Raw genomic sequence first — 72,089 nt, 5'->3', positions numbered from 1 at the left:
CATTAACGATGAAATTTACGTGCATGTTCAAAGAAAATGAGCGAGCATATGGGAAAAATCCATAATTCCTTGATACATGAAAACACATGAATCCACTAGAAATCATAGTGATGCCAAAAAGAAAAAGTATGAGTAACCGAGTATTTCAAGTAGAAAATTTTTTCATAAATGACGCATTTACTGTAAGTAGAAGTGGCATCTAACATGTCTTGTCATGCAAGCATGTCGGTTTCAGGTCATCACCCCAAAAAGTATCACTAGCACAATTCATAACTAAGAAAGTGTACTACTTGCTTAATCTGATGAAGCTTCAAATTAATAATGCAGCACTTCTGAATTCCATGTCTACTTGTAAAATTTTTCCTTTTAAGATACTAAGTGTTATATTACTGTTTGATATAATGAAGATTGTTAATAAATAGATATCATGTATTGTTCTCTCTTTTTTGTTGATTGGAGGCCTAATGGGCCTTGAGTACTGGGCCCATAATAGAGCTACCCTTCTCTTACAAAACTCTCACCACAAAAATGATTAAATTCCACCAATAATGGTAGATAGGAAGACTCAAACTCAAATCATGTCCTTTAAGGTTGCAAGTAAACCAACTGGGCATAAATGGCTATTTTGGGACATTGATGTAAATATCACTTGTTCAATGTCTATGCTGATGTAATTGGTAAATCAAGTAATACAACCAAACCTACCCCATAACGAGGAATAGTCGCAAATGAAAATGATCATACCAAGAGATATTCCTATATGGTGTTTACCACTCATTTTAGTTTCACACAAATAATATCCTATGTGGATTAAAATAAACATAAAAACAGTTATCATGGTTGAGCTTAAAGAATGAGATCCCCAAGTTTTACTTACTCCAGTCCCTTTACTGAGATAAAGTCCCCCTCCTCGGACAAGAAGCCACAAACCACCATCAGCTCTCCATCCCATGTTCTGAATTCGTCTCGCAACAGCTCTGTTATGTGGCTGCCAGAATGGCTGCAAATAATGGACAATAATGGACCATAAACAATACAATTGCACATCCATTTAAAATCAAAATTGATGGAATGAAGAATCATAAATAGAAATAGCTCATGCAACTATACATTATCCACAGATAGAAACTCTGAAAAGAATGAAAAAGAAAGAATTTAAAATAAAAGCCACAAAACTAAAACCATACAGTGGAAAGTATTAATAAAATTATAGAGTTCATTTAGCCGCCTTGATTAAATTACTGAAATTAGTTAAGCAGAATGACAACCAGTCATCAAAATCCATTAGTAAAGTACATAATGGTTTGTAATAGCAGAGTTTAAGATATTTGACTGATTTCATTACAAATACAAGCACATCCAAAGTCCCAGATTATCATTCGGTACTCAATTCAACTCAACTAAGACTTGGTCCAATCTATTTGAGGTTAGTTATATGGAACCTGTTTCTCTTTTCCAAATGATTCTAGGCCACATCTTTGGAGAGATGTAAAGTCACTAGATCGTCATGCACCATTTACCTCCAGGTTACTTTAGGTATATTCTCTCAATAGAAAGCCATAAATAATGACGGGTAACACTTTTAAGTAATAGCTGCAATTGATCCATTAATCTAGCCTGTATATAGTCTCATAAATAACGGAGGAGATTTAGCTTACCATATATAGCTTCCCAGGATCCTCTATGTAATTAGCATAGACAACTTTAGTTTCCTTGTATAGTTGGCCTTCTTGTCTATATAATGAAAGACCTTCTCAGAAGAGGAAGAAAGTTTGAATTTGCCATAAGATAAGAAGTCTGATAAGTCAAGCTTTCTTATTTAGAAATAAATTGAAATAAGAAAACCAAAAAATGGTACCTAAAAGCATATGGAAAGCTTGGAAGATGCGAGCAAAATAAGGAAAGAAAATATGAAAGGAAAAACCAGATTCCATATTGCTAACAGTCATAATGCTTTAGATTGTCCAAATGTTACCAATATGTATATAGATAAGAGAGAGAGAGGTGTTGGGCAATCTCATTAACAATGAGGAATAATGCTGATTAACTTGAAGCTTTCCAGACCTAATGACTCTCACTGGAACAGAATAATCTCATTTTCTATGAAAAAATCCTATCTTATTTAATTGTCTATTCTCAGTCATGATAATAAAGAGATGGTTGTAAAGAATCTAATTATAGCAGCCAGCTAAAGAGATCATGAAGGAAGTATGCACAAGAAGCTTTGCGTCCATACAAGCTGTCCTTCTCACATCAAGACAGCTGAAGTTTCCTCCATCCAACTCCATTACTATGCTTCCAGAATTGCTCTCTAATTTGCCAACTTCTACATCATTGAATGATTACAATGCAAATATTAAAGGAGAAGGAATCCTGATAGGGTTTGGTTCAACCTAGCTAGGAAATCTCCAAATACATTGAGGAGTAGGAATAATAAATATATATATAAGAGACCCCACAGGTAAGACATTCAATTCATTCAAGACAAATACAAAGCTCAACTTTATATTCATTCTCTTTTTGCAAATACAAACTTGATTGTCGGAGTGGATATTGGACGCCAAGTCTGATATTCTCTTTAATTCTTTTATACGTTTACAGGAGGAATAAGTGAGCCTTGTTCAACATCATCAATTCCTTAGGTAAGTCATCAATTGGTGCTGTTTGTGGGAAACAGCTATATCTTTTCCCAAAGAAAAACTTTCCTGAAAATAAATCTTTTGTTGATAACTTCCTAAAAAATAATGTCTCGTCCGGACAACACTCGCACCTCAGAACCACCACCACCTAGAAGTGTTCCTCCTTAGATTACCTACAATAATCGACCACCTATTCAACAAATATCACCTTTTCAACAATCAACTTTTCAGCTATATGTATATGGTCCTTATCAATACCCTTATTCTTATTCATACATGATCTCCCATGAGCTATGTGCAAAATCCACCACAAAGAACCATCGCACCAACACCATTCTCTGATCTCACAGTACTTTAGTAATTGTGCTGAGCTAAATAGGTGCTCCTCTAACAACTAATGTTAATCCTACAATAGTTGTACCTCCGCAATATCAAGAGATGATCAATAAAGAAATTAGTACGCGTTTGACGCAATTTAAAGATCGACTAACACAAATGCTCTTAGGAGGGCAGATGAACGAAAACACAAAATCAAGGGAATGAGCTGAATTAAACAAACTGCCAATTTCTATATCATTGAAGAAAGCATGAACCAACCACAAAGTGTTTTCCAATTCTCACAATCTTCCTTGCAACTGTATGTTGCAGCAACAGATTATTCAGTGAATATGGATTATAGTTGCCATTCATTGCCATATAAGACAATCGTGTTCTAAGAACATTTCTTATATCAAAATATCTGCTGGCCTCCCAGTCACAAAACCTTATACTCATCCAATCTTTTTTTCGAGGAAACTACACAACCTTATACTCATCTTCCTTTCTCACCCTTGTGGATTCCAATAACCCAAAGAGAAAAGAAATGTATCAAATTCTCAATCATGCAACAGGCCATCAAAACTTAGAATTCCAAGAAAAACACTAAACAATCCTTCCCATCATAATCAGCAACTCTTGCATACTAATCAGCTACTATCCTCAAAAATTAGGTCTAGAAACAAGTCTAACTGGGCTCCCTTTAGCAATTAAAAGGTGCCCAAATGCAAAAACTTTTCAGGAACTCCAAGCTCCAAGAAGGGTGAGATCCATGCAGTCTTCTCTGCATTATATAAGATGTTTCAGTAGATTTAACCTATTTTCTCAAGTCATAGTTGAGAAATCTTTCATTCATACAAAGATCATCTTCCATTGCGTCCATGCCAAAAACAAGTTTTCCTATAATACAAATAAGTGTGGAATCTATGCACAGTATCCCAACCAGCCTAATTCCTAGCGATACTATTTTTTACAACTACTGAACATACATAGTATTATATTTCATCTATCTTTCATAAATTACCAATAGAAGATGGTGGTTTTATCCATTAAGTATGCCTAAAATAGAAGTTCATAATCGCCTGAGAGAAACATTGAACACAAAAGAGGAAAGGCTACTCATGAAAATGAACATATAAAAGCCACTGCAGGAGAAATGAAGGAAAAAAGGAAAAATAACAGTGTGCAAGCTTCATGCTAGACAACTCAGACCTAAACTTGATCTCTGACAGTACAGAAAACTGGTTGCACTGGAACAGTCTCAGCTTGGAATAATAATCTAGCAGAAGCATTGGCTTGCTCGATATACTTTTAAGTACAAAATATTTTTGGTGTTGTTAGCCATGCGATGATGGAATAAAATGATGAGCAGGAAAAAGGGAATTCTTAATTATCATCAACTGTTCCTTCAGTGTTGAAGATCTACACAGTCCTGTATCCATCATTTTGCACATTTCTTCTTCTTTAATGACCTGTGACCTGTTAATTGCAAATGATATTGCAGAATCTCACCAACGTACTAAAATGTGGACAAAAGTTTCAGAAGGTGAGGTTTGGCTCGATTGTTAAGGCATTTACAAAAGTTTAAGCAACAAAGTTTTCCTTTATTAAAATCGAAAGGAAGAGAAAGCAAGAATAAGCCCAAAAAAAGTGATAACAGAACACTCCTCGTTGCAGAGTATGAGAATGGAACCAGATATATTATAATATAAAGGAGGATGCTTAAAAGAAAATGGGAAGTTGAAGAAAAAGACAGCTTATTAGAAAAGATAATATCCAGAAGTGCTGTCCTCTTTTACCAGCTTGAGTCTATAGAACCTATTAATTACTTGTAGTGTTTGATACTGGCACGCTAAATCTATAATCTCTTTCAAAGATGAAGATAGGAGATACACAGCATCCCATCATTTTATGCATGGGGTTATCTTTATAAATTTTGCTACTTCAGTTGCAGCTTCATTGTCGTCAGTTATATTTGCCGCTTGTTATTATCAGAATTCTGCAATTGAACTCATTAAAAAAGAATGACCCTTTTCTTTCCCAAAGAAAGAGTAAAATATGTCAAAGCTCGATTTTGAATAAAACTGAATGCACCTTTAAGCCCTCACTCCATTGGGAACAAGCCCAATCAACTTGTTTTAGTGAGCAACCCATTGTCCAAATACACAGTAAGATAAATAGCTAACAGTTGTCGGATTTAGATGTCTTGGCTTCAAATTTTCAATAGCTAGTCAAAAAGGATCATTTGTTGTGCATCCAGCATGAGAAATTTTTAAGCAGACATGTTCCATTCAAACCTAAAAGTGAAGCAAAATGAATACAGGGACATCCAGATATTAACAAAGAAAAGACCCTTACCTGGCCAGGTTCCCATGTCAAATAGAAGTTACCACGGCTTGAGACAGCAACATAGTTTCCATCTGGAGAGCGGTTGACAGTATTAAAGGTTCCTGTATAGTAACTTGCGCCACTAATACCACTAGATACTGTTCTGCAACAACAACAACAACACTCTGTAAACATCTAGGCTATTTGTAACTTCAAATCTATGGTTAAAATAATTTTACAGTATATCGGCATAGTAATTGAATAAGATTTTTAAGCTTTAATAAATAAGAGGGCATACAAGAAACGGAAAATTTTCTCACATACAGAAATTGCTAGTCTAAAAGATATAGTTCTTGGTAAAAGCAAGCCCTGAAATGAATTATTTAGACAAAACCAAACACATGCAATTCATCTTATAGACTCTGGATTTAGCTTTGAAAAAAGTATTTATTTATTCATTCGAGTAAGCATCCATTGAGGCATAAGACAAATAAGACAAGCTTAACATTAAATTAACTTCAAATTTTACTTCTTCTATACAATTCAACTAGTCCTACCAGAAGTTCACCTACCTATTTAGAGTAGCTGAAACAGTCTCTTGAACTGCAGCCCTCCAATTGTATCCCCCGTTGGATGTGATATAAATTGCACCTTGGTCAGTCACCATCTCAGCACTTTTTTCTCCAGTAGCTTTTATATATACCTGCACAAATATATCATAGAACCAACTAATCTAGCATTAGTTTGTCTTAACAAATAATAAATCCGTAAACTGCATAGAAAGGATAATCAATTACCATATCTCCAGGAAGTTGAGCACTGAGAGGTATCCTTTGCCAACTATCTCCAGCATCAGAGGTGTACAACAAAATGGCTGGTTTGCCAACAATCCAACCTTCTTTCCCTTTAAAACTAATGGAATTGAATCTGTAATTGAAATCCTCATCTTCAGCTGATGGTATGGAGCGCGAAACCCAAGTGTTTCCGCCGTCCTTCGTCTCCAAGATGGTTTGCCTAGTACCCAGAAGGAAACCGTGGTTCATGTCATCAGGGACAAATGCGATGTCAAGAAGGACAACTCCAGGGTCGCTAGGGAGGTAAACTCTCTCCCATTCTGAAAGGGTCTCTTCGGCATTTGCGGGTTGCTGGATTATCAGAGGGGACGAAAGTAAAGGGAGTGACACAGTGGCTGTTTGGGATAAGAATTGTCTGCGATTAAGGCTGTGGTGGTGGGGTAGGTGGACGTTGTTGAGAGAAGCTTTGGGTACAAAGCGAGACTGAGAGTGAGAGTGTGATTTGTTAAGGAAAGGAATGTTGGCTGTGAATGCAGAGGTTGAAGAGGCCATTATTCTTTCTCTTTCTTCTTCTCCAAATGAGCTGCAAAAGCAGACTCTCTGTCTCCTGTCTCTTTCTATATTTTCTCTCTCTTATCCAATGGTTGTTATCATCAACGGCTACGCGGGTGTTTTTAAGCGTCTCAATTCCTCTATCTGGATATATATGCCTCATGCGGCTAAATTACCTTGATGGTCCCTGGATTTTGAGGCAGGTATCACTAAAGTCTCTAAATTTTAATTTGTAACACTAAAACGTCTCAACTTCAATTTTCATATCACAAAGTCTCTTTTATTGTTTTCTATCTAAGAAACTACCGGAATGATGATATGATGTGTCACATATTTAAGAATTTAATTTATAATTTTATTAAATATATATCATATCATCAAATAAGTTAAAAAAAAGATTAAACTGTAATTTTTTATTTATTTCTAAAAGTTAAGAAAAATTAATCAAACTGAATTCTCTTTCTTTTTTTCTCTTTCCTCGTGGTTCTTCCCTCTCCACCAATTCTCATTTTCCGTCCAAACCAAGCGATGATGCCACCATAAAAATGAAGGTATGAGTGGCTGAACTTTTCTATGGGTTTCCACTGCTAGTCCAAGGTCCATTCTCCGTACTAGGCCCGTTTTAAAATGAGTTGTTCGGTTGAGAACCCTAAGAGATTATGATATAATGATTATTTTAGAGAAGGAATCGCCACCCAATGAAATCGGGATAGTTCGAAAGTGAGGATGATGACTTTGTACCCCTCGCGCAGAGCCTAAGTTTCTCCATCCCTAAAATCAAAAATTCTAAGTTCGGAAAGTTAGGTACGAATAAGAAAGATTTTCGAAAGCGCCCCTATCCACCTAGGAGGTGAAGCCTAGCCTCTACTAATGTAGACGAGCCTTTGTCTATCCTAATAAAATCGTCTTAGCGTAAGTTTACTCTATATTCATTTTATTTACCAATCTTTTTATCTTATTTAGCATATGGGTTGAGAAAGATAAGAACTAATCTAAGGATGGGGTACATTGGTATCTTAACTAATCCTAGATAGGAGGCACTTAGTTTATTTACTAGTCCTAATAGAGAGGCACTTTGGTGCTTTGGGTTTTATCTTTGACATGCCTTGGTATCCACATCATTTGCATTTTTTATTAATCCTGATCTAAGTGTCAGATTCATTTTAGCCTTAGCATTTAAGGTGAAAACATGCGAAATGGGGGGGGGGGGAGCCTTACTTTGGTAATCTTCCATTTTATCATCTTTGTATATGGGGTGATCATTTCATTTACTAATTTTAATTTATCCTTTATTTGCATGTAAAGTAATCCTAAGCATGAATTTAAACATACATAGAAATGAGGAGGAGAATAGGACCAGAAAGGGATTAAGGAAAACGGGGGGTAATAAAGAAGATTATACACATGCAAATGGCTCTAGTGGCCTTAGTACAAATCACAAATTAAACATAAAAATAAACAATAAACTCTCAGTCCTCCTCGAGGGTGAACCTCCATAGGCTAATTACTCTGCATTTAGGGGTTAGAATTAAGGCATGATAAAAGCACAATGAAGCAAATTGAATAGATAGATAATTTAATTAAAGCAGAGATGAGTAAAATTAGATAAAAATAAGAGAAATAGAATGAAATAATTTAAAAATATTTTCTATCTCATCACAGAGGCTAACCTTATGCGAGGTTAGTACCTTAAGACACAAAAAGAGCTCACGTCGTCGTTTTAAAGCTAACCCATTTGCTAAAAAAGATAGAGAGCGAACTCGCGTGAGCACAGGTTAAGCTTACGCGAGGTCAGACCGTAAACTTTAACCATGATCCATGTGATGTCATTTAGCCTTAGGAGTCTCTATTTGGATTCAAATAGTCATTGGACTCACACAAGCAGAGGGTGACCTCGCGCTAACTTAGGGCCTAGTCCTTAGAACATACTAAACACAACTCTAAATGCTAAATGATATCGATTTAAGGCCTTAGGCTTCTTGATCTTGCGCGCGCAGAGGGTGACCTTGCGCGAGCTCAATGATTCAGGTCCTTATGGCCATTAAACAACATCGTTTTAGTCAAAACGCAGAAGCATATAAATGAAACAACAAGTAATCTATGGGTGAAGGCGGTTGACCTCACGAGAGCTCAACCTACTCAAGAGATGGCAGAAGCCCTGAAGTAAAAAAAATTAAATTTAAATAAGATTATAATATATAAAATAAGGGTGCACGAACAAAAATATTTTCATAATGATAATGTGTAGAGGTGAAATAGATGGACAATGAAAAAAAAAAGCATTAAATGGAACAAAAAATGAATAAGAATCTGAATGCAATGAATGTGAAATATGTAAAATGGAGTTAAGAATTATTTTTTACCCTCAAATGGCTACCTTTATTTTTCTGAGAACAAATTGATCTCCCAAAAATTCGAAAAGAAAATACAACAATCTTGTATGGAGAAAATTACCCGAGAAAAGGAATTAGTTTTTATGTTTCTTTAAGGAAATATTCCTTTATAGCAATAATTTTTTCAAAACTATCAAAAACCTCTTCTTCCTAAAGCTTTTGATTTTTTTGACACGAAATTAAAATCCTAAAAGTCTCAACCCTTAGCACAAAGTTTTAATTTGTCTTTTATAGGTTTTACCAAGTGTTTTCCTTTTATTATAGAGAAAAATCTTGCCTAAACCTGCTAGCCAACGGATGAGCAACATGTCAGCTAGAGCTGACCATTGTCTAGGCTGAGCTCGTGCGAGCTCGGGGATGAATAGGCATGAGGCTAGATGCAAAGCCAATGCCCCTAAGTCAACTACTCGACTCACGCATGTACACGTTGGAGTCGTACGAGTTCAGGCTGAGTGTCACGAGCTTACTTGGTCACATATGAGGTCATAGGTCATATGCTACCTAGATAGACTCCCGTGAGCTTAGGTTGAGCTCGTGCTAGCTTAGACTGAGCCTGTGCGAGCTTAGACTGAGCCCGTGCGAGTACAATCTTCTAGATCCATGACCATTATTTTTCGCTGGTATTTTTATTCATCTTAGTATTTGTTTTTCTTTGGAAAATTTTCCTAAGATATTAGGGTTACAGTTCCTTTTCATCTTTCGATTCTATAGCCCACTAAACCTTCTCATCATCGGACTTTATATAACTCTAGTCTCTGATTTCTAATGATAACAGAAGCCCATGACTTTTGGAGTCTAGCCATACTAGTCTTAAAGAGTATCGAGGTCCTATGAAAGAGAAATTGATATCTAAAGGTTACGTTGGTCGTTGCTTTCTTCTTCAAGTCTGTCGCTTTCTAGTACTAATCGACCCTGCCACCTCTAAAAATGAATTCGCTTACCTCAACTCTTTCTTTTTAATGTCTCTCTAGCTATCTTCCATCTTCTGCCATTGATAATGGAGAGAGAGTCATTGTTCATGATGAAGCTTTTAGGGAGTGGTGGTGTAGCTTCGGTCGGTGTTGATGGAGATCTCTACCATCAAGGGTCACAAGATTTGGTGCCATTCCACCTTGCTATTACTTTATTTTTTTCTTAATTCTTTGATATGAAATTGTTGATGTTGATCTTGGTATTTGTTGATGTTGGTTTGAGTTTTCTAATTTTTTTAACCTTGATGTTGATATGAGCATTTGTTATAGTTGTGGTTGTTGATGTTCGATAAAGTTAGGGTGTTGATGTTGTTATTCTTGTAGTTTTTTCTCTTCATTTGTGTTTTTTATCTTTGATGTATTAGTATGCACCAACTTGAGGGGGAGACTTAGCATATATAGCTGTATACCTATTTAGGAATTATAGTTGTAATATTTCTCTATTTATTTCCTGTAATTATTCCTATATAGTTGACTTACCTTTCCTGTAATTATTCATATATAGTTGACTTACCTTTTCTGTAATTATTCCTATATAGTTGACTACCTTAAATAGGTCTAGGTATCTTATATAAATACCTTGAGATATATGGAATAAACATAAGAGTGTTTTTCAATCAATTGTTATTTTTTTAAATATGGTAAAAGCCTATTAAGTCTATATTGATTTTAATTTAGGTCAAATTACTAATATTTAACCTAATGAATTATAGTTTACATGTAAATCTTGATTTTAGCCTATATCTAGGTGTTCAATTTTAATTTACAATCAAACATCAGTTCTTTGACATTCATTCATCAAAATAAAGTAAATATAAAGTTGTAAACCTAAATTATTAGAACTCTTTCTACAACTAATAAACTTAAAAAATGACTAATCTAGGTCAAAAATGGCAAAAAATGAAATAGGGCTAAAAATTGTAAAATAAGATAAATTTGGAAAAATTGCCGACGGGTGACATCACAAAGTCGATCAACTCAACGCACAACCAATCGACTATGCATTGAGTTGATCGGCTCTACACTTCTGTTCAAGGCCAATTTTGGTTGTTTCAGCACTCCACTGTCGAAACTTTAATGTTACATGCATGGAACATATAAAACAAGATTAATACATGTCCAATGTACGAAAATAACATATAAAATAACAAATTTGAGACAAAAATGCATCAAAATAAATGAAAGAAAATTACAGTAAGCAAATACCTAAATATGGCAACTTCTAAAAAGCATAAACATTAGGCTAAGCATATAATAATGTAAGAAAAAATGTGAATTATCATCAAAGAAAATCGAACATGTTGATTTATTAATTTATAGCATGGGATTATTATATTCTAAACCCAAGGACACAGAAATTATCAGATTCAAAACCTAAGAATACAAAAGTTATCAGATTTAAAATCCAAGAATATATAAGTTAATAGATTCAAAATCCAAGAACATAAAAGTTATCAAATTCAAAACCCAAGAATATAAAATTTATCAGATTTCAAAATCTAAGAACATAGAAGTTATCAAATTCAAAACTCAAGAACATAAAAGTTATCAGATTCAAAATTCAAGGACATAGAACTTATCAGATTCAGAACCCAAGAATATAAAAGTTATCATATTCAAAATCTAAGGACATAGAAGTTATTAGATTCAAAATCCAAGAAATATGCATATTATAGAAAAATCCAAATCATGCTAAAACCTAATTCTAACACAAATAACATTAAAAATAACAATCATTGAAAAAAACTACAAAATTCTAGCATGTTTTTAATAACAAAAAGATAAAAAAAATAGAATAATAAAGAAATTAAAAAAGAAGAGAAAAATGATGATATGGATGCTTTAGAACTCTCAAGTTGTCACCATATTGTGCAGATCCTTGAATCTCAGGAGATGAGGAGGGGGTTGAATAAAAAATAGGGTAGGAATCTATAATGTTTAAAGGTTTTTGTGTTTGATTTTTTGAGAGTGTATGTATTGTTGAAAACTTATTGTCGTTTTGTCGAAAATTGCCAACCCCTTAAGCCTAGAATTTCCTATTCTATTTATAGGGAAAGATTTAAGGAAACTCTAAAAGCTTTTTTTAGATACGTTCTTAACTTTTGATAAATATCCATAATTATAAAAAAAACTAATTTTGAACTTATTAGTAGTGTTTATTGGTAAATATTGATAAATCATAAAAAATCATAAAAAATTCGAATATTTATCAATAAAATATTCTATAAGATGTATTTCTATTAATTTTGACGTTTTAAAGTGAAAAATTATACAAAACAATGTCATATTTCAAATTTTGGAGTTAATCGGAATTGTAGAGCCAATCGGCTCTATGCATAGCCGATTGGCTCCAGATTGAAAATTATTGAGGAATTTTGTACTTCGGTCTCTGAACTTTCAGAATTTACAAATTTATCCCTCTAACTTAATTTTTTTATCAATTTAGTCCAAATTGATTTTAAAAAATAACTTTTTTGTTCAATTATTCACAACCTTAATTAGTATTTGATTATTCTCAACCTTTCGAGACTCGAGAAAAACAGTAACTTTTATCATCGGATTTTCCGTAATTCCCTTAATATCTAGATCCGAATGCTGACACTAACTTGTTCTAAAATCATTATAGATTGTTTCGCTTTGGAATGAACTTTATTACAAATGATTCTAACAGTTATGATAGGTTATATAATGTTATTAGAGGATGCCCAAAGCTAGCCTCACTCTCATATCTCTTTACCAAAGCTTAAGCTTCCTTGTTTTGCTAGTCTTGGTTTTTTATTCCTTAATTAAGAGAATGAGCTGCTTTTTAATAACTCATCTTGATATCATTCGAAACATAATAAAAATGTAATAACACATATTTGCCCCCTATACTTCTATTATTTTTAGATTTAAGTCCTTGCATTTTTATTTCATGATATGGGATCTCGTACTTTTAGTTTTATGCAATTTAAGTCATCTTCTAACAGTAGTTAGGAACGTGTATCACATATGCTGTAAGTGCGTGTAAAAATAACTTTTATGTTTTTTGTTCTAAATTCTTATACTTTTATTTTTTGAGATTGAGTCCGTATAGTTTTATTTTCACAACTTTAAACCCCTATACTTTTATTTTGGTGACATTAAACCTTTGCAAATTATTTTTTAAATTTTTACTTGTAAGAATGATAAAAAATTATTAAAACTTAGATTCAAAAAATAATTAAGGATTTAATTGGTTAAAATTAAGATTTAAGGACTTGGTAAGTAAGATTGAAAAATACGGGGACCAAATAGCTTATTTTCATACAAAGTTAATATTGTTTAGACCTTCTATCAAGAAATGACTTAGATCCCATAAAAATAAAAGTACAACGAGTCAATATTATAAAATAAAAGTACAAGCATTCAATAATAAAACTAAGGGGGTCAAATATGAGTTACCTTTATTGATGTTGAAAGAATAAGAAGTGACTACAAATAGTTTACCTTTATTTAGAGTATCTCATAAAAAATAATTAATTATCGCTCTTAGAAATGGAGAATGTTGGCTTGCCAGTTGTTGCATGCAGTTGTAATTATGATTCTCTCTCTTTTTGCTTTTTAATCTGCAATTTATTTGACCTTCTATTAAAAGTTCCTCTTCTGCCATCGGGAGCCAAAGCCACTACCCCATTTTACACCATAGACATCATTCTTCTCCATCATTTTTTTTTATCAATATATCATCTTTAATTGCTCTTACCTCACTTAAAGTACTTATCATGATATATGACAGTGTTGAAACATTGAAAAAAAATAATTAACGCAATTGTAAAAGCAAGGTAATTCAAGATTTTCTCTTTTCAGAAAAGAAAGTGAAATATAAAAAACTGAGAATGATAGCAAGGTTAATATCATAGTTTTAGTAATTGATTGCTTGGAATTTCGTATCCGCATTCTCATACTCTTTCTTCTTTGCACTGAGTACCTTTGTAAATAATCTTAGTTGGGTTGGTGATGGGTCTTAGGACATTGACGAGAGAGTTTGAATATAACATCCCTACTCAAGCGTTTAATAAACTTTTGATAAGTAACAGTTCAAAATCCTTGATGCATTAAAATTTTTTTGCACTCACATCTTGAAATATGTCTAACTAGTTATTCACGAATTGATAAAATTTTTCTTTGGTTAACAAAAACTATAGAAAGAAAATCCCTGGGATTTTTTTTGGATAAATATAAATTCATGAACTGAATAAGAAAGAAAAAGAAAAAGAAAAAATATATATAAAGAGAGTATAAAGTCATGGAATGCACTCTTTTGCCATATCAAATAAATAAACAGAAGTTTATACCGTTTATATTTTAAACATATGGAAGGACCTAGTTGATAGAAAAAACTAATTTTGTATTTAACTGCTTTAAAAAATAGTTGAAGAGCAAATTTTCTCCTCACTATAAATATGAAGGGCAAAAATGCACCTTCTTCCCTCATGTACACTCGCGTATCTTACAACTTCTAGCTCAAAACCCATTCAAATTCCACCATATGTCCACCAGCTCTTCTAATCTACCAGTTGTAATCCCAACACTTCCAAACCATATCAACCTAAACATTTTAGCCATAATCCCTCATTCTCACCACCCACTTCTTTCTTTAGTCTCAAAATCTTTACACTCTCTCTTATCTTCTCTCTAAAGCAAGGTTGTAACTTGCTTTCTCTCTCTTTACAGAAATTATTATAAGATTTTTAATCTATTTTTTTAAATTATGGTGAGAATTATATAAACTTAAATTTATTATTTTTTAATCTATTATTTTCTCTTTCATCGCTAATTTTATATAAGAATTATATAAATTTTTCTCCATCTAGCCGTTGTTGAACCATCGGTAAATTGTTACAAATTAGCAACAAATCATATTTGTAGTTAAATTTCGTCACTTGATGCAGAGGTTTTTACAGTGATATTTATTTTAAAAGTTGTTGAGCTAGTTACTAAGCTATTGCATCTCACGGTTTTCTTGAATTGCACAATTTTTTTTTGTTTATAATTAGTTATGACGATGACTTATACAAAAGTGTTAAGTTATGATAAACCTTACTATTTTATCTCTAATTCGTATCGTTACGTTAATATATCTTGTTAGATATATTCATTAAGTGTTCATTATTATGTAATTATTGAAATATTGCAGCTTGTACTATGAAAGTTATTGTAGTCCATAATATTATTTGATACAAAATACTGATTCTTTACTGTGCTAATATGTAATATTATATATATTACATTTGTTTATGTATAACTTTTATAAATGTTATATTTAAATAATAATTTTTAAGACTATAATTAATTTTAGTTGATATTTTATTAATTAAATAATAATCTTAATATTTAAAATAATAATATTAATTATATTTTTATTATTAATTTATTAAATTAACTAATATGTTAATTAATAATACTTAAAAGATATATTTAATACTGACTTAAATTATTTTATCATTAAAAACATAATCATAAGTGTAAATTTTGACTTGATAATTTACTCAACTTGATAATTTTATGAAAGTTTTAAAATAAAATAATACTTAAAAATAAATTACTATATTGAAAGAATAAAACTTACACATTAGATTTAGGAATAAATATAAAATATATAATTTATTTAATAATCTACGTCAATTTATTTATATAAAAAATTTATAATTTTAATATTTCAAGTTAAAAAAATATTAAAATAAGAATAATAGTAATATTTAGTGACTGCGCAGGCACACGCGAGTAAAATCAGAAACACAAAACTGGGATTAAAAGAGAAAAAGAACTCTTCAAGAAAAAGAAAAAAAAGACTAACCAAATAAATAAAAAAAATAATTAAGTCAAATACAATAAATCATAAAACAGCATCGGAGAGAGCAAAATGCAGATCCGCTAAAACCAGAATTTCTGATTTGTGGTAATATCGTACAAAAGTTTTACCTATGCCAATCTCCATCAAAGCGACCACCAGCAGCAGCAGCGAACTTAAATCGTTAAACCCTTTAATCCCCAAATTCCCTCGAAACTCACCACCCTCTTCTCCCTCCTTCCTAAATCTCCGTTTGTCTAAACCCAGTTCCTCTACCACTACCGTCGCCGCCATGAGAGGCCTCATCTCTAGCGCTAAACTCTTTACCACCACTAGGACCAGAATTCCCATGTTGTCAAACCCTTCAATTAGGAACACGCGGGCGTACGGCCTGGTCCCGATGGTGATAGAGCACTCGTCTCGAGGAGAGAGAGCGTATGATATCTTCTCTAGGCTTCTAAAAGAGCGAATTGTGTGCATCAATGGTCCAATCAACGACGACACTGCCCATGTAGTTGTGGCTCAGCTCCTTTTCCTCGAGTCTGAGAACCCTTCTAAGCCCATCCATATGTATCTCAACTCCCCTGGTGGCCAAGTCACTGCTGGTTCACTTTCCATTAACCCTTTATCTTTTTATTATTATTTACTTATTATTGTTATAATTACTATGATTTTCTTTTTCTTTTCTTTTTTTTCCATCTGGACCCATTTTATGAATCTTATTATGTAATTGGATTGAATTGGAGTGAGAGCTCTTTTCTTTTTATGCTATTGTTATGTGCTACTTGTGTTTGTGAAAATTTCATTAAAAAGAAGTTGAGAAAATATGAGATTGTCTTTTGATTTTGGCGCATGTTAATGACTTCATTACATTGCTCAAGTTTTGTTATTATTGTTTAAGCTTGCAATGTTAACAGTTCATCTTATTCGTTTAATTTCAGCTATTGTAATTTTGTGGTGGTCATGATGAACTTTTCAAATGTTGCCATAATTTTGAAATTACCCTTAGCTGTTTCGTTATTAATATTTTTTTGCATGTCAAATATTCCATTGCGCCGATTAGAATCTAGTCCTAATCTAATTTCAGCTGACTATTTATATTCAGCATTTGAAGGGTTTTGGATGATCTTCTATCTCTGAGATATTATGATGATAATGTTGATTGTTCTATTCTTTTCTACAGGTCTTGCTATTTATGATACAATGCAGTATATAAGGTCTCCAATCAATACCATTTGTTTAGGCCAAGCTGCATCCATGGCTTCTCTCCTTTTGGCTGCAGGTGCCAAGGGTGAGCGCAAGTCGCTTCCTAATGCAACAATCATGATTCATCAGCCATCAGGTGGTTACAGTGGGCAGGCAAAAGATATGACCATTCACACGAAGCAGATAGTTCGAGTTTGGGATTCATTGAATCAGTTGTACTCGAAGCATACTGGGCAGTCAGTAGATGTGATTCAGAAGAATATGGATAGAGATTACTTCATGACCCCGGAAGAGGCCAAGGAGTTCGGTATAATTGATGAGGTGATTGATCAGAGACCAATGACTCTGGTGGCTGATGCAGTTGGCAGTGAAGGTAAAGATAAGGGTACAGATTAGGAAGATAAGGGTAAGATTTAGGGGAAGCTTTTCATGTTTTTGAATTTTGCATCTGCTTTTCTTTTGATTTATCAATGATTAAATTTCCGGATTTAGTTGATTCTCAAAATATGTTATTCTGTTTGGTTGTTTAATTCGAGATAATCTTGTTCATTGAGTCGTCATTTCTCTTTCAGTCTATAAATGTGATATATGGATTATAACTGAATCAAAAATGGCTTAGGTAATATTTAGAGGCCTTGCATCCATATGAACTCTTTCCATTCATCTTGCATGGAAATATTTTAAGACAACCTCACAACTTCAAAACATGAAGTCGACTCACTGTCGCCTTCCTCTGCTTTCTAAGTTTGCTTCTCTTCTCTTTTTTATTTTTAGTATTCTGACTGTCATTAATATATATTCAGTTGATCCATGTTTTCTTCAATCTTTACTTCATTCAAGTATTCATAAAACTGATTTGGATCAGAGGGGCTACTGCTGGCCTTTCTAAAGTAAACACGTTAGCTACAGAACCTGTTGGGTCCAGGCTGGTGGTTATGAGAGAGAAAAAACTGAGAAAACCGGTAGAAACTAAACTGAGAAAATTGGTTAATCGAACCAATTGATTTGGTTTAAAAGAACATTTCTATTGAAATGGTATATAGTTTTGTTTAGGGGATTAATAATTTATATTCAAATATGAATCAATAATTTAACAATAATTAAGGGTATTCCTTTTTGTTTGTCATGAAAAATTAATCGAGATTTGGTCTGCCAAAAGATGTGGAAAAATCATATTGACTCGAGCAGCCTTTCTATACAGGAAGAAGATTTGCTGGATCAGAGTAAAAAGAAGATTAAGAGACAGAATTCTGTAAGCGCCTCTCTTCCAAGGGATGTTAGTCAAGTGTTAGAAATAGATTTGGAGATGGTAGATTAGGATTTTGTTGTTTACGATAATGGAGATGCTTGCCCTAGGGTTTCCTTGAGAGAAAAACTCCTGGAACTTTCACCTAGAATGGATTCGGCCACTCAGGATGAAAGTTTTAAGAATTTTTCTGGAAAGGAAATTCTAGGGCAAGTCTTTAAATCCATCTTTGGCACTTGACTAACATATCCTATAAGAGAGGCGCTCACAAAATAATGTTTCTTAATCTTAATTATGTCTTTTAATCTTCTTCCTACTCTTACTCTGATTTAGCATATCTTCTTTTATAGAACCACTTCTCAAGTTATTAGGGTTTTTCATATCTTTCTGGAGAACAAATCTCGTGATTAATTTTTTCATAATAAAGAAAAAGAAGAATACACCTTAATTTGTTATTAAATTATAGATCCGTATTTAAATATAAATTATTAATCTTCTAAACAAAATTATATTTAATAGATGTTCACTACTTCAACAGAAATATTCTTTATATAAAACTTTTAAAGTTCTTATTTATATTACTATTGGTTTTTTTTGGTTAATTTTCATAATCTAATGTAAACTTCATTTATTTTCATGTTATTACTAATTTTATAGTCTTAATCTAATTATAATATTTCTTTTTATAAATAATATCTAGTTAAAAGTTTTTTCTTTCTATATTCTATTCTTACCGGTATCTTTATCAACCAACATCTCTATGTAATTTTTATTAAGATAGTTCCTATGTTTTTTTATTTATTATTTTCTTTTTATTTTTTTGCTTGTTAGTTTAAAACATTGCTAATGATGATGTATGAAAAGAATGTTTAAATCTATAATAGATATTTTAACCTACTTTTCATATAAATTAATGAATACCAATTACCATCGAAAATAAAATTTTGTAACAAATGAAACAGACTAATTTAAAATCAAAGTTATTAAAAAGATACTGTTAAGTAAACGTTTTTGCATGTGCCCCGTCAATACTTTTAACTAATCTAAAAATAAACGTGTTCCTTAAAAATCTTATCAATTTGCCTCTCTTATTTCTTTTATCTTTGTATTTCTTACTCTAATCAGATCAATTCTTTCCTTATCACAATTAATTTTATTTTAAACAAATAAATTTATTATAATATACACCTTTTCTAATTTTAATTTAATCAAATCCATCCTTTTATTTTAATTGAAGTTGAAGTAGTTGAATTAGAAAATTAATAATTAAATTTATTATTACTCATATAATAAAGAATAAAACAACTACTAAATCTAAAAAAAAAATAAGAACTTTTATTATTACAAATTGATATAATATTGAAAATAAAATATTTTGTGTTATTTATGCATTTATAGTTTGAATCAGATTGCAACCAACCCTAACTCTAATCTATCTAATTATGCATTTAATATTTTAATTGACCTAATTTAGATAAAATGAAAAATAAATATCCATATCATATTAAAATGATAATAAATGCTTGCTAATATATTTAATATTTAATAGTAATAATCTTATGAGAGTAATGTAAATACATACATCTGAAGTGATAATTAATATTTTAGGTAATAATGAAATTAATAAAATTTACTCATTTATCTCTATTCTTTCGCTATATTCGAAACTGAGGACTATCCTCGTATGGTCTATCCCCAAAAGAACTTAATATTCTAGATGAAATTATGCCTCATATGCTTTGTTTATTAAAAAAATTCATTTCTACCCTGTTTTTTCAATTGTTTTTTTTTTTTTTTTTTTTTTTTTTTTTTTTTTTACGTTTTCCGTTTACTTCTTTACACTTTTTTCCTTTCAGTTTTAGCTGGGAAATTTCTTTTTCTTTCTTTTTTTGTTTTTTTCAAATTGAGCATTTTTCCAGTTTTCTTTGTTCTATCTATTTAACTTGCAATTAATTAGTCTTCAATTCAATTGAGGAAGCTTACCCATTATTCTCACACAAAATTTTAAGTTTGGTATTGTGTCATATTTCCACATTAAGTTTATGATGTGTCTAAGTAAGTGCACGAATCGTTCCTATAGTAAAGGTAAGTTCACTATGAGGTTGATCTCTCAAGGAACTATGAAGCCATTTATTATAAAGACTAATTATCAATATAGAATAATAAAAATAAATCTAACACTCTAAATCAGTATTTTTAAGAGAATAATATTCATAAAGTAAAGTAACCAAACAATAAATAAATATGCAATACAAATACAAATGATTATGATTTAAAAATATATGCTAATGACAGTATTTAGTCTAGCCATTTACTTAGTAATCTCCTTGTGACTTTAAGCCTAGATCTAATGAATGAGATAGTGATGTGCTTTTTCCTTTAGTCACTCAGACTAATAATACAACTAAAGTTTCTTCTACCAACATAGATTAAGCAAAATTTGTGTCTCTAATACATTCAACCTAAATATATTCATAATAATTACTATTGCTAAATTAATATGATGGTTAACTAACAATAATAACTGACCTAATAAAGATATGAAGGTAGAGAAATCATTCATTAAATAAATGAATAACAAGATTCATACAAAAGTTGTAATATCCTAAAAATAAATAAATAAAATATTATTAAATAAACATATTTAAATTATTTAAAATTCTAGACTCTCTGTAGTAGTATACCTGATATATTATATTTGATTTGGTCTGTAACAAATTGTGGAATGTTTGTTAGCGTCTAGTTAGAGACTTCTGAATGACATGTTAAGTTGGTTTAATAGTATGTTTATATATGCATATTTGAATTGTCGATTAGTCAGGCTTACTACGGGTTTTGATAGCCTTAAACCTACCTATTTCCTAGTGCTGGTTACGGGTCCACAGATCGGGTCGTGACAAAGTAAAAGACTAAACTAAATACTTATGAAAACTAGCTGAACATATTTAACCCAATAATCAATGGTATTAAATAGAAAGACATAAAACAATAAAGTAAAAGCTCCCTCTAGATCCATAATTTCTTCAAGTAGATAGATGATTGATCCTCACTCTCAACTTCTTGAAAAGCTCCTTACATCTTAAAAAGAGTAATGAAAACTAAACTAAAGTGTTTATGGAAAAAGCATAGAGAAAATAATGGTGGATAGATGTAGAGAGCAAATAGGAAAAAGCTCTCATCCTCCTCCTAGAACTAGGTTTGTAGAGATATATATAGAGAAAAGTCATCCTCTATATAAGTCTCCCTAAAGATAAGTATACCAATATAAGTCTATTAAGTCTATCTGATAGATAAGAACATAGGTATCCTTATCTCCACCAAGTACTATCTCATAAATAACTCTTAATTTAAATCCTACTAATTATACAAAATGACTAAAATGTCCCTTGAGCCTTGTAATTTTTGGCCAGGCTTTGCAAATAGCACTCTATGGATTTTAATTTTGGTCCTTGATACGAACATGTCCAATTAAGCTTCTTTTTGAGTATTTAGCTCCATATTTTCCTCTCTTGGTTTATATTACCTAAAAATAGACAATTAAGCTTAAATGAGGTAAAAACACATATTTTCATCATATTATATATAGAAATCATATTATTAAAGCTCTAAAGTACCCTAAATATCTATATAAATTAAGACCTATCAGTTTGCATTTCAATATTAATTATTATTTAATTTTATTTCGATCTATTAGAAAAATTTGAAATTTACATCATTATCATTCATTTAATTAAAAAATATAATGTGAATCCATATGCAACCAAGGGAAGGGAGAGGGAGTGTAAATTGGTTGAAATAAAAAACTAAAAACCAAATTAAGCAAGAAGAAAATCAAGTACAATCACACAACACAAGAGTTTTATAGTGGTTCGGTCAACACTTGTCTACATCCACTCCTCAAGAGTCCTTTGGAGATTTTTACTATCAAATAGGATTACAACCTAACTCTATTTGGTTTATTTCTCACAAGGCTAAGAATTACTCCAAGTTTTTTTTTTCCAAAGCTCACATTCTAACCCAATCTAAGATTCTCAATTTTTGTTACAAGAGTAATTAACCCCTTACCCAAACACTCAAACTAACCCATTTTGAGCTTTAAATACAAGAGTTAATCACTCAACCACCTAAAGACTCAAGCCCAATCTTGAATCTCTAATGCAAGATGAAATTAATGAAGATCTTAAGGTTGTTGAAAGTTAATATAAATGGTGACTTAAAGTAAATGCTCTTGCTTACTCTAAAACTATTAGAAATGAAGTTTATATAGTTCTAAGTGAAATAGAGACATTGAAGCCTCAAAAAATGGAAAAATAGCTATTTCAATAACCTTCTTGAATGCAACTTCATGGGTGGGAATCTTCCTACACGGCCATGAAGCTTCAGCACAAAATTCAGATTCAAAAACCTATAGCCTGTCATGGGCGTGAACAAAAGTTCACGATTGGGAAAACCTGACTTTCTGGGCTAGGAACTTTGACTGTAAAGTTTTATGTGGCTTCTTCATATTTGGAGAGGAAAATCCTTCACGGGCATGGATCTTGGCTCATGGTCATGAATGTTGTCCGTCATGGGCGTGAAAATTTATTCATGACCATGAATCTTCAACTTCATGACTGGGAAGGTTGGCTAGGAATCCTTTTATGGTGTTTTTAAAATTTAGGGACAAAAGTTTCTTCACGAGTATGAATATTTATTCATGGCTGTGAATCTTCACATTCACTGCTGGAAAGGCTAGCCGTGAATCCTTCTATTAATTTTTACCTTTGAGCCGCAAGACTTTTATAATGGGAACTTTATTTCATGGCTGTGAAATACACAATGCACAGGGTGGCAAATAGTTCACGGGCAAGAATCTACCCTGTTATAAGAGGATAAAAGATTTTGATCCTTTTTGCCTTGCATATAAACACTTAATTGAAATTATTGGATATACTTAATTGTTTGTGACCATTAAAATAGGTTTACTCAAGGTTCAACAATCTACCCCTTTTTATAGTGACAAACAACCAATTTAAAAAGGTAAACTAATAGAGAATCTCCCCTTAAATAAGATAATTCATGCCAAATAAAAAAAAAAACCACAAGGCATACTCAAAGCATAACACTTGAAACTAAAACACCACATTTATAACCATTCATACACAATATTACATACAGAAAATACTTCACCCTCTTTTGGCACCAACAAAAAGAGACATAATCCAAAAATAGGAATAAAGAAAGCATAAAAAATAACATAAAAATTGTTCCTAAAAGCACTAAGAGCTACAAATATGAGTTGTCTGAAATTTAGCAAAATAAGAACAAATACTAGTTTAGACCAAGGAATTAGCTCTTGATGAAATTTACATTGGCTTGAAGAGTGTTGTACTTCCCTTCCAAGCGATCAAATCGAGCATTAAATTCTCCAAACTTGGCATCAAGTTTGGTATCAAAATAGGTGATGATTTGTTGTACCCAAGATTCGAAAGATGATTAAGAAGATTCACCAACTACATGACCTCTTGGATGCTTCCAGGTAGGATCAGCACACCCTTGCCTAAACTCATATGAATCTTGCTCTTCCTAAATAAGTTCTCTATTATCATTACAAAAGCGACCCTTATTGAGGGAAACTTCCTTGATCACTTCCATCTTAAACCAGCTAGAAAGATCTATAACCACATTCTCACCAACTTTGAATACTTAAATCCATATTCCTTAGGACCAAAACACTCAAGGAAGAATGCAATCTTAGTGACTTTTTATAACAATGTTACCCACCTTCTTTTACGCAATTGTTTACAATTAAGCCGCATGCAATTAGCTATAGGCAACACGCTTATTGCGATCCATACACCAAACAAAATAATTCAGTTTTCCTAAGTGAACCATTACTTTCACCTCTACCAAAAATTGAAAAGGACATAAATCTGTGGATGCATTTTTAGGTAGGGTTAATAAGAGATGAGACATTAGCTATTTTAACATCCCGATTATCACTATCGATGAGGGATCTCCAAGCACTACCCAGGATGAGCTCTATAATTTCTCGCTCGTGAAGAGCTCCTTTATCAGATAAATAAAAAAATTGAAAGGAAATTGAGAGGCATTAATGTTTTCTCCTCACTATCCCATCAAAAAGGCAAGTCACCATTGGGTTTCAATTTAATTATAGAGAGAAATTCTAGAGTGAGCTCCCTATACGTGTCCTCCCTATTATTAACAAAATTTGACCAACCATTTCTAGTTAACGAATCAACCATTTTCTCTTTCAAGCGTGATTTTTGCTAAGGACTTCCAATGAAGTTTTCTTGAGGGAGTGATAATCCTAGTTTAAGGTAGGCATACCTTTTTTTTATTAGCATTGAGCAAAGAAACCATGTAGTCCATATCTTCATTTGATTCCCCTTTTTGGACACAGTCTTGTATCTTTTGGGAATTAGAAAAAGGAAAGAAGAGAAGCTATGGATTTTAATTTGAAATGGAAAAGAGAAATAGAGATTTTGAAAATCGAAAGTGAAAGATTCTTAAAATAAGAGAATTTTTTAAAGAAAGAAGTTGTTTGATGCAAAATAAGGTTGAAACAACTAGGTTTTGGAGAAAGAAAGTTAACTTGAGCAATTTTCAAGAAGAGACGTTAAGATTTTAAATTGCAAAAATGATGTGCATAATTTTACACATATTTGCTTGCATATTATTGTGTATTTTCTTAGCCATTATTGTGCTTTTATTCCAAGATCACCCGTGTTTTATGTTCTTTTGCATTTCAGGAGAATTTATAGGTCCATCATCAGTGTTTGAGAAATTTTAGATCAATACATCCGAAAACAGACGAGAATTCATCAAAAATTGGACAAGGGCTCGCATTTTAAACATTGAGCACGGCCTAGGTCAAGGCCGTGCTGATCAGCACGGCCTGGACCCTAGCCGTGCTCAACCATTAGCCTTTGATCCTCAAATGTGGCATTTTGGCATGGTTTCCGAGGCTATCACGGCCTCTAGCACAGCCCGTGATGGCTCAGCACCGGCGAGGGCACGGCTAGGAAAAAGACCTAATTTGAGAGATCTGAAGGTTTAGCACGGCCTGGACCCTGGCCGTGCTGGGATAATTATATATGGAAAACGATTTCTTGTGCTGGGGGAGAGAGAGAGTTTTGGCAGCTGGTTCAATTTTTGCAGAGTACTGAGTTCGGGAGAGAGTTGTAGAGAGGGAGAATCCCGGAATCGTAAGGTTCCGAGTGCAAAACAGTAGTGGAGCAAACTGAGAGGCAATTGGGGAGATCAATTGTAGTGCAAATTCAGATTTGCAGTTGTTCATCCAATTCGAGAGAAAATGGTGCATATGTTTCATTTTTGTTATTCTTTCATTGTAATTGATTTCCTAGTTGTTTTAAACATGAACATGTGTAGCTAGATCGATCAAATCCATTAGGATTTCTTTACTATGTTGGCTTAGTATTAAATTGTTGGATTATTTGAGTTTAGTTTTGTATCCTTCTTGCTTTCAGTATTAATAAGATAATGCATCATTCATGAGACGTTATGAATTGTGGTGTTTAGATTGCTTTATATGATTGAGAAGTTCATTTGGCAGTTGGAAATTTGAATAGCAAGAACTGGTTAATAATCACTTAAAGATAAGGATAACTAACTAGCCGGATTAAGAATTAACAAAGCTTAATAGAGGCGGGTTAAAGCGTAATGCTAATTTAAGGATCAATCGTTAGGAAGAGATTCCAACATTAGGTTCTTGAGTTTAAGAATTCGGTCATCTCGAGAGAGAAACTGAATTCAGTTAAGAATTCATCCACGGGTAGCATAATTGGACTCATCAATCTGTTATCTTTTGTTTGATTGCCAACTAGTTTAGGTTCCCTTTGGGTTTGCTTTCTTGTCTTGGTTGTTTCATTTATCCATTCATTCATGCATCTCACTCAGAATTCAACTTGTAGTTATTAGTAAATTTAAAAATTATTCATCATTTATTTTAGGCTAATATAACAGAGAACAAAATAGTAACTCTGGGCTTTCACTTTCCCGAGGGATACGACCTTGATACTCGCCATTAATGCTAGACTGCATCGATAGGTTCACTACCTTAGATTGTAGCTGCACAAATAGCCTATCAAGAAAGTGTAGCATTCACACTTGTAAAACATAGTTCGCAACTGTGAAAGCTAAAGTTCATGGGTGGGACAATACCTCGTGAAGCCTTTTGCTAAAAACATAAGTTTTACTTTAAAACTATCTCTACGAGTATGAAGGCTGGGATTCATGGGCGCGAATGAAAATTCATGGCTATGAAGATTCCAACTTCACGGGTGGGAAGAGATATTTCCAATCGTGAACCATAGTAAAATCAAAAAAATTTCAGAGGTTTTAAAACACATTTCATACAAGTTTGAGCTTAGATTAGGCTTTATGGGAAATTAATATATTCTTAAAAACATATAATACTAGAGTGCCCAAAATACATAAAGAAATACATAAACACTCAAGTTTCATAATATTTGAAGCAATTAATCAAAGAAGGCAAGAGCAAATTGTTGGAAAAAAGACATGCAGTGGCGCAGCAGAGCTCTAAACATTTCACATCTCATGGAGATTAAGGTTACAAGTTGTAATTGAGGATTTAATTTGAAAAAGGAAAAAAATTTTCTTTTGTGAACATGAAGAACACAAAGAAAGAAGACTACAACCTTCAAAGAGCAGAATCCAGTTCTTGATTATTGATGATGTTTTTGTTAAAGAACTAACTAGAGATTCACAATTGCAAATCCTCTAGATTATCTCTCACAACCAATTTGAAGTGAAGCTATTCAATCCTTAAGATGAAGAACTCCTTCTCCTCTTTCAAATTCCCTACTATGATAACCTTGTTATAATAGTAAGTATGTCGAATTATCACTCTTATGATAACAGAAGTAAGAAACTTTCTTATATAATGTTAAGGATTAATAATTCTTAACACAGTTCTACAAACACATGTCATTAAAAACTCTTTTGTGATGATATGTGTCAAGTAGTATTGATACATGTCATCATAAAACTCTTTTGAGATAACATATGTCAAGCTCTATTAACACATGTCATCATAAAACTCTTTTATGATGACACATGTCAAGCTATATTGACACCACGTGTCAAGCTGCTTTCTTAACACATGTCATCATAAAACCCTTTTAGTGATAACATGTGTCTTGCTGCTTTCCTAACACATGTCATCATAAAACCCTCTTGTAATGACATGTGTCTAGATGCTTTCTCCGCATATTTCATCATAAACCCTTTATGATGACACATGTCAAGCTACTTTCTTAACACATGTCATCATAAAACCCTTTTGTGATGACACGTGTCAAGATGTAGTACAAACACATGTATTACAAACTCTTTTATGATGACATGTGTTAAGCTCTTTCAATATATAACACTTATATATTATACATTATCATTAGTTAGACATTTATGGACTTTAACTTCGAAAGATGCTAGTGTTCCTACTAGAGATACAAGTCAAGTCCATCACCGTGCTTGAGTTGATCTTAACGTAGCACAACATCGATGCTGAAGGTGACTTGACCAAAGATGAAAGATTCAAGGCTTAGGTTTTGCTTCACACCACCACTACATTTAGATTTGCTAAGGATAAGAAGACACGAGAGCTAGCTGCTGAGTCCAAGAATGCAAGTGCAAAGAGAAGAAAGTAAGAATGCTTCTATTATTGGATCTCATAAAGTTTGCTTATATTTTTTGTTTTATTTTTCTTTTAGTAGTGCATAAAGTAATAGACATTCATATGCAAATTTGATAGAAACTGTAAAAAAATTTATTCATTCGATAGAGGCCCAAACAAGTACATTTTTATTTCAGATGATATAACCCCTGTTATCAGCCAGCCATTTCAGATTATCAAGCTGAATATTTTCTCTCTTTATTGCCTTATCTTTTCATAACCAACCTTTTTTTAGGTTTTTTTATTAGCATGCACTTTATTTACTATTATTTTTTCCTCTTTCTTTTCTTCTTCCTTTTCAAACATAGTATTTCTTGAGATGATACAGGTTGATGGGCTCAGAGAATTTGTTCCATTCCAGGTCTGAAATCTTAGCAGCACCCTTGGGCAAAATCTTCTTTACAAGATATGGGCCTTCCCAATTAGGCTTGAACTTCCCTCTAGGGTCGAATAATTTAGGCCTTGTGTGCTTCAACACCAAATCACAAGCTTTTGATTTTTTTTACCCATTCTGGCCTCAACCTTCTCATCTTTTGCTTGATAGCCTTGATGTACAGATAGGTCGGGATGTGGTGCTTTGCTATTTTCATGTCTAATCCAAGCATATCATAGTAGGACCAAGAAAATATTGATTTTATTTTTTCTAATATTTTCTCAAATTTCCTCCTCTTCTCAAGAGTTATATCATGAACAGTAGAAATGTTTCAAGGATTTTCATTTGTGCTGAAATTAAATGAATCAGTTTTAATAGAGTTCATGTCAAATATACACATGTCATGATTATCAAAATGCATACTACCATCAGAAAGAACATCGAATAAGTAAGCAAAATCAGAGTTTATATCATTAATCTTAGAAGTAAAAATGGCATCACTCTCATAAAGTTTAGATGTTATTATACTAGTTTCTCTATAAGAAATATCAATAATATTCTCCTCAACTAGTGCATCTAAACTTTGCAGGCTCTAGTCTTTAGGCAAGTTTCAGCTCTTCAAGCTTAGCAGTGACCTTCTCTTGGACGTTCTTGATACTCAACTCAACCATCCTATCGATAATCAAGTTATTGAAGATTTCAAAATTAGGCACTTGAGTTCCAGCTCTAATAATTAGCTAGGGTATAGGGCTTGTATTCCTTGACAAAGACCTCATTCAAAGTCTTATCCTTTGGCTTGCCCTTATTTTCATCTTTGTTATAACCCAGGCTGTAATGAGTCTTATGTCCTTTACAATCCGGTAGCTTTACATCACCTTACTAATTCTTTCCAGCTTCATTCCAGGCATAAAGTCCATCTTCTTGAACATACTAGTCACTTTAGGATCCATCTAATCCTGATTAAGCACAGCTACTTGAAACATAGTTGAGGCATGAAGCTTTTTTTAGCATCCTTTTAGATGGCTGAAACAATCTACTATCCTCAACATTGATCATGACTTTCTCTTCTTCATAGGAAAACTCAACTTTCTAGTGCATAATGGATGGCATTCCTTTTAGGCTATGAAACCATGGCCTACTCAATAATATTGTAAAAGTTATCGGCATGTCTAAGACTGTGAATTCAACTAACTCATCTTCACCAAAGCTGAGAACGTCCCTTCCACATCTCTCTTTGTCTCATCACAGGCCTTTATGACCGTGTCTAAAATCTTCAAATCCTTCGCAGTCATTCCCAATCTAGAAAGGATGCGAGAGGGACATACATTGATGGTCAATCTATCATCTACCATCACACAAGGAGCCCTCTTCTATTTTACCTCAGCTGCAATATACAGAGCCTTATTGTGATCCATTCCTTCTAGTGGTAGGTCTTCATCTGAGAAAATGATCATTCTAATGGTCTTGTCAGTTACTATCTTGATTATTTCCTCAAGGGTAGCTGTTGTACTTATGGTGATGCTGGACAAGGCCCAAATCAAAGCCTTTATGTGGTCTAGTTAGTGCATCAGCAGTTTCCAAATATTGATCTTCTTATTCTTTTTCAACTCTTCTAACAACCCTTATCATTACTCTTGGTTTTGATCCAATCTCTTTGTCAGAGTCATTGTCTCTCTAGATGTCTTTAGCACTGTTGTCTTGAACCTCACACTCATCCCAAAACTGTATTAAATGTCGATAGCCATAACTTACTTCTTCTCCTCTTACTTCCGCACTTTCATGGTGCAGGAGTCACCATTTAACTAATTATCACCATTCGAACCCAACCGCTTAGTACAATGTCCTTAATTCGGATTTACACTCGAATAGTGAACCTTATAATCAAACTTGCTCGACGGCTACCCAGCAAGTCTTTACACTCATTAACTATAATATTCTGAAGGAGCTACCCCACTTGCCATTCCCCACAATCTATCAAGTCCTGGATTTCGTGCTTTTGACGCCTGCATTAATCAGTCATGTGCCTAAAGGTCTAGTGAAACTCACAATACTAGCCATTGTTAGTGATTAGATTACACCTCCGTGTTAAAGGCATCAACTTCTAGCTTCTTACTAAGTGATAGAACCCTAGAGACAATAGTGTTCCTAGCTCAATGAAGGTTCTTTACATGCTCTCAAGTTTAGATTTGGGTTCTAATTCTACTTTAGGCTCAAGTACATCTTAGAAGAAATTCATGATCTCCTTCTCACTGAAATCAGGGTTAATCTTAAGAACTTGGTTCAAGGGTGGTATGTTGTTGTTAGCTTTCCAACGTCAATTACGCCTTAGATTTCATGTTTAAGGCGGATATAATTATTGTTTTAGCGTTGGAGTGATTGGTGAAATTTGTAGTAGACGTTCGGCTTATATCTGGCTGCATTAAGGTTTAGCGGGTTCTTGAAGGTAGTGGGCTGTAACAGGCCATTTTACATCAGCCTTTAGAAGATCTTTGAGAGAGGCTATTTGAAATTGGAGAACCTCCTCGGTTGTTGGATAGCATACACATCAAGAGTTATGCTCCCTCCAGCTTGATAGTTTGCTCTTCTACCAGTTCCGGCATTCTTCCTCTTATCATTCCCAATCTCCTCAACTTGCAGCTCATCATCATACAAGTCCATGAACGTCTTCAGGTTCATCATTTGAAACCTCTCAACCTAAGATAGATTAACATTTGGGACCATCATTCAAACTCAGTCCTTTTTAAAAGGCTTGTTTTTCATTAGTCCAATCTTATTCCTCCACCTGGTCAAGAAATTAAAAAATGACTCATTTGGTTTTTGACTCAAGACCTATAATTTGAGATATGTATTATGATCACACTACTTTATAAAAGAATTACATAAATCTTGCCATTAAGTTTTGGCAGATCTCTTTAAGCCATAGTACCAGTTTATAACAGGTCTTTCTAATGATAGTACAAATGACTTAATAACTTGGGATAACTCAGCTAAGCAGTTCCCATAATGGCACCATATTATTTCAGATGAACCTTCAGATCCCTAATTCCATTTGTTGACCTAAGGTGCAATTGATTTCTATTTTAATCTTAACATCCAAATTGAACATTGCTAACCTCATGTCTGATTGTCTATATGACAGAGCACCAAAAGAACCAAGCATAAACTAGACATCCTTAAGCTTTGAAGCAAGTCTCATAAAAAGACCCAGAAAGGGCGAGGGAGTGAAGGCGCTTTCATATGATCAAAACTTTACAAAAGGTTGAAAAGTCCACTTGACATCTTGCCAGTCAGATTGTGACATCTGGCAGTCAAAGTGTCAAAGCTTCAAGAAGCTCGAGGGCGCTTCATATTTGAACTTGAGACAGAAAATGGCAGAAGATATCGTGATGAGAAGCGCGAGGGGGCTTTTAGGCGAGATCAAGGCAAGCGCGAGGACGCTACTATGGTATAGGGGCGGTTTTCGCAATTAATGCAATGTCAATAACCGTTGTGATATCAGCCATCCCATTAATGCCACATGGCTGGAGCCGTTGGAGCCCCAACGTCTTTTTTCAGAAAGCGCGAGGGTGATTTTCAGGACTTTAGACAATTTTTTGCTAAGTCATCAATCTTGCAATTAATGAGTTTTTGACCCATTATAACATCTCCAAGGGATTGGTATGTATATAATACCCCTCTTAAAGACTCTACAAATAAGCGTGTGATATAGATATACCAAAAATCTTGCAAATTTATTCCTCAACTTTCTACACTCAATTTTTTCTTTGTAAAATGTATTAAGTTAAAACTCTTTGTTCAATTAAAACTCAAGGGCTGTTGTGTGAGCCTAGGTATTAAAAACATAAGGATTTAGTTGTTGAGTAACCATCAATACTCAAGGGTTAAGAGATTTTAGTAAGGGATTGGTTCACTAAGGGAAGAGGTTTAGTGTGAGCCTTGAAAACACCAAGTTGTTAGGTGAAGTTGTAAAATCCAAAGGTTGTAATCTTAGTGATTATAGTGGAATACTTAAGTGTGGTCTTGAGGAGTGGATGTTGGGGGTATTGTTCCCGAACCACTATAAACTTTTGTGTCATTTTCTCTAACCCTTACTCTCCTTAAGTTATCCTTAAACTTTTTTAATCTCTTGCGTTTTTACCTAAAACCATTAACTTCTGCAATTTGAGGTCACCAATTTAATCCCCTTTCTTGGTTCTAAGGGACAACAGGTGGTACCAAAGCAAGTTCACTCTTATCAAGCTTAATTGTGAGTTGCCTCTCTAGAGAAGAATGTGGGAGAGTGCAACATTATACTACGGCTCATCAAATTTGGACTACCTTGGAGAATTATCATGAAGGCAAAAAGCATGTAAAATCAAGAAAGATCCAATGTACGTCACCGAGTATGAGATGTTTAATATGAAACCAAATGAGTCCATCACCGATATGAGAAATAGACTTTTCATCATCATCAACAACATGAGAAAGCTTGGAAAGTATTATGAGTTAATGGACAATAACAACAAAATCTTTAGAAGCTATTCTTTGGATAAATATGGAGCTAGAGTAGCTAGCATTGAAGAAGCAAATGAAGACCTAGGGAAGATTCCTACGGATGTTCTCATAGGTAAGCTTCTAACTCATGAGATGTCTCTTGATAGAGATAGTGGAAAAAAGAAAGCCCTAGCTCTCAAGGCTAGCACAAGAGCTGAAGATGCAATTGATGTTCCAAGTGATGATGAAGATTAAGAGGAAGCTCTAAGTGAGAGTGATGATGTGGCTTTCATCACCAAGCACGCAAAGAGAATACTTGAAGCTAAAAGGAGAAGAAGCAACAAGCCTTTTGCAAGCAAGAAATCCTTCTCCAAATTAAGAACAAGTAAGGACAAGAAGGAGGAACTCACTTGCTACGAATGTGGAAGAAAGGACATATCAAGCCGGATTGTCCCAAATACTTGAAAAGAAAGAAGGGAGACAAAGAGAAAAAGAAAGGCTTAAAAGCTACTTAGAGTGATGCATCTTCATCCTCCAACAATGAAAGTAAAAGAGAAGAGGAGGCAAATCTTTATTTCATGACAAACATGGAAGACTCCCATGAGGTATGTTTCACTTCTTATTCATGCAATTCTTCTTCTTGTTGTTCATCTACTCATTCTTTTGGTGATGAGTTGTTGGATGATGAGGATGAGCTCTTACAAAATATGCTTTAAAACTAATTTTTTACAAAAATAAATGTTCTAGTTTAGAGGAAGACCTTAAAATTTCAAAAAAGAAAATTGCCTCCTTAAAAACTTCCAATGATGACTTAAGAAAATCATTAGATGATGTTTCAAAAGAAAAACTTTCTAAAGAGAACAATTCCTTGAAAAATGAAGTTGAAGAGCTTAGGAACTCAATTTCAAAATTTCATAAAGGGAAAAAGTCTCTTGATTACACTAGTTCTGTCTCAAAGACCTCCCCTTGTGAGACATAGACTTGGGTTTAATAGAGCTTTGTCATCCTCATCTCACAACATAATCTTTGTCAAAGCTATTCAACCACAAGCATTTGAGAAAAACTCAAATGGATTTTTAAAGACCAATACACATATTAGACCTTCCATTCAAAAGAAAGGAAAAAGGTACACATGTTCCAAAGACTAAGCTAAGAGGAACAAAGCATGCATTCATGTATAAGAACATAAATCTTAACAAATCTTGTTCATGCATATGTAAAGGTAATCATATGAGGTCCAAGCCTTAAGCAAAAGTGGCTAAGAAGACCAATTTAAATATTATGGTCACTTGCCACTATTGCATGAGAATTGGACATATCAATATGAAATGCAAAATAAAAAAATGCACATTTTTATGAATAAATTCTCCAATGCTAACCCCAAAGGACCCAACCTTGTTTGGATACCTAAAATCAAGTAAATTAACTTCATTTTATAGGTGTGTCTTAAATCCACAAGTACAAACCTTTGACATGTTGATACTGGATGTTCAAGACAGATGGCAGGTGATAAGAGCCTCTTTGTGAATATCAAGAAATATAAAGGAGGTAAAGTAACATTTGGTAATAATGTCAAGGGTAAGATAATTGGCATCGGCTCTACTGGTAAGGATGGTAAATCTTTCATTGGCAATATCTTCCTAGTTGATGGTTTGGAATATAATTTATTAAGTATAAGTCAATTGTGTAACAAAGAGAACAAAGTCACTTTTGACTCTAATGGATGTCTTGTCAACTCCCTAATAGATGACAAAGTGATATTCAAAGGAGAAAGAAGTGGCAACACCTACACAATTGACCTACACAAAGTCGCTAACCAATTTTTCAAGTGTCTTGTGTCTATTAGTGATGAATCTCGGCAATGGCATAAAAGACTTGGAGATACAAGCATGGAGCTTCTACACAAGATAGCCAAAGAAGAGCTATTAATGGACTTTCTCAAGTGAAGTTCATCAAAGACAGGTCTTATAAACCATGTCAAATCGGAAAACAACATCTATCATGCTTTAAATCCAAAACTATTGTAAGTACTTCTAGACCACTTCAACTATTACATATGGATTTGTTTGGACCTAATAGAGTAGCTAGTTTGGGTGGAAAGTGATATGCATTTATGATGATTACTCTATATTTACTTGGGTTAATTTCCTTACTCATAAAAATGAAGCATTCAATACTTTCAGATCTTTTGCAAAACGTGTTTAAAATAAAAAAAGATATTTGATTTCCTCTGTAAGGAGTGATCATGGAAAAGAATTTGAAAATGATCTTTTTAAAAACCTTTGTAAAGAATTTGGAATTTCTCACAATTTTTCATCTCCTATAACACCACAACAAAATGGAGTTGTAAAAAGAAAAAATAGAACACTAGTAGAAATAGCTAGGACAATGCTCAATAAGTATAAACTTCCTTCTTACTTTTAGGCCGAAGCCATTAATACTAGTTGTTATGTTGCAAATAGAGTTTTCAAAAGACCTTTACTAAACAAGACTTCTTACGAGCTTTGGAGAGGAAGAAGACCTAAGGTCTCATATTTTAGTGTTTTTAGATACAAATGCTACATTTTAAACACTAAGAAAAATCTTAGAAAATTTGATGCCAAAACTGACATAGGAATCTTCTTAGGCTATTCCACTTCAAGCAAAGCTTATAGAGTCTTTAACAAACGTACTTTTAGTAGTTGAAGAGTCTACAAATGTAGTTTTGATGAATCAAATAAGCTTGATTTTGGAAAAAGTATTTGTATGAATGATCTTGTAGGTGCACTTGAGGAACTCAAAGTGAATTTTGATGATCTCTCAGAGAAGTGGATGAATCTATAGAGGAAATTCAAGAAGACCAACAAAATCAAGATGTAACTTAAGATCACTAAGAGATGGAGACCTCTCAAACTCTTTCCAAGGCATGGAATTTCAAAATGGATCATCCTCCTACTCAAGTCATTGGAATGATTGACTATATTAGGCAATATGAGGGATCGAGATCAATCCCGTCGCCAGCAACCACAACGCATCGCTACTAGCAAGCGCTCACGTGGTGAAGGAACTTCTTCTACTTCACCTTCACCTGGGCAACCACCAGCACCAGCACCAACACCAGCACCAGTGCTAGCACCCCCACCACAACAGCAACTAGTCCGAGCACGAAGAATAGTAGATGCAAATCCACCTACACCTGGTCGACATCACTTATGGACATTTTAAAATGCTGATAACAAGAGCTGGTTCCAAGTCATGAGATGGAAGCAAGTAATGGTTGGACGATGCATTGACTTTGTATCCTTAGAGAGAGTGGGATTGGCTCAGGATGTTCGTGCACTGTTTGACACACTGCCTTACGCACGCTTCTTCGACATCATTGAGCCTACCTACCGTGAGCTCACCATTGAATTCCTAAGCACCTTCTTCCTACAGCAACAGATCACAAACTATCATTAGCCTGATGCAGTTTGCTTCAGAGTTGGAGAAAGGGAGTTCTCAATATCAGTTCCACAATTCGGGATGCACTTAGGTTTATGGACTGAGCATGAGACCTCGGGCAAGGAGTATCAGGGATACATCTACATCCACCCCATCTCGTACGACACCATGTGAGATTCATTAGTACTCAGGCCAGAATTGTACTATCTCAACAGGTCTAAGGCATCTAGCCTTCCGAATCATCTATGCTATCTTCATACACTTTTAGCTTACACTATTACAGGTCAAGGAGATAGTTTTGGAGCAGTCACACAGACTGATGTATTCATTCTCTAGGCTATGCAACACTGTAAGAATCTTGACATGGGATGTTTGTTGGCTCTCAAGTCCGTTCCTTCATAGTCGACGCCTAGAAGAAGATGCACTGCTGCATTGGCCTATATGTGACTAGATTGGCCAAGAGATTGGATGTACTGGACGACTATATGGCCGAGCTTTCTCAGATTGGTGACATGACACCATTAGGGGTTAGACAGATGATCACGACCACTTGACACCCACATGGCATTAAGTACAGGCTCGTCAGTGCAATAGTCAATAAGGCTAGAGAGGCAGCAGCTCAGGAGCCCAAGATCCCACTGCTAAGATTCCAGATGTTAGGATTCCTAATCCGGCCAGAGTATTTATGCTTACATCTGGAGTTTTCTCTTCTTACTCTACAAGGACATCGAGTGCTCAAATTAGTGCTTTGGCTGACCGACTAGATCGAGTTTGTGATTTACAGCAGCAACACTATACTGAGTTTGTGCAGCACAGAAAGGAGTTTGGGCAATTTCAAGATGAGACTGGGGCACAGTTCCAGGGGTTAAATGATATGCTCCAGCAGCTTATGCATGGATTGGATAGGCAGGCCACCCAGACGGTCCTAATGGCGGAGCAGATACAAAAGATGGCGAATTTTGGAGCACAATCTTAGCGATTCATCAATGATATGGAGTTTGATCTAGCAGGTTGTTTCACAGATCCTGTGCCACCAGCACCGCCCCCTCCTTTAGTGCCTTCCCCTACTCCTCACCCTCCAGCAGATCCAGCCAGTGAGGATGTGCCTTCGGCAAACTACCAGCAATGACAAAAATTTGTGTTCTATTTCTTTTCCTTTTCCTTTTTATTTTCTTTTTTTATTTTTATTTTTATTTTATTTTATTTTCGTTTCCTTTTGCATTTTCATTTTATTTTATTTTCTTTCATTTTTCTTTTATCTTATGTTATTTTAGTGGAACATTTTGCCTTGCCTTTATGCTATGTACATTTAATATGATCTTCACTCTTCTTATGTGCTAGCTATGTTATATATCCTTTTTCTTTCTAACACTGAGGGCAGTGTTATACTCAAGTGTGGGGTGGGCATCTGTGGTTTTATTATCCCTTGATTGTTTAGGCAATGATAATGGACTATTTTTAGGATGTTAGGACCTAGGTTATTCATGATGTTTAAGCTTAGTTTATTCTTTTATAATTAATGACTTAATTCACACACTAATAATTGATTATCCCTCTCGAATTTTGTTCTTGGAAAACAATTTCACTGTATTCAATATGTCAATTTGGCCGGGTTAAACCCGGTGTTGCTTGAGTTCCTTAAATTTACAGCTTTTATCTTTGAACTTTGATTATGCCAATCTCTTATACAATTTATATGATGATTCAATTGATAAGCCTGGGAACCAATTGCAAATTTTAGCCACTTTAAACGTGAGTTTTTGAACCAAAATTTTAGCATCTATTGCAAATTGTGCTCATGATTTTTCTTATTTGAGTGTGCACTGTACTTAATATTGTTTCTAGAATTTACTCTGTAATACTTGTTGAGGTTACATAAACTTTTGAATACCATTAGATGATTTGGGAAACTTAGAATTCACCATATCTAGCCAAAAGCTTACCCTTTATTTCCGTTAGTCAGCCAGTTTTGAGCCTTAACCTTTTCTTCATGATTTGCATCTATACACTACATCTACACCATTCTCTACATTTATCTTTTCTTTCACCCTGTATACTAAATTATTAGGTGTTATACTTCTTCTTTTATGGAATCATAGTGCCTAGTTTTGTTATAAATTCACTTAGTCTTTTTAATCATTCTTTGATGCTCCCTTTAATCCAAATTGTATAACTATTCTCGTTGTTTATGTCACTAATCATGCAGCCCTGTGTAAGCTGCTGTGGCATATATATAAAAAAATTTAGACTTATTTCTTAGCTCTTTTCTCTTTTGGATTTAATTCTTGTAAGCGTCATTTACTTCAAATAAGGCTTAGTGAGTATTGTTTTTTGATTTGGCATTCAGCTCCTGAAGTATTCATTCTAAATAATTAAATAATTTTTCAGTATACTTTACACTTCTATCCAAATATTCTTACCTTTACCTTAGCCACATTTCAACCCTTGTAAAGACCTTTTGATTTTGGTATTCATTTATTCGCAGTAGCGAAGATGAGATTTATGAGCAAGCTTATGGTAAACAAGTTTTGTGCAGCTGCATTGAGGAAATTTTCTTATTTACCTGTAAATACTGTGAGTGATTTGAGAGCTTCCTGTGAGGCAATGGTTCCTGGTCTTTAATGCTGAGTTGTTATATAAGTTGTACTTCGAGATGGTATTACTATAATTCTTCTGTGAAGGTATATGATTTGTTTAGCTACTCGAGTTTCATTCTTTATATATTGAATACGGTTAAGTTGTGAACTTTAGCATGGATTTTGAGGGGTGATTGTTGCTTATATATGTATTGAGTTATTGATTGCCTAAGGACAAGCAAAAGCTTAAGCGTAGAGTGATTTGATATGCATTGTTTTATACATGTTTATATGCCCAATTACTTCCATTTTTGTGCATAGTTATCTTGTTTTATGGTAGAATCACCTGTGTTTTGGCTCCTTTCATGTTTTTCAGGTGATCATCGATGGACATTATTAGTAGTCAAGGGAGATATGTGCAAATACATACCAGAATCCATCAAAATTGAGCAATGGCTACCATTTCAAGGTTGAGCACGGCCTGGACTCTGGCCGTGCTGAACCATTTGACCCCAAAAGTGTCATTTTGGCACGGTTTTTTGAGGCCACTACGGCCTCCATCATGACCCGTGGTGGCTCAACACCGGCGAGAGCACAATCAGGGAGAAGACCGAATTTTTGGGACTCGGAGGTCCAGCAAGGCCTAGACTTGACCACGGCCGTGCTGGGACAATTATATAGGCAAAATCGAATTATTTTGCTAGGTTTTGATTTTCTGACTTGATTTTTCACGTACACGTATGAGCCACCCTTTTCCAGACTTCGATATTCGAATTTGGGAGACTATTTCGCATATTGAAGGACAGATTCCAGTGGATTTGGAGGCATTCAAGAGGCAATTTGAGGTTCATCATTCAGATTTGGGGATTTAGGGCTGTTCATCTGACTTGAAGAAGAAGGGTGTACATATTTTCAATTTGCTTTTCTGTATTTGTTTCTTACTTTATGTTACTTATTAGCATAAGTAGCTAGAATTGTTGAACCTATTGGGGTTCCTTTGTTGTTGGATTACATTTAATGTTTATGAAATTTTGATTATCAATGCTTGTTTTCTTCTTGCTTTCATTATTAATAAGAAATCGCATTATTCATGAGACATTGTGAATTGTGATATTTAGATTACTTTATGTAATTGAGAAATTCATTTAGTAATTGAAAATTTGAATAGCAAGAACTGGTTAATGATCACTTAGAGATAAGGATAATTGACTAGCCGGATTAAGAATTAACAACTCTTAATAGTAGTGGATTTAATCTTAAGACTAACCTAAAATTAATCATTAGGAAGAGATTCCATCATTTAGGTTCTTAGGTTTAGGGATTTAATGTTCTCGAGAGGAAAATCGAATTCAATTTAGAATCCGCTCACGAGTAATCACAATTGATAATCAATATATCTCTACCTTCACTAAAATTCAACTAGCTTAGGTCTCATTGGGTTTGCTTTCTCCCTTTAATTGTTTCACTAAATCTTTGCAGACTGTTTGACATTTAGTTAATCACTTAGCTTGCATCTAGTCATAGAATAGTAACTTCATCGATTTTGTTAAGGTTAGATATTATAAGACGCTGCAGTAGTTCTAGGATCACCCTTTCCCGAGAATACGACCTTGATACTTGCTATTAGTGCTACTCTGGATCGATAGGTTCACTGCCTTAGATTGTAACTACATAAATAGCCTATCACCACTCCTCAAGCATTTGATCTAAATCCACTCTCCAGACCTCAATTTCACAGCTCATGCTTCCTTCTATGCTTTCAACTAGCTTTAAAAATTTCAAGAGGGCTTTTGAACTTGCAACAATGGTTAAAGGCAAATCCAAAGCAAAAGAAATCTTAAGAAAAAAGGTTGAAAAATTTAGAATAGAGGCATGAAAGATAATGCTTGTAATAAAACTGTTCGTTTCTTTTGTTATGAAGTTGAATATTTGTTTTTGTTCTAGTTCAAACTAGAAATATTGGAAGAATTATAAAAACTCAAGATGTTTGTCAATTAGGGAAAAAAAAAAAACCAATTATGCAACGCTTATTTCTCTTATAATGAGAAAGATCATTTCCAATTTGCTTTCAACTTTACTTGCTTCTAATTTTTCTACATTTATGTGTAATTTATTTATTCAAGTTTGATTTTCATTTCTATGGACCTTTACAAAATTCATGGCAAAATTCATTCCATTTGAATTTAAGATATAATAATATAAATAATAAAGGCAAACGAATTTCATTGCCAAGCTAAATTCATTACATTTGCATTACTGCATTCATTGAGGCATTTTAACAAACAGTGTGGAGCTAAGTTAAGTATATCACATCTTATGGCAAATATAACAGGTGACTTTCAATCCCACTATAACTATAATTCTTACCACTCATTATAAACTAGAAAATCATAACTACCACAATCAAGAAAATAAAAAGCTTCCACAATTTGGCAGCAGGTTGATGCTTCACAACCTCTTCATGTAACTTCATATTTTCTTCAATTAAGAAAGCAACCTTCAATTCATACATTCTCGGTTTCTTTTCATAATTCTTAAGGTCATGTGTCATTTCCACTTCCTCCGCTTTACACACAGTAATCTTGTCCTCACATTTGTTTATTGTTGTTGCAATCAAGGTATAAACTAGTAGCACCTCTAGCAAGAACTTCTATCAATCCACCTAAGAAATTCACATGTCTCACTTGTAGATTATCAAATAGTGCATACCCTCGAAATTTTCTTCCCTTTTTTTAGGAGTTTGTGCCATCCGAACAGGTGTGTACACACTACAGTTGCAGTTAGAAAACCTGCCATATGGATCAATCTTCTTTTTGATTGTGAAAAAGATGAATCTTGTGATGCTAACATAATTCTTTTTATATTATAAAATTAAAAGGATGTTTTAGTTAGAAATAGATTTTTTCAAAGTGAACTAGGTTTTTTAATATATTTATATTCCTTTTATTTTAGAGATTTTAATTTTTTAACACAATTAGTGGTGTCCATTGTTATTATTTATAATCTAATCACCGGTGCCACATCATTCGATAATTAACATGTCAATAAAATATAATAGCATTTTATTAACATACTGAGCATACAATAAAGTGTCACAAGAATAACACGTACTTAAAAGTTAAAATGCCTTGAACCACGTGCTCTTTTTTTTTTTCTTTTTTACCTTCTCCCAAAATTAAAATCGGCTCATGTTCTATTCATAGGCATATAAAGTTTGTGTAAATATTTTGAATTGGTCACTTTTGATAAATTATCGAGTAAAACTAAAAGATTAAAATATCTGAAATAATTGTCCGCTGAGTTTACCAAATCTGCATTTTAAACGGCTTTAATTATCAACCTGCAGCGCGTGAGTTTCAAACAAAGTCTTTTAACGACCCTCACAAATTGAACATCACAAAAATCAAGAATCCTCCTAAAATCTGATTCATTTTGCAAAAACCCTAATGTAATCTTAGTTGGTTTTGCATCCGAATATGGATTCCCAACAACAGCAGGAAGAAGAAAACAGTTATAACGATAATAATAATATGAAGAAGAATTACAAGAAGACGAGAGATTTGCCAAACTTATCAGAATGCCATTCTTGCGGTTTTCGAGTAGATTGTTGCAGCAATGGCAAGAATAACGACAGCAGCAGCGGCAGACTCCAAACTCTATACAGCGAATGGCGGATCGTCCTTCTCTGTAAAATCTGCTTTTTCCGTGTTGAATCTTGTCATATTTGTGCTTACTGTTTCAAAGATTTATCTTCTTCTGATAATAGTTGCCTCTTCCGTTGCCCCCAATGTAAACGCATTATACACAGAACTTGTTTTTCCAATTATTCCAATTTTGCCCCTTGGTCGTTTTCTTCTAAGTTTTCTGTATGTGTTGATTGTTGGGTACCCAAATCAATTGCCTCTAGAAGAGCATGTTTTCGCACCAAGAAGAGTAAGAGTAACTGTAAGTACAGTTCGCTTGAGGATGTAGTTAGAGATGCCGATTTTGATGTTCAGAGGAAAGTTGAGGCAGCCGCTAAGGCTAGAGAGTTGGTTGTTGAGAAGGCTTTAGCTGCAAGAAAGGCTGCTCAGTTGGTCCATAATGCTTTCGACTTGGTATCTGAGAGAGATGATAATGGCATTGCCAATGTTGATGATGTACAATTGGCCTTGCACTTGCATCTTGCGTTGAATAGCTCGCCTAGGATTTTGAGCAATTTATGTTCACTCGATTCAGCTGGTTCGAGTCCATTGGTTAGAGGTCGTGTTTGTAGAAAACTCAATCATTCTAATGGCGGTAAACCTGCTGCTGGCCCCTCTGTTCCAGTTAGGGTTTCAGGTTATGATTCTTCATTGCATATGGATTCTTTTGGATCAAATGGAATTGATGAGAACTTGAGCAGACGAGATGCTAAAGATTCTGATATTCGGTTAAAAGAAGGAGAAGGAAGTTGTTTCGATAAAGTGATGAACTCCAAGGCTCATTCTTGTAGGCAGGGAGATGGATTCATAGTACTTGCAGATGAAAGATGCAATGGAAAGCCTGATCGATATTCAATAAAGTATACTCGGAGAACCTCTGCAGATGAAAGATGCAATAGAAAACCAGAGGTATATTTGAGAAAGTATGCTAGGAGAACCTCTGCAGATGAGGGATGCAATAAAAAACCGGATCCGTATTTGAGAAAGTACTCTAGGAGAATCTCCGTAAATGAAAAATATGATGGAAAGCTTGATCGGTATTTGAGAAAGTATAGTAGGAGGAGAACACCGACAGATGAAAGAGACAATAGAAAGCCTGACCTTTATTCAATAAAGTATACTAGGAGAAGGTTAAATCAGATGTCAAATCCTGAAAATAGTTTCAACTGCCTTTATGAACGTTTTATAGTTTCGCAATTGGACTAGTGCTGAGTTGTTCCTTGGAATCATTAACATCTTCTAATGATTCAACAGAGGTTTGCCCTTCTGCTCTGCAATTTTCTGCCTGTTCAAGTGGCTTATCTGGAGATCATTCTTAGTGGCACTCAGTAATAGGTAGTTGAAAATGTTGCTGATCTAGCAATCACTCTTTTATGTGCTTTATTTGTTTACTGTAAAATGCATCATACAAGAAAATTTTTTGGTACAATATAATTGTGTGTCCAAATCAATTTTTTTTTATTTCAGATAACTTCTATTGAGATGTGTATTTATCTATTTACTTTTTGTTTTTATCAATGGGTTAAAGCTTAAGTTTTTCTACTTTATGTTACTGGAGCAAGCATCTAAATGCCTTGGCGTCTCATAAATTAGAAGACTGGAATTAACAAATTCAGGCTTATGAAATTAATCAATTAACTTGATTTGTTGTTGATATATACCATAATGTGCTGAAGTCTCTGAACTATTTTGCAGCTTCCCACCTGAAGTGATACATCCTATGATGCAGCCATGCGGAAAGGATATTAGCAGCTCTTTGCAACTACTCTTCCTATTTAGGCCTTTTTTTTCTTTATGCAGTTTGGATTTTGCCATTTGATTTCAAGGGTAATGGGTAAGAGGTAAGCATTATTCTTTCAACAATGATTTTCATGAGAAACTCTTGTCAATACATTCAATTTTACAGAATTTTGTGGAGGCGAACTAGCTATATCCTATCCTCTTAATATAGCCTAGAGCATGTTGCAAGTGTTGGTATAAGAGCACTGGCGCAAGCTATATCATGGATTTATCTTTAAATGTCTGAATCAAGTGCCAATATATATCTGATTGTCCCTTGCTTATATTCTTTTATCTTTTAATTGTTTTTGTCAAGTGAAGTTATTTCTCATGCACATTTTCTCTGTTTTGTTTTCAAAAACTATATAAACCTGTGTGGTCTATTTCTCGTTGCTAAAATCACTAATTTTTCGAGAAACTGTTCATTTGGACTGTACATCCACAATACTTTGAAGCTTCTTTATTTCTTGAGGTTCATGTCTGCCAATTTGCTCAGTGAGGAAGTATTAGAATTATTGATGCAGCAATATTACATATGGAATTTCTTGTGAATTCTTTGACACAAGAGTTCTTTCTGGCTCCGTATATAGGATGGTATTAGGTATTAGGACTGATTTTGGGCTCGTTTGAAAGCTAGATATAATAGGTATCATAAATGAGATAGGAACAATTGTTGGAAATTTTACTGTTTGATTCTATGTAAACTAAGCATTGACAAAGTAAATGAAACTATTGATTTAGATAAATCTCATACCATTATGATCTTCAATTCATAAAACTAATAATATTCCCTAGGATTTGGACTACCGTAGAAGACTAAAAAAATTAATGTTTGCTAGACCAGCAAACTGTCAATTTCTTTTCCTATTTGAAAGAACAAAACCTTTGAACTTGTTCCCAAATAAGAAGGTTAGTCTTTGAACTAGTTCTGTTTTCGAGCCACTTCTTGTCTGCATACTTCTGGATCACCATGTGGTCTTTATATATTTTAATTCTAAACTATTCTCTGTTGTTAAATCATTACAAACTCAGCTTCTCAGTTTTGCTTTTAATTGATAATTTTGACATTGTTAAAATTGTGATTCCAATGTGGCTACTCAATTGACTTATTATTGGTTTTATTTTGAGATTTGGAATTACGAGAAAATGAGTATCAATATTCATCTAATATCCTCATCTTTTCTAGAACATTAGAAATTGCATATTATCTTTATTATTTTGTTACATATGGTTGATTTTTTGACTTTATATATAATGCTTTATAGTTCTAGTTATAGCATAGGGTTAATGAATAACATTTGGTCTATTGCCACCATATTTGATTGATTTGATAACATAATGTTAGGCCCAAAAAGAATCAAAAGGTTGAAGTTATGTAAAGATGCCATTGTTTGTCTTTTAACTTGGTATTTTCTTTGATGTTTATCTGTCTGCCTATATTCTTTTCACTAATAATCATAATGCATTGTCCACTATATTGTGTTCAGTGCATGTGATTAATTTTTCCACATTGCAAGATGCGAAGCTCTCTATAGTTAACTTTTGGTCCACTGCATGCTATTTCTTGTTATCTAGGGCTATGAAGATTTTGAAAAATATTCACATTCAATCTCTAGAAACTACGGTAAGGTTAGAGGTCTTGTTTGGAATAAATCATGTGCAAGAGTTCAATAGAATCGAATTCCTGCAAAATCAAATCAATGTTTTTCTTTATTAAGTTGAAAGAATTGGATTCTAACAAATTATTAGTTATTCAAAACACAAGAGTTGATTAAATAGAATTCAATTGTGTTCAGTTACTTTATTTTTGGACTTGGGTGCCATCAATTTTAAGAGGTTTCAATTCTTGTCTCCTTTTAAGTATGTGGCTTTTAGAGGTTTCATTATTTGACCACGAGATTGCACAAAAAAAAAAAATTAATTTAATTTAATAAGATAGATTTGACAATAAAAAAAAATAGTTTAAATTTAATAAAATGTTATCATATATAAGCAACATAATAATGATGTCTGATCTGAGTAAAAATGATTGAATTTTTGTAAATTGGAATTTGTTAATAATAAAATATTAATTCTTGTAACAATTTGTAATTACATACTTTTTCTTTATTTAAAATAAAAATAAATATTTTAAGTTGTCAAAAGAAAAACCACAGATATTCTTTTTACTTGTTCCAAGAAAATAAATGGGGATGTAGTCAAGATGCTAATTCTTTCTGAACTCTGATATGGTGTAATGAGAATGGCATAAGTAGCACATCCGGCTGTTTGAGATGATATCTGTGCCTATGAAGGATGCAGGAGAGGGCTACCATATTGGCCTGTTTCCCCTAATTTAAATTTTGCTCATCAAGTTTATCCCCCAGAATGGTGTTCTAGAACCTTAGACGGGTCACCCGACTTTCATTTTGTGCCCGACTCGCCTGAAACGTTTCATTTTCTTAATAAATGCCAATTTTTAGTAATCTAGTCCAGCAAGTTTGGATCAATAGTTATAATTAAAATCCAATACTAAATACTATTTAGATTTATAGGTAGCCTAATTACATCTAACTAACCAAACCAAGTGACCAAATACAATTAGCTGAGCCAATTAGCCTAATTACTAAATTAAATTCTTAATTTAATAATAAGTACTGGCAATTTCAATTAAAACATCAATTAAATAATTATTTGAATATTAATACTAGAATTCAGGATTTTAGTTCGAAATTATTATACTTAGTTGAATTTATCCACAGTTGAATGGAGGTTCGGGAAGTCAAAATGGATTTTTTGCCTGTCTGTTTGCGTTTTGAGGGTCATCGAATGGTTTCATCCGAAAGTCACCGAGTTCTCCTAATCGAGAGCAAGAAGGTTCGGCACTGGTGAGGCTTAAACACTGGCAAGACGTGGACTCAGGGGCTGGTGTCCTCTATCATGTTTTGGGGTTGGAGAGTCAATTTCTGGTGCTCGGTTGTGCAGAAAACTTTGGCAAGAGCGAGTTCTGAAGAGGACAGAAATGTGTTCAATTTTTCTCTCTTCGTTTCGTCTTCTCCAAAAAATATCAACTTTGGAAACGGGAAGAGACTTAAATACTGTTGAAACTCAAAGTTTAGTGAGGAATAATGGCCACCTGCATAGGGGTGAAATCATTTTATTGTTCAATCCCCTCTTTTTATCATTTGCTATAGTAAACTTTTATTGATTTTATTTTTATATTTACATATTCAGATCCAAATTAGGGGTAAAATCATAACTTCACGAGTTCTCTATTTATATATTCAGATTCAAATGAGTAAAATCATAGCTTCACAAATGTGAGCTTTATTTCTATCAAGAAAATAAAAAGAAAAAATATAACTAGTTTTCAATTTTAAGTAATTCTTTAATTAAATAATATATAAAAGTTGTGAAGTACCTTGTTATATTAATGTCAACTTTTACTGAGGTGACACATCTACTTACCGGTACAGCATACATTTTATTAACGTGACATCGACATGACATTTTTAGTAACATGCACTTTTTTCTTTAATTGTCATGTAAGCACCGCATCAATATAAACTAATACATCAGTAAACAAACTAACGATGTTACGATAATATATTTCCATATTTCTAAACCTTTTAAGAAAATACCATATGTTTAGCAAGTGTTTTATACTTTTTAAAGGACAAAAAAAAAAAAAACTCTTACAAACCAAAGAAAGAAAAAGAAAAACTAATTTCATATTGTATATAACTGAGATTTGTAAGCTTGTACATTGTTAATCAGATTTAATTAGGAAATGGAGAGAGAATAGTGCCGTTAACTGTGCCCTTGACACTTCTCTTCAACTCCCCCCAAAAGTGTTTCAATATAAGCAGAGAGGTGTTTAACAGTCGTCAAACAAGCAAATTATGGTGTCTGAAGGTTATTTGTGAAGTAAAGAGAGATCAGGGGTTTCTCTGTTAAAGTTCAGGTGCCCTCATATGGATTCTACCTGCTAAGACATGTACAGTGACTACACCAAAACAAAAACATGAACTGAACCTACTTTAGATTAAATAACTAAAATACAATTGAGAAAATGTGCAGCGAAGTAAAATTCTACAATCCTGTCATCTTTAAGCTCAACAATGAACATATCAACTAGTTGGATCTAAACTACCACTCAATTGAAGATGCAATACTGAGGCCTAACATTGTTCAAAAGAAGTACACAACTATGGATGATATGTAAGAAATACACAGCAGCATGCAGAGAGCATAAGCACCTTGAACCCTAACACCCAGTTAACTTGTACAATGTTAGACAGTTGTGCCTCCATCATCCGAACAAGACAGATTCAAGCTACGCATTAAGACTACTTTTATTGGGGCTGCTGTTCACAGAGGACTGTAAGAACAAGTGACGGTTCCAACAAAAAATCTAGGGTATCCCCAACATTAAAGCCAAAGCGAATTGATACCGAATTTTGTTCCAGCTTTGGAGGACCATATGCATTTATCCGGACCACAGAAAACAAACCGCAGACAAGTTATGCAGGTACAGAGACAAAGCAAGAACAAGAATCCTCTATCCAACCGATATGGGACAGACATCCACAAGATAACAAAACAACAGACAGCAGTCGCAGAACTAGTGAAGAGCTTCCACACAAACTGTCAAATCCCTATGAACAATGGAACTCTTTTATCTCTTCCGTCCATAATCCATGTAGGACATGAGTATGGCCTATATTCAGTAAAAACTGTAGATAGCTTGTGCCCGGCCAAAAGACTTTCACTATTTTTAAATTTTAAAAATGATGTCCGAATTACCAACAAAGAAACCCATTCATGCATCCAAAAAGGCCATAAATAGTCACGCTTCCTGCCAAAAGTTTAACAATATTAATAGGGCACAAACCATAAATTAACTACCGTGCAGCCAGTATAAGGAGAAAGGAATTACCCGATCACATCCAAAATAACATTACACTGAAAACATGGTAAACCAAATGATCAATAATGTATCAGACAGCTTCTGCTCCTCAGTAAGAACACTCACCATTAATCCTCCAAATGCCCATCCAACAGCAAACTACCTCTCACGATTGTAATTGTCTACACAAGGTGGCCATAATAGTATCAAAGCTGCCTATGCATAAAAGTCACAAGAACCCAGCAGCAGTAATGGCATTTGAAGAGAATAAGACCCAACTCTAATGTGCATGTCAAGCAAGCATAAGATCTATCACACCAAAACATGGAAGTCAGCATTTTAGAAACCAAAAACAGTCAAGTATTAATGCCAAGTTTAGCACTAAGATAAAATAATTAATCCAGCAGGATGGCAATCAAGATAGCATGTCTGCAATAAAAATTTTTAAGAAACAAAAAACAAAAACCTTCAATAATTCATACAGCAGCCCCAATTTTTCCAATTCCTCAGCTGCAACAGAACACGATGTATTCCGTTGACTGACCAGAAATTCGGAGTTCAGTACTAAGTAGCATACCACAAACAGAAATACTTCTATCCAGAACGAAAACCTCCTGAACCACGACGTTCATATGGTCCAGAACGGTCACGATTATATCGGTCAGTTCCAGGACCTCCACGGCTGCCAGCATCCTTGTTACGCCCACCAAATCGATCTCCATTTCGATCAGGACCATAACGACCACCCCCACCTCCACCGCCGCCACTGTACCTGTCATCTCTGCCCCCATACCGACTACCTTTTGCCCCTTCACTTGGACACTCTCTAGCAAAATGTCCAGGCTTACCGCACTTGAAGCACTCTCCTCCACCACCAGATGGGCGTCTTCCTCCATGGTCACGGTTCTGATCACGATCACGGCCACGATCACGGTTGCGATCACCATCATGCTCTCTGCCTGAACCTTGGTGAGGCTGAGCTTTATCAACAGTAATTGTTCGGCCATCCAAGTCCATACCATTCATTTCTTCAATAGCTTCTTCCATCGCTTTCTTCTCATCAAAAGTGACGAACCCAAATCCACGAGAGCGTCCGGAGAATTTGTCAACAACTACCTAAAGAGATAAAAATTTCATAAACCATACTGATATTCTATCTCATCTTTTAAAAAATTCATTAAAAACATGTCTTTTGAGACATTATTCCTTGCAGTATTGACACAAGCTCTCAAAAAAAGATTAAGAAACCATATTTGCATGTAAGCTTTATAAACAACTTAAGATTTCATTTTACCCATATTTTCTATCAAACAGTCAGACACAAACTGATTCAAAATTCCAAATACAAAGAAAATATAAGCAATATGAAAAATGGGATTGTCACCAAACGATTGCAAATAAAATCTGTACCAATACAAGAAAACACAGACGAAGAAATAACTAAAAATGGATTACCTTTGCTTCAAGAAGATGACCAAACTTTTCGAATGCCTCCTTGAGACCTCTATCAGATGTAGACCATGAAAGACCACCAATAAAACACCGATACTCCACCTCCTCTGACATTATATCCTTAACTGCATGTTTTTCATATTTTTAATAGAGCAAAAGCAAGAGCAAACATGGCAAAACCCTAAAATTGCACAAAACAAAAAAGAAGATGTCCAAAGTTTATATAATTGTTAAAAGCAACTATAATAAAATAGCAGTGACAATATGAATCTATTCGTAGTAATAATTGGTTATGTTCCAAGACAAAAATCTTGCCAGACAGATCTCAGAAAAATCAACATCTTATTTAACAAACGAACACTTAATTACGAAGTAAAACTCGTATTTATGAGGCTTCAATCTGATTAGATAAGAAGAAGAGGAGACTTGCTTCTTCAAAACGAAAACCCATAAGCAATTTTAGAGATTAAGGGATCGAATCGGCTTACCGAAATTTTAGTTTCTTAGTTTAGCTTCGAAGGAACGCCAAAAAGACAGGGAACGGCACGAAGAAGAAGGAGAAGAAGAAAAGGCGTACCCTAGGTGCTGAGATACGGAGTCAACCTGTCAAGTGCCAACACCCTTTGGGATAAATGCAATTCCTAAATTCGTTTTCAACTTTCAAAATTAACACACACATCATGTTTTTTTTTTCTTTTTTCTTTTTCTTTTTTCTTTTTCCATTTTACACACTTCATTATTTTATCATCATCCAATTTAATAAAATTTGCAATAATATATATGTAGATCTATAATCATTCTATAATCTATATCTATAATCATATATAATAATCATAAACATTACAACATGTATATAAAAATAAAAAGAGAGAATTAGGCAAATTTCCTAAAAGAGTCTCGTGACTAATGTTATTAGAATTAATTAATCTAGTTTTTTTTAGTAACTTAATATAAATTAATAGAAATAAGATAGATAAAAGTTTATAATAATAAAATTTATATAAAAATAGAATACAGAAAAAATAATGAAACATTTATACCTTATTTTTAAGCTAATTTGATTTAAATTATTAGTTAAGTCGAGAATCTAAAATTAATTAGTTAAATTCAATTACCATTTACAGAAATTGAAATTTTCTTTGATTATATTATCTTTTTTCTACCATGTGTATTGTATTTTTATATCCATAAACAAAATTTATAAAATAACTTTTAATTTTTCAAATTTTTTTACTCTTAAAATCCGAAAGTGAAAATATGTGTTGTTGAGCTTGGAAACTACATAATTTAATACTTATAATTCCTTTTATTTTCAAAAACTGAATTGAGGTCAACATTTTCTATTCCTTGCCGTTTCCTCTTTGTTTTCTCTTTCTATTATTATTTTCGCATTTTTGATAATACTTTTCTATCAACTAAAAACATTAATATCACGACTCGATCTGTGGGCCCGTGATCGGCACTAGAAAATGGGTAGGCGTAAGGCTATCGAATTCTGTAGTAAGTTTGACACTCACTAACTCAATTAAATCTTATATAATATTATTGATACCATAATTTATCTTAACCGTTAAATTTTACATATTTAATTCAGTCTGCCAGAAGAATTAGGCGAGACCCGAAACTATATAAAATTACAACTAAAGAGCCTATTATTTTTACTGCAGAGAATCTAAGATTTTATAATTTAACATACCAAATCAAATTACATCACTCGATGATGAGGAGTCGGGTTACTAGATAAGAGTCGCGGGAAGATTAACAGTCACGGATCTGAAAAATAGTAAAAATTGAGACTGTCAGTCTCGAGAGTGAGTTAAAATCATATATCCAAAAATAATTGCAAACACTTCAATAACACATTTATTTAATTTGAAATAAACATTAGGTCATGCTTAAATAAAATAGTTTTCACACACTACGGGACGGAGTACTTCAGTAGAACCCTAATCCCAACACTAACATCTCGATCAATCTCAACCTGACATCTCGACTAATCTCAACTATAATATCTCGACTAATTTCATTCCAACAGAACTGGCGCCCAGAGAGCGAAGCTCGACCAGGGTCCTTAACTCCAGTCCAGTCACTTAATGTTTACTATCAGCCTTAGCCTTTCGGCTCTCTTATTCCAATAAGACTGGCGCCCAGAGAGCGAAGCTCGACCAGGGACCTTACCTCCAGTCTGGTCACTTAGGTTTCCAAATAAGCCGGCGCCCAGAGAGCAATGCTCGACCAGGGACCTTTACTCCGGCAACCACATTCTACTAAGCCCAAAGAGCGATGCTCGACCAGGGCAAGTACTAAATTTTCTCTTTTTTTTTTTAAATTTACCAATTTACTATTTTTCCATCACTCTTGGATCTATACTGGTATACTAATCAGACTAATATATTCTATTGCCGTCCCATCCCGAGTCATCAGACAATAATAAATCCAATGATAAAGGGAAGGATATATATGAATAGTAATAAAAAAAACATGATACATATGAATAATAATTAAATGAATAATTTAAACTTGCCATCAAATAATCACAATAGCTATTCAAAAATTTATGCATAACACGTGCATAACCGATATATGACTTTAACTCACAGCTTTGACGACCTCCTATCTCTGCTCCGATGCTTCGGGTGGAGTGAGACGAACAGACAGATTATCTAATCACGGAAAATAATTTATCAATAACACTGAAACAATTGACAATTAACCCTAGGTCTAGATTCCTAGGACTGACTGTCTAAGAATCTCGACTCGGGTAAATTCTACCGAAAATTCGGTAAAACCTCCACTACAATACGGACATTTACCCCCGTAAAACGGGTCCAGGACCTGCTAGAAAAACACTTCAAATAATCAAAAATTTAATACAACGGAAGTTGGGTCCTTAAGATTTCACTATTTTTCCCGACTCCCCCATACAACATAAATCACAACTATATTAGGCAGTCCGACAACCAATTATTTTAACACACAAATATTATTTAATACTCAACATAAATCAATAAGCATATAATAACCCAAAGAATTCCAAAACCTACAGGCCAGAGAAAAATTACCGAGACGCTTGATCGCTCGGTCGACTCGCCTCCAACTACCAGAGTTCGATCGACGATCGGAACACACCATCAGACTCAAAACGATGCGCTGATGACGATCCCCACTTCTGATTTTCTGATCCGACCCTCGATCATCCAGAGGGATTTATGGACGATCTCGGCCGTCGATTTGCAAATAGAGTCTGATCGCCACGAAACCGGTGCCATTGCGAAGCTTGAGCTGAGGGGAGTCTGGATATGTCCTCTGATCATCCATCCCTCGCCGGAGCTCGCCAGAAAACACCGGCTGCCCCTTCTTTCTCTCTCCATCGGATCTCCTAATTCCAACCACCAGAAGCGTCGACGCTGCCACCAAAAGGAAGCTCACCCTCCGACAAGCCAATCGCCTCCCCCCCCCCCCCCGTTTTTACATTGGACTCACTCTTCCACCGATTGGCTCATGACGCCTGGACGAACTCTTCCTCACGCCATGGACGAGCTTCACCCTTCTTCTTCCTCTTCCTTTCATCCTCTTTCTTCTTTTCTTTTCTTTCTTCTCTACATCGACAATGGGTCCCTGAAATTTTCTTTCTTATCTTTTGGTCCCTCAACTTTTTTAATTACAACAACTTCGTCCTGTAAAATTTTCAATTAACCCCTAAACTTTTCTTTAGCTTTTCAATTAAGCCTCTAGCTATTTAATTTGGGACAAATTAGAATTATTGAAAATATACAATTACATATATACCATTGCTTTCAAAAATAAAATTATCAAAAAGCCCTTGCCGACATATTTAATTACAAAAATACCAAACATACAAATTTTCATTAAAACTCTATAATAATAAAATTATACTTTTAATCCCCATCCCAAAATAAATTTTCAATTTAGTCCTAACACACAATTAATTTAATTAATCAATTTGCTAACTATTTTCCAACTTAAAACTTAATACCACTAGCTAATTAAAATATCAATTTCCTCAAAAATTCTTTTATAAAAATATCTTTTACAAATTCTTCCACAATTTTTCAATATATAATTTTATTATATATATATATATACATTTGGGGAAAAATTTCGAATAACCAAAAATATAATTTATTTCTCAAAGAATTTACTTAATTAATTTCTTAAAAATTCAAACTAATAGGATATAGAAAATAACTCCTTTATTTATCTAGCATTAAAATTCAAGATTGCATTTAAATCATTTCAATTAAACCAAATAAAAAAATTAATTTAAAATTAATTTAAATAAAAACTCATTTATTAATCATTATTAATATTATCTTTATTAAAGAAAAATTTCGGATATTAAATTAAAATTTTATAAACCTATATATAAAAAGCTTACATAATGAAATAGTATCTTTGACATTACAAATATTTATATGCTATCATCCTTTGTTGCTTCCTAAAAATAAAAAAGTTAAGAGTTTCTTTTTTTTTTTAATAAGTATAGAAAAACTAATTGTTCACTCTTTTTTAACTGTAGAATTATTACATTCTCTTTATGTTAATTAAAAAGAGCTTATAAGCATAAATCTGTATAGTTTAGGAGTTTAATAATACTTCTACTTAAAGGGATTAATAGCATAAAGTAGTAAGGTTATGGGCCAAATTGGACATTTTACCATCTATTTACAAAAATCCTTATTAATAACATGCTATAGATCTTATTTAATATGCTAAGAATAATAATCAGTTTTTATTGTTTTTGAAATAGGAGTAATAATAAAATTAATACTTCAGACTAAAATTTGAAATTTTTTTTCAATTTAGATAATATCTCTTATAAATTTTACATTTAGATATTCATGGATCAACAAGAATTTATATTTATATTTTGCGGTAACTATAGATAAATAAATAAATAAATAAATAATAATAATATTTGATTAAATAATTATTAGATAAATAAATGAAGAAAGTGTTTGATGTAAACCAACTTAACATTTTAATTTTTGATTTGATTTAATAGACACATGAATTTTTATTTTTTTTTAATATCTAAACACTTTCAAATCTCAATTTAATATAACATGCACCTGAATTTTATATTTTGGTAATTTTTAAATACCTATGTGCAATACATGTGGATGTATTGAATGAAAATACATGCCAAAGAGTATTAAAATATCATTAAAAAAATAAGTTAAGGTGTTTGTTAGATTAAATTAAAAGTTAGAGTGTTAAACTGACTAAATGACCAAAGTTCAGGAGTATAAATATGCATTTGGCCATAACAATATATTAATTTATTTAAATAAGTAGTAGTATAAGAAACCAATATCTCTTCTCTTCAAGATCTCTTTACTTTTGCAAAATGTTCAAAAATCGCGATCGTGATGCAGAGGCACGGTCGCGAAAACATGCGAGAATTGATGTCTTGCTTCTATGGTAATTATGCCCATTTCGCAGTCACGAACCTAGTAATCGCAATCGCAAAGCTAATCAAACTAGTCGTTCCGACAGAATTTCAAAATTCATGGTCGCACTCTATGCTCACGGTCATAAACTGCGTGATTTCTGCAAATTTCTTTTATTGTTATTTTAAATAATTTATGAGGAGTTACACCTCTTCAATGCTTTTTACTACTTTTGACAACTTTTTATGCATAAATATCCTCCAGTAACTCCTAGACACACTTTAACTTATTCTTACTTTCTCAAAGCAAAAATCCTTTCTCTCAAGAGATTTTCTTAAACTATTTCTTCTTTATTTATTCATCACTTCATCTCATTCCCATGGCTCCAAAGAAAACCACATCTCAAAACCGCAAAGGCAACGGTAAGGCCCTATATAAAGATATACTTTAGACATCCTAACAAGGATGAAGGGCACAAGCTATGAAGCAAGAAGCAAATACAAGGTTCTTGCAAAGAGAAAATTCGAATCTTCAAGGGTTCCTCTCAATGCGGATCTTAGAAAACTTAGGATTTATGAAGACATCCTCAAGCATCTTAACAATGTTCGAATGGAGAAGTTTGTTTATCCAAGCATGGATGGCCACAAGGAACTTACCCTAGAGTTTCTAAGTTTTCTGGAAGTAAGAGATAAGGAGAAAACCTTGAATATTTTGGACTTCTTCAATATTTTTGGTAAAAAGATTCTCCCTCACAAAAAGTGAACTTATTGCCATCTTTAACTTTCAAGAGCAAGGTATCACTGCGCTAGGAGATGATCTCTAAGTAAGTTTGGTCACTTTTTAGAATGAAATTTCTATATAAACCAAACTAGATAAAAACTCCAATTCTAAACACCTTAAGTCCCTTCTTCATTCGATCCTTTATAGGATCATCACCATTACCATTCATGGAAAGTGTGATGGCAATGAGAAAATCACTCAAAAAAATCTATGCATTCTCTATTGCGTGATCCACAACAAACCCATCCAACTAACCTATTTCCCATTGACCACTTTGTCCATCTCTGTAGATCTTCCCAAGGATGCGTCATGGTTTCATCATATATCTCCATAATTACAAATTACTACAAACTTGTCACCCCTAATAATCTTGTCTTCTAAAAACACCCTTTAACAATGAGCTCTAACTATGTTTTTCACTACTTTCTTCTTTCCAAAGTGATCAAAAAGAAAAGTGATGACTCCTTAGAGATAATCTTGAGTGCAAGTGTCTTCTCCTCCATGGAACAAACAAGGTTGAACATTAAAGAGGGTGAATAAGAAGAAGAAGATGTGGAAGAAACAAGGAGTAAAGAAACCATAGAATCCCTTATTTCCACACAGACTCTTGGAGGTTGCCTGATAATTAATCAAGTGAGGATGAGGATGAGAATGAAGAAGAATCAAGTAGCTCTAAAGATCCTTAAACATCATCCTCCATTCATATCATTTGCATTCATATTTTAACTTTTTTTTGTTATGTCTTTGTTTTTGCTTTCTTAAGTCTCATCTCACCTTGTAATTCTACATTTTCTTTTAACAATAATTGTGTTTGTTTACATTCTTGCTCTCCTAGGTTTGTCTTTTCTCTGCCTATATTATGATTGTTTATGAGTTTCTTATTCCTCTTTAATATTTTTAAATTTGACAAAGAGGAAGAGAATGTATATAACTTTATAATAACTTCTATGCAAATGATTAAGGGGGAGTAAGACTTTCAAGATTTAAAGTTAACTATTTCAAGGTTGATATCTTTTTAATCAATTTGTTTATCAAAATCAAAAAGGGAGAGATTTGTTAGCCTAAGTGATTTGTCACATGGCTTTATCCCTAATTTTGATCTTAACAAACAAGTTGAAGTTCTAATCTAATGTTCTTTTAAGTTTTGATGTCGTAGTTTATTTAAAGATAGCGTCCTCTAAAATCGCGATCGCACCAAGAAGGTGCAACCATGAAAATATGCAATTTCAAGACATAAACTTATGGCTTACAAAAGTCCAAAATCGCGATCCCACTAAGTGATTGCGCGACTGCAAACTTAACTAGTTTCAAGGAAGTAGGAAATATGTTGGAAGACTTGAATCGTGACCGCACCTTAGAAGGGCGTGACTGCAAACTTTAAAGGTTCAAGTGTCCGTTAGAAACCACCAACAGTCATCCAAAAAGCCGCCAATATCATGCTACCACGTCAGATAGGGGAGACATTTTGTATTTCACGACTATGAAGCAAGAACCGCGATCGCGATTTCCATTCTGACAAGTGCGCTTAATGCACTATCTTAAAGCAATCTTGGTAGGTTTTGGAATTTTATATGTAACAACTCTTTGAGGCTTTAAGGGTACCTTAAATGACTTCTAATAACCTCCAAAAGCTTACTTAAGTGTGTATTCAATTTTTCTTCTTCTTGTAATTAATTTCTTCATTCTTGGTTGTTATAAGAGTTTGAATGCTCTAAAGAGGTTTGAGTGTTAGCCAAAACACTTGAGTGTGGGTTTAAAAGTTAGCCTAGGTAAAACTCTTGTGAATGGTATGTATGAGCCATTAAAGCACAAAGTATAAAGTTTAGAGTGACCCAAAAAATATTAAGTTGGGAGTGAGCTTGGAAAAACTCCATTTTGTAAAGAGTGAACGAATAGTGAATTCCTAATTGTGAATTAGAGAGTGGACGTAGGGTTTATTAATAACCGAACCACTATAATCTCTTGTGTTCTTCTCTCTTTACTTATTCTCTATTCATCCTTAAGCAAAAAATTTAACCACCTATCCTTTCTTCAATTCACCAATTCAACCTTTTCTTCTCGGTTCATAAAGGCAAACAAGTGATATCAGAGCTAAGTACTCTTCTTTAAGCTTAAGTGCAATAGTCAATGATCGAAATGGCTAATGAAGGTATCCACCACCTTAGTCAAAATGAAAATATATTTAGATAATGATATGGTGGACGTGTGGGATTGTATAAGAAAGGGATGAAGACCCCCAATAAAACAAAAAGATGGTGTAGAAATTCTACGTGATAGAGATGAGTGGTGGATGCTAGTAGAAAAGCCAATGGCGAAGACAAAAGAGCAATGATCATCCTCCTTAGCTCACTCTCTATAAAGGAATGTGAAAGAGTTCAATACCTTCCAATTGCCTACAAGATATGGAAGATTATAGAGAACTACCATGAGGGTATTAAGCAAGTCAAATTTAAGAAGATCTAAGTACTTGCGACAGAATATGAGCTCTTTAAGATGAAGCCAAATGAAAGCATCACCGACATGACAGACCTTCTCATCATCATCAACAATTTATAAAAATTGGATAAGCACTATGAACTTGTTAATATCAATAATAAGATCCTCAAGGCTTTATCCATATAAGGATTACGGTTCAAAAGTGGAAGTATAGAAGAAGCTAATAAAGATTTAGGGAAGGTATCTACGAATGAGCTCATTAAAAAGCTTCTTACCCACGAGATGGCTCTCATAAAGAAAGAAGAGCAAGAAAAGGAGAGGGAGACAAGAAGGAAACTTTTAGCTCTTAAGAGCTCTACCAAACCATAAGAGAGTGGGGGCTCTGGTGGATATGAGTCTAGTGAAGTTGAAGATGAAGAGCTAGTAATGCTTTCTAAGAAGGTCAAGGAGATTATGAAAGTAGAAGAAAAGAAAAGAGACCATTTAAGAAGTTATTTTCAAACTCCAACACTAACTCAAACTTTAAAGAAAGCAAGTAGAAGAAGAATGACCTCACTTGCTATCGATGCGGGAAATAATGGCATATAAAGGCTAATTACTTCAGGAGCAAAAAATAAAAAAAAGAAATTTGAGAAGGAAAAAGAGAAGAGAAAAGCCTTCAAAGCCACATGGGATGATTCTTCATCAAACAAAGATGAAGATGCAGAAGTGGTCAATCTATCCTTTATGGCATAAGAGGAAGAACCAAATGGGGTATACTCCACATCTCACTCTTGTGATGATCATGATTGTGAAAATGATTCACATGACATGGATAATAATGATTTGCTTGAAATCATAAGTTTAAAATGCAAAAAATATTGTTAAAATAAAAATTTATAAAGAAAAATGCTCTAAATTGGAGCAAGATTTAAAAGAATTTTAAAATAAAATTTATTTGTTAACTCTTTCAAATGATAACCTTAAGAAATCTTTGAGTGACCTCTCCTCTTAAACCACTTCCTTAAAATCTCTTTCAAAAGAAAATAATTCTCTAAAGATGGAGGTTGAAGAGTTAAGAAGCCCCATCTCAAAATCTCATAAGGGAAAGGAAGCCTTGTCTATCCAAGCATGGATAGCCACAAGGAACTTGCATTGGAGTTCCTAAGTTCTTTGGAAATGAGTAAGAGATAAGGAGGAGACCTTGGATATTTTACCCTCCCGTATAACGGGTCTAGGACTTGCCAAAAAACACTTCAAATATTTCAACAATTTATTTTAACGGGAGTCGGGTCCTCAAGACTTCACTATTTTTTCCGACTCTGCCACACATTATAAATCATGACTAATGGTAGACAGTCCGACAATTAATTATTTTAACTTACAATATTTTTCTAATACTCAACACAATTCAATAAACACATAAATTTACCAATAAATTCTAAAATCAACAGGCCAGAGAATTACCGAGACGCTTGATCACTCGGTCAACTCGCCTCCAGCTGTCGGAGTCCGATTGATGATCCGAACGCACCAACGGATTCGAAACGAGATGTTGATGATGATCCCAGCTTCCAATCTTCCAATCTAACCCCCCGATCATCCGTAGAGATTTACGGACGATCATGGCCGTCGATTTCAAACGGAGTCCGATCGCTATGAAACCGGTACCATTGGAAAGTTTGAGCTGAGGAGAGTCCGGATATGCCCTCTGATCGGCCATAGCTCGCCAGAACTCGCCGAAAAAGCCTAAAAACTATGATTGCCACCAATTTTCTCTCTCCACAATGAACTTCCAACTCCGGCCACCACTTGCAACGCCATCACCGCCAAAATGAAGCTTAGGTCGAGAGGAGTCGATCGCCACTAAGAACAGCGGTTACCGACACCGGAAACGCACATATGGTGGCAAGGGAAGCTACGGCTGCCTTCCTCGCTCCCACACTGGCCGTCACTGCGACCGACACGATGTGAGCTCGCCACGATCCGAAGCCTGACGGTCGGCCATGGACGACCTCAGCCCAAGGTCCGAAGGTCCTCCTCTCCTCCGTGATCTCTTCTCCTTTTCTTTCTTTCCTTAACGCCTTTTGGTCCCTAAATTTTTCTTCTTTACCATTTCATCCCTCAACTTTTTTTAATTGCAACAATTTCGCCCTGCAAAATTCCTATTTAACCCTTCAACTTTTCTTTAGCTTTTCAATTAAGCTCCTAACTATTTAATTTGAGCCAAACTAGAATTATTAAAAATAGAGAATTACTTATTCACCCTTGCTTTTAAATGTAAAATTACCAAAAAGCCCTTGCCGACATATTTAAGTACAAAAATACCAAACATACAAATATCTATTAAAACCCTATATTAATAAAATTATATTTTTAATCCTTATTCCAAAATAAATTCCCAATTTAATCCTAACCTAATTAATTTAATTAATCAATTTGCTAAATATTTTTCAATTAAAATTAATACCATTAGCTAATTAAAATGTCATTTCCCCAATAATACTTTTATAAAATAGCCTTTACTAATTCTTTCATAACTGTCAATATAGAAATTAATTTATATATTCATATTGGGAAAAAATTGAATGACCGAAAATATAATGTATTTTTCAAAGAATTTACTTAATTAATTTCTTAAAAAAAATCAAACAAATTAGATATGCAAAGTAACTCCCTTATTTTGTCTAGCATTAAAATTCTATTTAAATTATTCCAATTAAATCAAATAAAAATAAAGTAAAATTGATTTAAGTAAAAACTCATTTATTAATTATTACTAATATTATTAAAGAAAAATTCTGGGTAGTACAGTTGCCATCTTCAACATCCAAAAGCAAGGCATCACTGCACTAGGAGATCTCAAAGTAAGTGTGATCACTTTTTGAAAATAAATTACTATATAAAACAAACTAGACCAAAACTCCAACTTTAAAACACTTTAAGTCCCTTCTTCATTCGACCCTTCATAGAATTATCACCCTCACCACTCATGGAGGTGTGATGGTAATAAGAAAATCACTCAAAAAGATCGATGCATTCTCTATTGCATCATCCACATCAAATCCATCCAACTAATCTACTTTCTCATTAACCACTTTGTCAATCTCTCTAAATCTTCTTGATGATGCATTATGGTTTCATCCTATGTTTCCATGATTGTAAATTATTTCAAACTTCTCACCCCTACCAATCTTGTATTCTTAAAACACCTTTTAACCATGAGCTCTAACTATATCACTTTTCACTAATTTCTTCCTTCCAAAGTGATAAAAAAAGAAAAGTGATGACTCCTTAGATATAATCATCAGTGCAAGTGACTTCTCCTCCATAGAACAACCAAGGGAGAAAAAAAGAGCAAGGTTGAACATTAAAGAGGGTGAAGAGGAAGAAGAAGATGTGGAAGAAATAAAGAGTGAAGAAGAGAGGGTCGAGCAAGAGACAGGTGTCCCTAAAGAAAGGATCACCCTAAGGGACAAAATGATGATCTTTATGACCAAGCAAGCCAAGAAGCTTGAAAAGTTTTATAAGCTTCTTAGACGTGTACATGAAGATCTCATTAAGATGTAAAAATACCATGGAATCCCTCCTTGCCACCCAGACTCTTAGAGGTTGTTTGATGATAAATCAAGTGTGGATGAGGATGAGAATAAAGAGGAATCAAGTGGCTCTAAAGATCTTTAAATATAATCCTTCAATATCATTTGCATTCATGTCTTAACTTTTTTTTTATTTTGTCTTTAATTTTGCTTTCTTAAGTCTCATCTCACCTTGTAATTCTACATCTTTTTAATGATAGTTGCATTTGTTTACATCCTTACTCTCCTTTGTTTTTCTTTTCTTTATCTATTTTATGATTGTCTATAAGTTTCTTCTTCCTCTTTAACCTTTTTAAATTTAACAAAGGAGGAGAGAATGTATATAACTTTATAATAACTTCTATGCAAATAATTAAGGGGGAGCAAGACTTTCAAGTTAATATTTTAAGGTGGATATCTTTTTAATAAATTTGTTTGTCAAAATCAAAATGGGGGAGATTGTTAGCCTAAGTGATTTATCGCATGGCTTTATCCCTAATTTTGATCTTAACAAATAAATTGAAGTTATGATCTAATGTTCTTTTAAGTTTTGTCATTGTAGTTTAATTCAAGAAAATATCCTCCAAAATCGCGACCGTACCAAGAAGGCATAATCGCGAAAACGTGCAATTTTAATACAGAAACTTTTAGCTTAAAAAATTTTAAAATCACGACCGCACCAAGTGATGGCGCAATCAGATACTTTAGAGTTTCGAGGCCATAGGAAATATATTGGAAGACCTGAATCACGATCGCGAGTTTTCAAGGATCAAGTGTCCGTTAAAAACCACCAATGACCATTTTAAAACCTGCCAATACTGTGCTACCACGTCACATAGCCGTTGAAGACATTTTGTATTTTGTGAGTATGAAGTAAGAATCGCGACCGCAATTTGCATTTGATAAGTGCATTTAATGCACTATCTTAAAGCAATCTTGGTAGGTTTTGGAAATTTTATATGTAACGGCTCCATGAGATTTTAAAGGTATAAATACCACTTCAAATGGCTTTTAATTGTTGATCAACAACATCTAGAAGCTTACTTAAGTGTGCATTCAATTTCCCTTGTTCTTGCAATTAATTTCTTCATTTTTTTATTGTTGTAAAAGCTTGAATGCTCTATTGAGGCTTGAGTGTTAGCTAAAATATTTGGGGGTGGGCTTGAAAGTTAGCCTAGGTAAAACTCTTGTGAAGGTTGTGTATGGGCCATTAAAACACCAAGTGTAAGGTTTTTAGTGTGAGTTTAAAAGACACTAAGTTAGGAGTGAACTTGGAAAAACTCCATTCAATATTAAAAAATATGTAAAGGAGATATTAATAAAATATAATAAAATGTTAAACTGTTTTTTTAAATGAAATATTCGAAAAGAATTAAAAAAAAAGTTAAAAATTTAAATTTGCATTATTAAAAATGAAGGATATAATAATATGGATAAACTGATGAAAGTTTTAACTAAATTATTAAAAGAAAAAGAAAAAAGTAATATATTAAGAAAATACACACAAATATTCACAAAGAATAGAAAAATGCTATGTAAGAAAAAAATTATATTAAAAGATATGATAAATTTTTTTTAAAAAATATCAAAATGTATAAAAAATGACTTTATAAAATAAAAAATACATTTGGAAAAGAGAAAACGTCTCTTAAAATGCTCTTTTTATATAAAGAGACTATTGATTTGAATTTAACTAACCTAGCCAGAAAAAGTAAAAAAAATCCATGACAAACATAAAAATAGTAAAGAAATTGAGTTGAAGAAGGTGGTGGTAGCTTGTGAATAAAATAAAATAAATGGCAAAAAAAAAAGAAAAATTAATAAATGAAATATGAGAATCAAGAGTTTTTATTTTTCTTTAGAAATAGGAGAATAAGAGTTAAAAAAATAAAAGCTATAAGATATATATAAAAAATGGTAAACTTTTCAATGAGTTTTTATGTGACAAAATTTTATGAAACCATGTCATATTGTTTTCCGATAAGAAAATGATAAAACATTAACCTAATTTATAAAATAATTAATGTGATCTTAAATAATGCTAATAATGAATATGGTATTTTTGATTTATTTAAATATAAGATTATTATATTCTTAAAATGATTATAATAAGTATAATAATTATCTTTCTAATAAAATATAGGTTTATATTCATATATATATATATATATATAATTAATAAAATAGTAAAAGAATATGAATTTACATTTGGATCATAAAAATAGTTAAAAGAAATTTGTAACATATTGAAGAATTTATTAGTCCAATATAATAAATAAATAAAATTTAATCTATATATATGTGATATTAAAAAAATAATAAAAAATAAATAGCAAAAGTTCTAACAATCTTATTTATTAAAAATAAGTATTATATAAATATATGAGAATTTATTATTGCAATAAAATAGTTAAAGAGTTAAAATTGATAAGTATATATATTTTTCATGTTTATTTACCTTAGTATATAAAAATAGAAAAATTTCATAAAAATGTATCATGATTTTTATAAAATACTAATATATATAAATAAAAGTATCATAAAATAAAATGAAAACTTATTTTAATACTAATATAATTATAAATTGAATTATATAATATATAAAATAAAATTTTTAAATATAGATAAATAAAACAATCATACAATAAGATGAACAAAGTGATACTAGTTATATATGAAAGAGAAAATAAAAAAAAATATAAAATTTAGATACAAGATCAATGAAAGGAAGGAAACTAAAAAGTTTAGGTGAGATAAAGTATCTTAAATACCTCATTTTGAAAAAAGAAAGAGAGTACTTAAGAGAAAAAGAAATAACCTATAAGAATAATTCGTGTAAATCAAGAGAAATACCTTTAAAAATAGAAAAAAAAGCATGTTCAAAATCTTGCTTTCATATATATATATAGATTTTTTTCGAGATTTGAATTCGTTAACTGATTAACTGTACACATATATATAACTAAGAAACTAAAATAAATTACCAACTTAATATGTTAACATCCTTTTGCAATCTCCGTAAAAAATCAAAATTTCTTTAAATCTTTAACAAAGAAATAAAATAAATATAAAAGAAAAAAATTATGGCAAAGCTGGAAAAGAAATTTAAAATATATTAATATTCTTATGATATTATTATATATAACTAATTTTATTGACAATTGATATATTTCATTGTGCAATACTATTGTTTAATAAATTAGTTTAAAATACTAATAATATATATTTTTAATTTTAATAATTTCTAAAAGAATTAAATCTCATGAATACATCAATTATTAAAAATATTAAAGTTTACCTAAAATTTGTAATTTAAAGATTATATAAATTAATTTTTAATATTGAAAGTTTTTGAGTTTAAATTAATTTACTTCACAATATTTATGAATCTTGATTTTTGTATCATATATTAATTTTATTTATTGCTAGCTATAAAAATAATTAGTATAGATTTTATGATGTATAAATAAAATATAATATCCATAATTTTTGAATTTTAATCTTATTTATTCTTTGTGGGCATTTTGATAAATAAATATTTTTTGGTGTTAAATTGAGTATTTAAAAAAATATTTTAATAACCGATTAATATAAATATCATTTGATTTAATATTTTCAAATAATTATATTATATTATATTTGGTGATTTAAAATATTATTTTATGATTTTAAACAAGTCAAATTTAATTTAAATGGTCCTTAATGCGAATATTTATATTTAAATTACAAAAAATACCTAATTTATGTTACTAATGGCATTAGTGATCTCATTAAGTATTAGACTAGTGTTGAATCATTTAAAATGGCATTACGTGTGTGTATAAATATGTATATACGAACGAGAAAAAGAGGTGTTACTATAGTAAGAGAATTAAGGGAGGGCTTAAGAGCATTTTTATTTATGTAAAAGATCCGAATTTATTTTCTTCTTCCTCCCCTCTTATGGTGCCACTACCTTTCCCTCTCCATTTCCACTATTTTTCGCTGCCCTTCTGATCTGCGTAAAATACACACATCTAAATGGGGTTTTTAAGATTAATTTTATGGACATTTGAATGTGAATTGGTCTCAACACTCACCCTATGCGTTTGTTTGTGTGCATTAGGTTCAAAAGAAGTCAAAGAATGATAAAGGGAAGAATTAGAGCATAATTAAACGTCAAAGCTGCCGAAACAAGCTAAGTATGCGCATGAGGAAGCTGAACATGGCCGTGTTGGTTTCAACACTGGCCGTGTTCCCAACACGGGCACCAACACGGCCGTGTTGGGTGCATCAAACATCAAAGAAAAAGAAGTTTTTAAAGGGCATGGCCACAGAGAGTAACACGGGCATAAAAATCAGCCCGTATTGGGAACACGTGCATCAACACGGCCGTGTTGGCGGCGGCAGGAGAAATTAATTAAAAGAAAAAAGAGAGGAAAGAAAGAAAAAGAGGGGGGGAGAACATCCCAAACCCTAATATTTCTCTCTTTAAGGTTTTTCTGAGCTGGAACCAAGGGAAAAGGAGACTTGGATCAATGTTTCAATCGGATTCCCTTCAAAGATTGAAGATTGGGCAAGGTTCATTGATTGATTTTCAAATCGAGTAAGAGGAACAAGAATGGATTCAATTCGAGCAAGAGGAATTGGGGCTGTTTACTCTCATCCAAGGGTGTAATAGGGTTTCTCTACCTTTACTCATTGTTGTAATTGAATTCTTGTGGATTTTGATAATGAACATGATTAGTTAGATTGATTAAATCCATTGGGATTTCTTTACTATGTTGGCTTAGTATTATATTGTTGGATTGTTTGGGTTAGTTTTATATTCTTCTTGTTTTCAGTATTAATATGATAATGCATTATTCATAAGAAGTTATGAATTGTGTGTTTAGATTGCTTTGTGTGATTGAGAAGTCCATTTGGTAATTGGAATTTTGAATAGCAAGAACTGGTTAATAATCGCTTAGAGATAAGGATAATTAACTAGCCGGATTAAGAATTAACAAAGCTTAATAGAGGCGTATTAAAGCTTAATGCTAATTTAAGAATCAATCGTTAGGAAGAGATTCCAACTTTAGGTTATTAGGTTTAGGAATTCGGTTATCTCGAGAGAGAAACCGAATTCGATTAAAAATTCATCCATAGGTAGCATAATTAGACTCACCAATCCTTTATCTTTTGTTTAATTGCCAACTAGTGTAGGTTCCCTTTGGGTTTGCTTTCCTGTCTTGGTTATTTTATTTATCAATTACTCCTGCATCTCCTTTAGAACTTAGCTTGTAGCTATTAGTTAGTTTAGAAATTATTCATCACTCATTTTAGGTTAATATAACAAAGAACAAAGGAGTAACTCTGGGCTTTCACTTTCTTGAGGAATACGACCTTGATACTCGCCATTAGTACTAGACTGCATCGATAGATACACTGCAATTTTGGTATTTTCCTCCATAATTTGGTATTTTCCAGCAAGAATTAGGCTGCAATTTTGGTAGATTTGGACTCCACGTGTCTCATGCTTCATATGTGCACTTCTGGATTTGAATTTTGATTAGGGCTGAGCATGGATCTCGGTGATTTCCGCCCGAACCGAATAACCGTACCAAAAAATACCAAAATCGAAATAACCAAAATTTTTTATAACTGAATTGAACTATTCCGAATTTTTTTTTTATTACGGTATGGTACTGGTTCTTTAATAAAAACCGTACCATAACCGATCCGTCTTGTACTAATCCGGACCAAACCGTAGAACCGAACTTTTTACATATATTTATTAATAATTATTTATATTATATAAATAATACCTATTAAAAATAACTATAATATTATAAAATACTTTATTATACTCTATAAAAATATTATTTTATATTTATCATTTTATATAATTCAAGCAAGTATTATCGAAATAAAAAAATACTACATATTAAAAATAACTATAATATTATAATGTACTTTATACTAAAAAAATATAAGTTATATATTAATATATCATATAGTATACTGATACTAATATACATACTCTAATATTAAATTTATAATTTACTATCTACTAATATAACTCTAATATCTTTTCTTACCATATATGATGCGTGCTACTTGTGTTAGCTACAATCTAAGGCAGTGTTACCATATATGTTTGTTCTACCGGATTGAGAATTAACAACTCTCAATAGTGTTAAATGGTACATAATGCTAATTTGGATAATTAGAGTTAGGAAGAGATTTCAACCTAATTAATCTAAGTTAAGATATTAGTGTCCCTGAGAAAGGCGTTAATTGCGTAGAGATTTTCCCACGGAAATTGAATTCAATTAATTAATTCCATCTTTAGTTTCCATTCCCTAAAGACAAGAATTCCCAAGGGGTTATTCCTTAACTTGAATTAATCCTTCCCTAGTAGCCTTAGTTAGATAACAATTAGAGTAGCAATTAGTTAATTTAGGAATTATTCATCATTCATTTTAGGCTAATATAACAGAGAACAAATGAGTAACTCTGGGCTTTCACTTTTTCGAGGAATACGACCTTGATACTCGCCATTAGTGCTAGACTGCATCGATAGGTACACTGCCTTAGATTGTAGCTGCATAGATAGCACCATCAATCGCATTGCCAACGTCTAATCTTTCGTTGTAAGCTCCAAGCTCAAGTCAGGAATAGTCATGTTATCTTCAGGAGTATCATGCTGAGCCAGGTCTGGTGGATGAGCAAGCAGAGCCGAGGACGAGAAAGCAGACTTCCTACCCTTAATGAGTTTGATATTCTTAAGCTGTATTAAATCAATCACTGTCAAGAAGAAAGAAGTAAAGAATCAAATTAGAGAAACATAATGGGAGCCAGAAATAACTGAACAAACAAAGGGCTGAGTAACCGGCCAATAATTGATTTATAAAGGGAGTAACCGCAAGAGGAGATCCTTATTTTTTAATGTTCAATAAGACTTCATGGTTGTTTATGTCCTTCCTAAGATTTAATTTTGGCTGCTTTCGAGTCGGCGGCACATGCCATCTTCTAAGGAGATTGGTGAAGTATGATGGATGAGAAATAAGAAAGTACCGATCTCGCCAATTATGAATGAAAGAAACAAGACCGTCTAAGAATTTATGACCAGCTCAGGCCCTATGATAAATAAAAGCATGCTTGGCTGCCCAAGCAACTAAGTAGACAGAGAAAAATAAGTACGAAGTAGGAATAAAGTTAAAATTTTTACACAATTACTTAAAAGCGACTAGAAGACATTTGGAGTCGGGATGAAGCTGAGCTATAGAAATATTATTATTTAAGATCACAACTTTAATAAAAGGAACTAGAGGTAATCAAAGATCGGCTTTTAAGTGCTCTTCATACATCACTATATGGTTTTCTTGAGGAGCGTTGTTACCGAGAAAATGCTCGGGACACTCCTTAATCGTAAAATCAAAAGGGATATTATAGCAAGCTTTAAGTCTTTTAGGCAAGGAAGGTCCATGGTAGACGGTACAGGTGGTGATCGTTCTCACCATCCTCCGGGATGATTTCTAGGTTTTCATGCTTCCTTTGATTAGAGGTAAGCGCCTCTACACCAGCTGGATCGCTGACGAGATTTTGAGAAAGAGTTTGGTCAGACTCCTCTCAAGCGTTTCTAGGACTAACATTTTCTAGAGATTTCATTTAGTAAAATGGAACAGGAAAAAATGTAGAAGAAGAAGAAGATGATGAAGAAAAGACACAAATAAACGAAAGCTAAAAATACAAAGAGACTTATTGGTGAGTTTTTACAGAAAGATCTTAGAGCCAAATTGAGGAAAAGATGCAAGTGGATCTTAGCAAAGTCGAAAGTAGAAGAAGAAATGAAGAAGACGTTGGAAGATTTTAGGATTCTATAGAAAACATAAAAAGTACTAAAATACCCTTCGGTGTTGCGACGGGATATTCCAGAAACTAGGGATATACCTGTCCTTTATCAAGAGCAATAAACGGTTGTTATAAAAGACGTGATAAATGTAGCATCAGAAGGCAATGTCAGACATCATAAATATTTGAAATTCAAAACTATATACCCGAGCTTACCTTCTGATTTAACAAACACGTCGGTCTAGTGCTTTAAAAACGCCAGAACTTGCCATCATATAGGGATTACTGAGCTTTGGAGAAAGAGAAATACCGAACATAAATACTCTCAAACAATAGGGAGGGACTAATAATAACTGAATATCATAAGCTAGCCTGTCTCAACCTAAAAAGACAGGGTTGACTAGAGATTGATATCCACTATGATTAGGACTCTGAGGGAATGTGTCTTGAAAGGACTCTATTCATAGAGTCCGATCTAACCTAAAATTGTAAAGAGAAGCAAGAGTACAAATTTTATTACAATTAGGGTGACTTACAAATATAGAATTTTCTCTTAAATAGACTAGAATACCTTCAATGTCTATATAAGGAATGGGGACATCATACTTACAGGTATATATAATCTTACATACTTATACACTTTAGCCACCTTTATATAAATTACTGACTTTCTCATCAAAGTGAGTGGCTGGACAACCTCATCCGATACTTTTTAATCTTTCCTTGCAAGTACTCTGAAAATTGAAATCAGCCTTTGAAGATCCTTGTTGATAGCTCATCTCAATCGATGAGTTATCATTAATAACAACTCAACTCTTTTTATTAATTATCATTGACATTTGATGGGTGCTACTCGTGTTAGCTACAATATAAGGCAGTGTACCTATCGATGCAGTCTAGCACTAATGGCGAGTATCAAGGTTGTATTCCTCGGGAAAGTGAAAGCCCAGAGTTACTCATTTGTTCTTTGTTATATTAATCTAAAATTAGCGATAAATAATTTCTAAACTAACTAATAGCTACAAGCTAAGTCCTAAGGGAGATGCAAGAGTGATTGATAAACGAAATAATCAAGACAAGAAGAAAAACCCAAAGGGAATCTAAACATAGTTGGCAATCAAACAAAAGATAAAGGATCGGTGAGTCTAATTATGCTACCCGTGGACGAATTCTTAACCGAATTCGATTTCTCTCTCGAGATAACTGAATTCCTAAACCTAATAACCTAAAGTTGGAATCTCTTCCTAACGATTGATTCTTAAATTAGCATTAAGCTTTAATCCGCCTCTATTAAGCTTTGTTAATTCTTAATCCGGCTAGTTAATTATCCTTATCTCTAAGCGATTATTAACCAGTTCTTGCTATTCAAAATTCCAATTGCCAAACGGATTTCTCAATTTCATAAAGCAATCTAAACATCACAATTCACAACGTCTCATGAATAATGCATAATCTTATTAATACTGAAA

At 33.2% G+C, this 72,089-nt stretch overlaps 4 protein-coding genes across 4 annotated transcripts in view; 2 read left to right on the top strand and 2 right to left on the bottom strand.

Moving 5' to 3' along the window:
• LOC8276665 (photosystem II stability/assembly factor HCF136, chloroplastic) overlaps positions 1 to 6,747 on the bottom strand; it is a 9,193-nt gene extending 2,446 nt beyond the window's left edge. The window contains exons 1-4 of the mRNA XM_002520879.3: positions 6,080 to 6,747; positions 5,855 to 5,985; positions 5,313 to 5,445; positions 878 to 1,000 (exon numbers count right to left, since the gene is read on the bottom strand). Of these exons, the coding sequence (XP_002520925.1) occupies positions 878 to 1,000; positions 5,313 to 5,445; positions 5,855 to 5,985; positions 6,080 to 6,628 (936 nt within the window). The 5' untranslated portion in view covers positions 6,629 to 6,747. The remainder of the gene's footprint in view (positions 1 to 877; positions 1,001 to 5,312; positions 5,446 to 5,854; positions 5,986 to 6,079) is intronic.
• A 9,023-nt stretch (positions 6,748 to 15,770) lies between these two features.
• On the top strand, positions 15,771 to 17,570 carry LOC8271879 (ATP-dependent Clp protease proteolytic subunit 2, mitochondrial). Its single transcript, XM_002523722.4, has 2 exons — positions 15,771 to 16,409; positions 16,988 to 17,570. Exons 1-2 carry the CDS (start codon positions 15,938 to 15,940, stop codon positions 17,404 to 17,406), a joined length of 891 nt encoding a protein of 296 aa, XP_002523768.1. The 5' UTR covers positions 15,771 to 15,937; the 3' UTR covers positions 17,407 to 17,570.
• Positions 17,571 to 42,096: 24,526 nt separating this feature from the next.
• Positions 42,097 to 43,828, top strand: LOC8271878. The gene is given in 2 exon segments (XM_025158184.2): positions 42,097 to 43,682; positions 43,685 to 43,828. Coding segments are annotated over 2 exon segments (1,524 nt in total). The 5' UTR covers positions 42,097 to 42,292; the 3' UTR covers positions 43,819 to 43,828.
• A 5,701-nt stretch (positions 43,829 to 49,529) lies between these two features.
• LOC8271877 (glycine-rich RNA-binding protein RZ1A) lies at positions 49,530 to 51,263 on the bottom strand. The gene is made up of 3 exons (XM_025158183.2): positions 51,107 to 51,263; positions 50,622 to 50,743; positions 49,530 to 50,282 (listed from the first exon to the last, which is right to left on the bottom strand). Exons 2-3 carry the CDS (start codon positions 50,730 to 50,732, stop codon positions 49,761 to 49,763), a joined length of 633 nt encoding a protein of 210 aa, XP_025013951.1. The 5' UTR covers positions 50,733 to 50,743; positions 51,107 to 51,263; the 3' UTR covers positions 49,530 to 49,760.
• Between the last annotated feature and the right edge of the window lie 20,826 nt (positions 51,264 to 72,089).

Source organism: Ricinus communis, chromosome 8, assembly GCF_019578655.1.
Source record: "Ricinus communis isolate WT05 ecotype wild-type chromosome 8, ASM1957865v1, whole genome shotgun sequence".
Classification (NCBI taxonomy): Eukaryota; Viridiplantae; Streptophyta; class Magnoliopsida; order Malpighiales; family Euphorbiaceae; genus Ricinus; species Ricinus communis.
This window is presented reverse-complemented; position numbering and strand designations above follow the sequence as displayed.

What these genes read in the sequence shown, in the direction of transcription:
- LOC8271879 (XM_002523722.4), top strand. Translation starts at nt 15,938, where the DNA reads ATGCCAATCTCCATCAAAGCGACCACCAGCAGCAGCAGCGAACTTAAA. An exon ending in TGGTGGCCAAGTCACTGCTG is followed by an intron (nt 16,410 to 16,987) that starts GTTCACTTTCCA and finishes TCTTTTCTACAG; the next exon opens with GTCTTGCTATTTATGATACA.
- LOC8271877 (XM_025158183.2), bottom strand. Translation starts at nt 50,732, where the DNA reads ATGTCAGAGGAGGTGGAGTATCGGTGTTTTATTGGTGGTCTTTCATGG. An exon ending in GTCATCTTCTTGAAGCAAAG is followed by an intron (nt 50,283 to 50,621) that starts GTAATCCATTTT and finishes TTATCTCTTTAG; the next exon opens with GTAGTTGTTGACAAATTCTC.